The sequence below is a fragment of the Argiope bruennichi genome, chromosome X2 (assembly GCF_947563725.1).
Source record: "Argiope bruennichi chromosome X2, qqArgBrue1.1, whole genome shotgun sequence".
Lineage (NCBI taxonomy): Eukaryota > Metazoa > Arthropoda > Arachnida > Araneae > Araneidae > Argiope > Argiope bruennichi.
Genome location: NC_079163.1, coordinates 49,646,220 through 49,707,167, shown reverse-complemented (window position 1 = coordinate 49,707,167; position 60,948 = coordinate 49,646,220). Strand labels below are relative to the sequence as shown.

The following is a 60,948-nucleotide window of genomic DNA, read 5'->3' as shown; positions in this document are numbered from 1 at the left end:
TAATTTAATTAATGAATTAATATTTGAAAAAACTGTATTGACATCAAGTGTCATCCAATACAAGTTTAAAACAATGTATTTGGATTCGAGTGGATGAATAAAAAGTATTTTATTAACAATTGAAAAATTGAACAAGATATATAAATATATATAGGAAGAGTATGAGCTAATAGTAGGAATTGAAAAAAAAAGTTAATAAAGCATTCTGAAAAAATGTGTTTAAATGACATTTGGACGGATACTAGGGATTTTTTTATTTTCCTGAAAACTTCATTCCAAGTAGTAATATTAATTATTAAATTTGTCGCTTATTGTATAATACCATTTGTTATGATTTGAATTTTAATCCAGTTGTACATCGTATAAGATTCTTACTTAGTTATTATTTCATTGTAAAATCAAATTAGTCTTTTCTTTATTTTTATGACCACAAAAGAATATATACATTCGTTTAATGACGATGCTGCAGGAAATTTAACCTATAGAAAAATGGAGAAAATAGTTCAAATCCAAAGTCCTTCTTCGGTAAACTTGCAGAATAGTGTAGTAGAATGAGACAATTAATAAAAAAATTGAAAAATTTAAATACAGTAAAAATTTTATTTTTCCGTGAGGTTACGAGAAACAAACATAGCATTCGCAACATTTTAGTGAAAACTACGAAGAAATGTGATATAATAAAAATTTATAAAGGGCAGAGTGAATAATTAAGATTTTAATTCATTAATAGTTATAAAATATTCTAACAATACTATTTTTTCGATGCTATGAAATCAAATCAGTTCTACCTAAAAATGTGAACGCACACACACAAAAAAACAAACAGATACAAATGTTTTAATAGCAGAACAAGAAATAAATTCACCCCATATAAAAATTTATACAAATATATACATTTTTTTTTTTTTTTTTTTTTTTTTTTTTGTTTCAAGAATTAAACCTTTCTCCCTAATTTCGAGAAATAATTTTACAATTCAATGTAATAAAAATGTTTTAATAAGTTTAAACATTTTTTTAAAAATTAAACAGATCAGTCACATTTAATTTATAACAACTAGAACCTTATCAAAGCAAAAATTATAAATATTTTTTTAATGAAATTTTATGCAGTGTTATATGAAACAATTGAAAATCAATTACCAAATCCCACACAGATTTGATGGGTTTTGAAACTACAAGGCAATTTTAATTTTTCTAAGAAATCGAAAAAACAAAACGGAAATTTGACGCGATAAGCAACTAATGTCCTGACACTGGTTTTGAGTGGTTGAGAATTAATTGGCATTCCCACTGGGCGGAAAATCTGCAGAAGACGAAAACAATATTTTTGCCCTATTTGTGACACTTCAAAATAGTAAACAATGTAGTAGATGAAGTAATTCAATTTTTAAAAAATCGCATTTCAGAGCAATGCATAAATATATTACGTCATCCACCCTTAAAAATTAGATTTAAAACCAACATTTGAGAAAAAAAAGGTTTATATTTTTTCAAAATACTTTTTTAAGAATACAAAAAGCCTATAAAAGGAATATAAAATTAGTTATGCTTCTAATAATACATCCATCTAATGATTCTTTCTAATTGTATAGAAGAAATGAATGGTTTCCTTTACAACGATCTATGAAATCACATCCATAAAAGTATGTATTTTGTATGAGAAATATTTACACGATAACATTTTTTTTTTCAAAATATATTTAACAAAAAAGAATATGAGACCTCTTCGTTGTATAATATGTAGAAACTAATTAACTTAAAAAAATATTTTTTTTCACTTTATTAAAATAAAATTAATCATTCTCAGTATAATGCACCATGAAACCTTATAATAAACGCTAGACAATGTTTCGTTATCAAAAACAGCAGAAATGAGATCGAATTATCAATAACTACAATAACAAATTCAAGTAAAATGAATCTCAAGTTTTCTCTGTGTTGATTTTTTTACCTTGAAATATTGAAAAATATATTTAAAAATAAAAAAAAAAAATATTTTATTTATAATGCTTAAAAATTAATACACGATCGATCATTCTTAGTTGAATGTACCAAAAATACATCGAAGGAGTCAGTCGATTTCAATTTTATGCACGATATTAATGTAAACTCTTAAAGTCGGCAATAGGAGAATATGTTGTAAGTAGAAAAGGAATAAAAAGAGTTTTGGATTTCCTTCAACCTAAAATGGCAAAAGAACAACTCCCCGTATTGACATTATGCTATCAAAACTTAAGCGGCATGAGCCGACATCTCTGAAAGAGAAGGCGTATCGGCTGATCCCTGACCCTATAGCGGGAGGAAAGGAAATCCCAGAAACACAAAACATTCTTCTCTTGCGTCCTCAGGGTCCCATTCCCTTAACAGGAAAAAGGGAAAGGGAGAAATCTGTGAATGGGTTGAAAAGTGAACGGACTGGTTATTATTGGAACTATCATATCATTGAAATTTATCAGAGCCGTGACTTAAGAAGTCACCGCTCCGTTTAATGGTATCTACCTTGACTTTCCGATATTCGCATTTGATAATGCACTGTCCCATAAAGATCATTTTTAATTGCCTGTGACATGACTTTCTGATGTCATTCGTTCTGTGCACTCTGCTGGAACCATCTATTAGTAGAATAAAGAGCTAAAGCAAACATTTTAAAGAAATTACATTTATTTTTAATTCAACTTTTTCAGAAAATGCTTTACCTCAATAAATAAATTAAATAAAGAGTTTTGAAAACAATCAAATTTAAAAAGTATGCTGAAATAGATAAATTAATTCAATCACACGTTACTAAAATTAGTAAATTAAGTATTAATTACAATTAATAAATTTTATATTTAATACTAATTAATAATTTTTAATTAATAATATGATTGAAATAACAGATATTTGGAACAAATATTTAAAAATCAGCAAAATTATTTGTTATTCAAAAAATCGTGGATTATACATCTGTAGATCCATGTTCACTTTCTTGATAGTATTAAAACCACAAATGGCCACCCATCGCACGCAATTCTTGCTACACGTTGAGCAATCCCCAGCATTGTTTTTTAAAACAATGACCGACATTTCATCGTTTTCTCTTGGCCAAAAGACTCCAACGAACATGGCTGGCCAATGGGTCACGTATAAGATCGTATTTTTCACATTTGCCACGTGTTGCATTAATTTCCTCTCATGGTCTGGATGGTTTTCCGTCACGTACGACGTTGTAACATTGGTCAACCAATATCCATCGTTCCGAAAACACAATACGGCCATTCTCTCGACGTCAGCACTTGAAGGCTGGCACACTTCGCCCAGCGACAGGCGATGGTTCCAGAGCGGCAGCAGCAGATGATGGTTCTGAATAGGTGAGAGACGCGTGAGGATAGAAACTGGGACCTTTTGGTTAGCAGTCCAGTAACGATCCGATTTTACCATATGAGCTGTTCGGGTAGAAGCGCTGTTACTGGCTTATATGCTATTCACCACAGTTCCGACACGACAGATGCGGGCGATAGTTTTAGCACGGCAGCACCAGATAATGGTTCCAGCACAACAAGAGGCTAATCGTCGCATTCGTCATCGGAGATATCAACCGTCAAAAATATCTTTTCTCTTTTCTGAAATTTTTTTCAACAAAATATTTTCCTATTGAATTTAAACGTATCGTTTCTTACTTTAAAAATAGGTCAAGGTCATTTAAATTTTTAACGAGTTTCTACGTTTCAAAAGATTTGGATGCCATTTTCAATTTTTTTGAAATATAAAATCCCTATGACTCTACGCTATTCCAATTTTGAAATTTAACCATCAACATGCTAATATACTAATCCCAACAATCAATATTCTAATTCCCTCTCGAAATCTAGAGTTTCTCTTCATATAATCTGATACATATTTTGCACTGTGTACATTTATTGAGAAAAATTGTTGTCGAAAAAAATTTACTGAAAATGTGATAAAATATTTCGGAAGAACGATTTTCAATTTTACTGAGCAAAAAGAAATACTATCTATCGATTTTTTCATATAAAAGTAAGAGAAAGGAGCAAAATTATATTCACTGTTTTGATATTGTATTGATTATTGTAGATAAATTATTGTAGTGGAAAAATATGATTGTTTTTATTCTGTAAACATTATGCAATCCTCAATGACGGAAAAATTCTTCAAGTGTGGAATATCCACAAACGAACTGGTATTACATCTCGGAAAGAATGAATATGAAGAGAGAAATATTATAACGACAAACGCAGATCCTAAATCAAGAACTCCCCAAATGAACCCGTTTACGCTACAAACCTTCATAAAAGAAAAAAAAATCGCCTTGGAAATATATTAAACATGAAATTTACACTCAAGGGGAAAATCATGCTTACAACACAGGATCCTGTCTGTTGCGTACGCGAGCGAAATTGTATACAACTCAACCCCGGAGTTTCTTGTCAAAAAAAGAACAACTACAACTTCTACTTTCCTCTTGTAAATAATGTGAATAAAGAATGTTCGTTATACAAAATGTGAGTTTTTCATTTGAAAGAGTAAAAGTATCTTTGAAGTAATTAAGATATTATTTACCCTTAATTTAAACGTGTTCACTTGTGATAAAAGATCCTATCTTTAGGGATGACGAATATTTTACGAGCGGTTATTACGTAACCAATATCAAAAAGTACAAATACAAGTGATCAATACTTTTCAAAGAGGGGTGTGATTCAAATCCTTGATACGATCTTACTGGTGATATTTCTATTACAGGTTTTGGATCACGATAGAAATTAACAATCGATACGATATCACTGAAATTTACCGGAGCGGTGACTTCAGTGGAAAGTAACAATCGATACGATCTGTCCAATGGAAGCTCTCGAACATAACAGAAAAGGAGAAATCTGTGAACGGATTGAAAAGTGAACTGACCGGTTATTGGAATCATCGTATCACTGAAATTTATCGGAGCGGTGACTTCACTGGAAAGTGTGAAGTCGCCGCTCCACTTCATGAGAGTAACCGGTCTTACTGGTATTCGTATGTGTTGATGCACTGTTCCATACAAATCGTTCTTAATTTCTTGTTATTTAACTTTGCATATATTCCATTTACTGCTGGCGTCATTTATTCGTAGAATATAGAACTAAAGTAAACAGTTTAAAGAAATGACATTTATATTTAATTCAAATTTTTCAGAAAATGATTTACTCCAATACAGAAATTAAATAAATAGTTTTGAAAAAAATCAAATTTAAGAAGTATGCTGAAATAGATAAATTAATTCAATCACACGTTACTTAAATCAGTAAATTAAGTATTAATTACAATTAATAAATTTTATATTTAATATTAAATAATAATTTTAAATTAATAATATGATTGAAATAACAGATATTTGGAACAAATATTTAAAAATAACAATAGCAAAATTATTTGATATTCAAAAAATCGTGGATTATGCATCTCTATCGATTGTTACTTTCCTGTGATTCACCGCTCCGGTTAATTTCAGTGATATCGTATCGATTGTTACTTTCTATCGTGATTCAAAAGTGTAATCGAAATATCACCAGTAAGATCGTGTAGTGATCTTAGCGCCAATTTTCAGTCATGTCATTCTAAAGCGCTACATATCTTCTTTTCCTAATACAATTTATGTTAATACTTCACCCAGGAAAATCCCCGTTCTATGTATACGTGCGCTAAGCAGTGATGTTCCATGGTTGTTTAGAGATGCATAATCCACGATTTTTTGAATAACAAATAATATTGCTATTGTTATTTTTAAATATCCGTTCCAAATATCTGTTATTTCAATCATATTATTAATTAAAAATTGTTACTGAATATTAAATATAAAATTTATTACATGTAATTAATACTTAATTTACTAATTTAATTAACGTGTGATTGAATTAATTTATCTGTTTCAGCTTACTTCTTAAATTTTTTTTTTCTCAAAACTATTTATTTAATTTATTTATTAGAGTGAACCATTTTCTGGAAAAGATGAGTTAAAAATATATGTCATTTCTTTAAAATGTTTACTTTAGTCCTATATTCTACCAATAGATGGCGCCATCAGTAAACAGAGTGCATGTAATCAAAGTCAATCATGTCACGAGCAATTAAAAATGATCTGTATGGAATAGTGCATCATCAAATACGAATATCGGTCCCTCCCGTAAAGTGGAGCGGTGACTTCGCACTTTCCGGTGAAATCACCACTCCGATAAACTTCAGTGATATGCAATTCAATGATACGATACGATAATTCCAATAACCGGTCCGTTCACTTTTCAATCCAATCACAGATTTCTTTCGATAGCTTCCATTGGACAGATCGTATCGTCACCGCTCCGGCAAATTTCAGTGATATTGTATCGATTGTTAGTTTCTATCGGGATCCAAAACCTGTAATCGAAATATCATCAGTAAGATCGTAAGAAGGATTTGAATCACACCCCTCTTTGAAAAGTATTGATCACTTGTATTTGTGACTTTTTGATATTGGTTACGTAATAACCGCTCTGAAAATATTCGTCATCCCTATGGTTGTTAGCGAAATAAAGAGTTAATTTCCTAATAGAGATAAAATGCTTTATAGAACACTCTACATGAACATCACCACAATCGTATCAAGGATTTGAATCACACCCCTCTTTGAAAAGTATTGATCACTGGTATTTGTGACTTTTTGATATTGGTTACGTAATTACCGCTCTTAAAATATTCGTCATCCCTACCTAACAGCAGGTCAAGTTTGCAAATCAACCAATCACAAGTACGATGACATTACTCATATATGTATTGAAATAATTTCCGAAGATTGGTTTATTCAATAAGAATTGAATTTTTGATCATTTGCCTCATAATACATTAAGTCATCAGGCATTCTTTTCTTTTACATTTCAAGTAAAACGCTTAGATTATTTTTTTACTTTAAAATTTGCCACACATAAATTAAACATATGACGTTTGATACATTAACTGTAACCGTAACCATCCGGTATTAAATCGGCGGGAGCGTCTCTTCATCAGCTGATTGCTTTTTTCAAATTAATGTTCAGCAAATTTTTTTGTTTGTTAAACATGTTATATTAAATACTTAACTTAAATATTAAACACTTTTTCAGAAATAAGCTAGCTTACATATCAATTTAATCGGTATGAGCTTTTTTTTTATTAACTAAAGAATTGTTCCATTAGAATGACTTGAATTTTTTGTGTCGAAACTTTTTTGTTTGAAAGCATGCACTATTTTTATTTAAAGTGTTATTTCCTCATTTCAAGAATTAATTTATCATCAATTTCGTAGAAGTAGTTGCTTATTTTAATTTTTTTCATCTCTTATTTAGACACACATTAATTAATTTTATAGTAATTATGATGGCTGCCTACTGCATGGGATAAATTTTTTTTTTCAAGGAATCGCATATATATGATTTTCATCTAATGTTTTATGAATAAAGAGTTTATTTCTACTTTATCAGTGTTAGCTATGTTTTTCAGTGTAAAGAAAAGTATTCATGCTTTATTTATTTTCATTGGATTGTAGAGAAATTTACTCATAATTTTATCCACTTCAGGAAGTAAATGCTTGCTAAAATGTATCTGTTCTATATTTGTCTTTTAGAATTTTGAAAAGAAAATGTTCTCATTCCTTCTTTTAAATTGGAAGGAATTGGTAAATTAATTTAGTTGGGCTTAAATTTTCTTGACAGGCATGAATAAGTATGTGCACATTATTTTCCATTCTGTAGGAACTAAAATTCTGTATTTAAATTATTTATTTGTAGTCATGTTCAGTTAGTTCAATTTGGTTTCTTAATTCTTGATGAAATTAGATCTTTTAAACATATATGGTTAATTTTTTTTTATTTACGAGCAGAGATTTAAAAAGTAGCAATTTCATCATATTTTACTTACTTCAGAAACTTAGGTCATGAATTTCTATTAATATCCAGTGAAGAGATATGTACTACAGTTGAATTTATTTATATTCTTGGATGCTTATTATTCTAATATAATTAATTATAATAATTTCTAGAATATATGCTTTTTGTTGTTTTTTCCATTTTTTTTCAGAAAATACACTTAAGAGATCCCACTTTTTTTCGTTTTATAGCTATTTCACCATATAGATGTGGAGAGCATATAATCATAATAAGGGGGAAACATGGTAGCCATTGTATTTTGACCATCTCAAGGATGGCCATGGTACAAACCAGAATTTCCTTTGTATGTTATTTACTTCACATTCCCATTTTTAAATGATTAGGCATGCAACAATGCTTGCCTTCTTTTTATAATACTGGTCAGAAAACTTGTTAACCTTTTTAATCATTTGATTTTAGGGCACCTTACTTTGATAGTTATAATAAAACAAAGTTATAAATTATTGTTATTGATGTATTATAAGAAAGATTATATTTGGGGCTTACTCTTGTTTAAAGATATATTGGTTCTTTGTCATAGCTCTTACATTGGTGTTGATAATCTTTGCAGATCTGAGTGACTTTTTTTGTCAAACTTCGGTCTAAAAACTACAGAAAATTTTCTCATAAAGAATATATATAATAAATGCAATTTATTATAACATCCGGGTTATACGATACCTGCTAATTACATATTTTTTAGCTGTTTTGAAATTATAATTTCCTTTAACTTTTCCGGAGTACCTTTCTACATAATTGTTAAGAATTAGTGAAAATAAATAATTTTAATGCAAGCCATATAATTTTTCCCACTAAGGAAAATCCAACATTGCACTGAAAATAAAATTAATACTATAATAAAAACTTATATCAATTTTATTTTTAAAAGACTGGAAAATAAGTCATACATCTGTTTAAAAAAACTGGGCATTCTGTGGTGGCTGAAACCTCTTCAAATTGATGCCCAAACATATGAAATTTCAAAAATGTATAAATAAAAAAATTAATCTTCCTTTGTAACATTTTTCTGTTAAGTTTAATCATCAAACGATTTGTATCACAACAAAAAAGTTGTGTATTTTATTTCACCTGAATTCTTAATTTTGTGTGTCTTACAGTTAAAGAGCATGAAAGGTAATAAATCTCCTTTCCCTTAATATATAAATTTTGTTCTGCTAAATTCTAGATCATAAATAAAGAGAAATTTTTTTCTATGTAACTATAAACCCTTTTTTAAAAATGCTATTATTTCAAATAATGTTAAATTGTTACTTCTTTTCTTTGCTCTTTACACTCTTTAAAATCATGTTGCATTTTAACTAGTACGAGTATCCTCGTAAGTTAAATATACATACAGGGAAATTTTTTTCCAGATTTGAATGGCAACCCTGTTTATAAGAGGATGCATATCATTATTAAAAGTTCTTATTTTTTATTCAAGTACTTATATTTTTCTTCTGTTGGAGTGGGGGAATCCCTTATGCTAGATTTACCTGATTACCGACTGTTTTTCTTTGCTATGACAGATCTTTCCGTGAATCCGGACATTAGTGGGAAAGGTTTTATCTCAAGTTAGAGAAATACTGATTGAATAAGGAACATATATCCCTTTCATTCATTAGGCTCCCCACCATTTGCTTGTTTAGACAGGGAGAAAACTCCTTTCCTCCGAGAGATGATTTTATGTATTCACTTAAAAGCCCTAGTTTTGATTTTTAACAGTGAGTCAGTATTTCTCTTCACATGATTACTTCTTTGTAGAACATTTGTTACTAGTATGTAAGTATAAGAGAAAAAGAAATGTAATCGCCAGAAAATTTAAACTTTCTTTTTCACCCAATCTTCCTGATTCAAATCTCTGAATAAAACATTTTTGGAAATGTCTGTAAACGCTAAAACACAAAACAAAATTCGAGTTGAAATTTCTGAACACCAAATTTGCAGATTTCACTGAAATTTTGAAAGAAATCTATTTCCATTGTTTATTTATTTATATCTGTTTATCCAAGTACAGGTGAATAGAACTTTAAAGCTTTAACAAAACTGGTAATATTTAGCGCACAATTTTAGCATCTAGTTGAACATTTATCAGTCTTTCTGCTCGCTTGCATATAAATATCATAACAGAGAAACACAATAATTTAGATAAATGAAATTTGATAAGTAATCTTGTTTTTAAAAATTGTAGCGCCATCGTAAATTTTGAGTTCAATTGACTGACGAAAATGTTATGAAGCATATTTGTTGCTCCCCCCCCTTTTTTTGTTTTTTTTTAAATACTATACTAGACCTCTGAAAATAAAATATGTTTGTACTTTTGACTTTCATAGTTTTGCCCAAGGTTCCTACTTTTTATGCTGGAAGGAGAGGTAATGATATCTTTCTTAGAAAGTATGCAATGAAGTATTGGACATTTTCAGCTGGTTTATATGTCCTGCAGAGCATATTAAACCATTTTTTTTAAATGTGTCTGAGTGATTACCCACCCAGAATGAAATTGGCTTTTTATGCATGTGATATTTATAAATTAATAGAACTATTATTGTATACTTTAAAAGAAAGTTTAAGAAGAACATTTATTTTTGTCCGACCCAAATATTATGGAGCATATTTGTTGCACCTCCCCTTTTTTTTAATACTATACTAGACTTCTGAAAATAAAATATGTTTGTACTCTCGACTTTCATAGCCTTGCCGAAGGTTTGTACTTTTTATGCTGGAAGTAGAGGTGATAATATCTTTCTTAGAGAGTATGCAATGAAGAATTCGACGTTTTCAGCTGGTTTACATGTGTTGCAGAGCATATTAAATCTATTTTTCAAATGTGTCTGAGTGATTACAATCCTAGAATGATCCTGGCTTTATCTGGCTTAAATAGCAGAAGGTCCTTATATTTATAAATTTTTGTATTCTTTAAAAGAAAGTTTTATGTGTTAAAAATTTTTTTCTGTACATTGCTAATGTCAGTGTAATTTTTCAATTACTGCAGAATAGAGAAGATAATACAGGAATAAGAGGGAACAAATTATTGTAAATCTTACATTTCACAAAAGAAACATCCAATTGTTATATCCTTTTCTAGCGTGATTGTCATTAGCTTATTTAAAAATGCCTTGGAATACAAAATGAATTCATCTCCAGTAAATTTTGCATTGCTAAGAAATTATGTTCTACAGAGAACAAGTAAGGGTGAAAAAAAAAAAAAAAAAAAAAAAAAAAAAACGTTTCTGTATTGCATTTTTATCAAAAAGGTATTTAGAAAAATCCAGACTTCATATTGATTTCTTGGTCAAGTTTTCTTTACACAGTTTTGATTTTAATGTCTGGAAAATGAGAATGAACTAGCTATTTTTATCCTTTAATTGAATGATTATAAATAATAATAAGAAAAACTATAGAGTTTTAAAAATTAATTTCATTCTTTCTCATGAAAAATCATCTGTTGAATTCAGCATTAATAAAAATATTGATTTGGAAAATTTGAATGAAAAATATTTCACAACAATTATTCTTATGACTACATAAAACAGTCTGGCAGAATCCACTCAGTAGTCATTAATAAAAAAGTTAAGAATTTTAGAAATTCAGTCCATTTAAAATATTGCCTATTTTTGTGGATGGTAAAAGAAATAGTCAGTAGCATAAAGTTAGAATCTGATTTCTTGATCTCTTTATGATGAAAGAAATTTCTCTTATAAAAGGGAAATGTTGAAATTGAACACAAAACTATTTCACTTGTTTGGCAAGCTAGAAAATTTTTACTACTAATAAATTCTAATGAGTTGGAAAAGTTTTTTGGGGAAACTGACTTTAATAAAATGTGCTTGAATTTTATATTCTAGTTTTGTTTACTTATGTTCTTAACCTTTTTTCGAGGAATTGGAATATTAATGAGGTAGGAATATAACTTTTTTTTTTCGCTTATGGAATTATACAATTGTTAATTGTATAATTTAAGACGTGGTGAAAGTCATTTAATAAAATCTATTATTATTAGTCTATGCAACCCATTTAAGACTGCAAATAAAATTACTAAATATAGTGAGTTATTGCATGAGGAAATTTACACTTTCCATCCCAGCTATGCTGAATCGTATTTATTGCATATACAAATATACTTAATTTTTGCAGTAATTTCTCAGTAGGTGCACTGTTACAAATTATAGGATTAATTTAACATTCCACTGGTGGATGTAATTATTTTAGATTTCTCTTGCTTTTAAGAAATATCAAACAAGATAATTTTATTTTTATTTTAAGCTTTTTCACTGAATTTCTTCATTAACATTGTAGAAATATTTGCTTAAATTGTATATTTATTGTAATTTACTGACTTTTCCTAGTACTGATTCTATTATATACTGAGCATGAAATAATTTTCCCACTTTGGAGGGCTTTAGAATGGCCATTCGTCCAAATGAGATGAAATTTGAGCTACAGTTTATTCAAATGATGTGCTTCACATTTATTAAACAAAAAATTTTTACATGAAAATCCACCAATAAATGGCAATGTAAATACACTTTCAAACATTTAATATGCTTTATAAATGTTAAATAACACACATCAAAAATGTAGCATTAAAACTACTCAAGATGTTTTTCTTCATGTTCAACAATGTGCTCTAGTCACAGAACTATATTTGCCATATCTGACTGGAATAAGTCTGTTAGAATTTCAAGAACACAGTGCCAAATACTGTCCATCAGATCTAACACAGATGCTGGTCTTTCACAGACCAACATGTTTTGGTCCATCATGGTCTTTTAGGAAACTTCACAACCAAAAGTTGCACGGAATGAATTCCAGCGAACTAAGAAGCCATATAATTGGAAAATGATGGCTAATCACTCGCGAATCTGTGAAATGGTGTTGTAGTAATTGCTTTCCTGATGATGTGAGGATGTGTATTATACTACATAAATATAATGTGACAATAATAATAAATAATGTTATTACATCTTTTTATTTTCTTTGTCTTGGTTTTAGTATTTGAAAATTATAGTTATTTCATGGCCATTTCTGTACTTACAGCATTTGTTCATCTTTTGAATTGATAAATACTGAAGTAAAATGAATAGCTATGTTTAAACATGAATTGCTAGTAACTTTGGAAAAATCTAAAAGGTTTGGAACTAAATAAGAGTTTCATTATGTTATTTTTAAAAATAAAAAAAATGCCCCATTCTTATTAAGTAAATTAATAGGGATATTTCTTACAATTTTTAATATTGTATCTTTGTAGTTTGTATTGCTTAAATGTATTATCGGGTTTATGAGATTGTTCTTCGTGGTTTATTTTTAGTTTAGAATATTTTCAAACTTTTCTTGTTGAATTTAGTTTCTGTAATATTTTTCATTAATCTTTTGCATCTCAACTTATATGATTCATGATGTCATAAACTGAATTTTAATTTTTTAGAATCATATCTTTGATTAAGAAATTCTTCATTCAGACATTCTTCCATTTCTTTCTTTTTTCTCTTTTGAAAATATTTAATTTCTGTCCGAGTAATGGCTTGCTAATTTTTGCTTTAAAGGATCTGTATTGCTTTGATAATGACAGTAGTGAGAGTAGCTGAAGTATTCAGAGTGCCAATTGAAAGCAAGCTTTAAAAATTGCATAATTTTTCTTTTGCTGTTGTTTTAGAGTTCTTGCATTTCAGAGTTTACTGATACATATGTTAACTATTTATCTATGTACGTATTAAGCTATAATTGAATTTTATAAGTTTAAATTATTAAATTAAAAAGTTTTCAGTATTTATGTGGTGCTGCCTCCTGTTACTGCAAATATATCAAACTCAATTCGTCTATTTTTTATTATGTCATAATTTGTATAAATTCTGGCATTTTATAAAATTAAAATGCCTAGTAAATATTTTAATTTTACAGAATTTATTGTGTCCAATAAATCCTTAAAAACAATAAGCTTTTTAAAAGTATCATTTTTAATAGTTGCTTTGTTAATAGTTTTTCATAAACATTGAAAATTTCTATATACTCAACAAATTTCTCTTTCCAGGGAAGCCTATTGCCTTGAAAAGAAACTTAAGAATTAGAAGATATAGACTGATATTTACAAAAGGTAAATTGATTTTTCATTTGGCATACTTTCAGTGAATAGGACTGAGCCTAGTTTTTGTTTTCATATAATTTAAAACTTAAATGAAGCAATTTTTTTTTTTTTTTTTTTTTTTTTTTTAATTTAGACTGTCTGCCTAGTGAAAAAAGAGGGGAGGATGTTATTTTTCAACTGCATAATCAACATATACAGTTAAAATTATAATAGGTAGAGGTGGAATGCATCTCAATTTTTTTTATGTACAATTTTTGATTTTATTTAATTGAAGTTTTTATTTTATTCTATAAGGAATAAGTATAATTTATAGGATGGCTAATTTCAAATTCATGGCTTCTTGTTCGAATTTGCTCAAATGAATGCCAGATTCTCTTATTTTCCAAATGCTATCTATTTAAATTTTAACATAAATAAATTTACACATGCAGAAGTTCTGTTTACAAAGTATGTTTAGAAGATGAACGACTTGTCAGTTCCTTCAACTGGAAGTATGCCTTAAACTTATTCAATAATTGATGTAAAAAATTACTGACTTCTCTTGTTTCATTTGTTCAATCATAGATTTAAAGACAGCAGGCTTCTAACTGAAGATGGCAGTCAAAAAAGATTTTAGTATTTCAGATTTAGTTTGGGCAAAGATGAAGGGTTTTCCTTTTTGGCCAGCCAAGATAGTAGAACCCCCTACAGATAAAAAATCTACTCCTAAAAAGGCACGTCATTATGTATTCTTTTTTGGAAGTCTAAATTATGCATGGATAAAAGATGAAAATATTGTACGTCATTCTGAAGAAATGCTACAGTCTACTTCCAGTAAGAAAAAATCAACCCTTTTAAAATTAGCAATAAAACAAATCATTGAAGAAGCACCCAAACAAGCTAAATCACTAGTCAAAGAAAATGAATATCCTAAGAAGTCTCCTAAAGTATTAACAAGTGGTACTGAAAAGAAGATTGCTAAAGTACAAAGAAAGAAAGTGAAGAAGGAAATCCAGGAAGTTCGAAAGAGAATTTTACCTAAACGACGTTGTACGGATAAATCAGAATATGAAAGAACATCTCCTCCTCTAAAGTTAACTAAAAGGCCTACTGAAGATTTCTCTGAATTAAATACACCTCCTAATTTAAACTATAAGTGTATAGCTGTTAGCAGACTATTAGATGAGAATCCTTCTTCAGGAATTACCAGCAGTGAATTTCAGCCATTTCCTACTTTTGAAACTGAAAGCCAAAAAGAAATTGAAGAAGCACCCAAACAAGCTAAATCACTAGTCAAAGAAAATGAATCTCCTGAAGTATTGACGAGTAGTACTGAAGAGAAAATTGCTAAAGTGAAAACTGAAAGCCAGGAAGTTCGAAAGAGGGTTTTACCTAAACAACGTTGTACGGATAAATCAGAATATGAAAGAACATCTCCTCCTCTAAAGTTAACTAAAAGGCCTACTGAAGATTTCTCTGAATTAAATACACCTCCTAATTTAAACTATAAGTGTATAGCTGTTAGCAGACCATTAGATGAATATCCTTCTTCAGGAATTACCAGCAGTGAATTTCAGCCATTTCCTACTTTTGATTTACATGAATCCAATGAAGCCATAAAAGTAGAAAATGTCACACCATCGCATAAGAAGATTGGATTTATTGGTCTCGGAATGATGGGTCAAAGGCTTCTTAAAAATCTGCTTACTTCCAATCACAAAGTCACAGTTTGGAATCGAACCCCTGAGAAATGTGAAGAGTTTGCTAAAGTTGGGGCTGAGCTTGCACATACTCCAAGTGACGTGGTTGAGAACTCTGACATAATTTTTTGCTGTGTTTCTGGTCCTGAGGCCTCAAAAAGCCTGGTTTTTGGAAACTGTGGCATTCTTTCAGGTCTTGAAAAGTCGCCACCTGGATCAAAAAGTTATGTTGAAATGACTACATTGGATCCAACTACATCAATAAACATTCACGAAGCTATCACAAGTAAAGGTGGGAATTATCTTGAAGCTGCAATCTGTGGATCTAGAAAACCCGTAGAAGATGGAATTTTGTTAATTTTGTGTGCAGGCGATAAGAATGTTTTTGTCTCTTGTGACAGTTGCTTTTTTACCTTGTCAAAAAATGTATATTATCTTGGAGCCTATGTTTGCTTTGCTTCTCAGATGAATCTGATTCTTAGTACAAGAGTGGTAGAATCACCTGCTGCCTTGTTAGAAGCCTTGGACCTTGTTGAGCGTTGCAATCTTTCTGAGGCCAGTTTCTTTGAAATTATGGAACCAATATGTTCACCTCTTCTTATAGAAAAAGGAGAAGCCATATTATCACGTATCTTTAAAACTAATACTGCTCTTAAGTACCAACAAAGAGATATAATTTCGGCTCTTACATTTTATATAGACCGTGGACACCCAATGTCAGTCACGACAGCAGCAAATGAAGTGTTCGAACGTGCTAAACTTCGAAATTATTCTGACCGTGATGTATCTGCTGTTTACATGGGAACTGAGTATTAGTGTCAGTTCATTGTTTTGCTATACTATGTTGTATGCCTGAGGGACATATATGTTTTTTTATCCCAATTCATTGTAAAATGTTATAAAAGATTTCATAATCCATTAAAGATATCATTCATACAGTTTTATTTTCAATTTAGTTGTGTCTTTTTATTATTTAGTCTTAAACTTTTATATTTTCATTTTATCATCATTGGTCATTTTATATTCTGAAACCAGAGCAGCTTAATTATTAAATATATTGAATAATGATAATAAAGCGCCTTATTCCTTAAAATTTGATTTTTAATATTTATTCAATTTTGATTAAGAATATACGTACATGGTGTGCAAAATTAGTCCATGCATTGTTCTCAGCTGAAGAAAAGACATTTAATTCTCAGTAATAAATTATCCTATTGTATATATATCCCCTCCCCCCTGATGCAGGTACAGAAAGAATAAAATTGCAGTATAAAATGTACTAATATAATTCATAGACTATTGCTATTAATGAATTATGGAAGTTTTTATTTGTGTATTGTACAATTTTAACGAATTTAAATTAATAATAATATTTATACATTTCTTCTACTTGGAATATAAAATTTTTTAAGGAAAAAAAAGTTTGTTATTAGATACACAATGAAAAAAAAATTTGTATTGAGTTAAAGTCCAAGTCACTCGAAATATTTTCGAAATTTACTATGGTATGAATAGCATTTTTATTTCTCGTACTATATACTGTACCAATAGATTTTATATTATACACTTATTAGAAAAGACCTTTTTATAATTTAAAAGTAGTTTATTTATGATTTCAATAAATATTACCTTCTTAGAAATTACTTAAAACTGTAATAACTACCATTATGGTCTAGAATCATGTTGTAAAAATATAATAAATATCTTCTTTAAATGCCAAAATACATGAAATCTTATTATAAAATTACTGCTAGTAAATGAGTGTTTTAAAAGCTATATTTTTTACCATATTTGAGCAATTAAAATCAATGCAAATATTATTTACTTCTTATTTAATTTGATGTTAGTGTCCTAAAATCCACTTCACTGATAAAAATATTTTAAATTTATTATAACTATTTAAATCCAAACTAATATTATAAATATATAGATAGATAGATAGAAAGACAAATGTATTATTTTTCATCATTCAACTTAAATATGATTAACTCTGAGCTCAGTGAGTGCAAGAATTCCAGTGCCTAAAAGTCCTTCTCTTTCTTCAGATAAATTACAGGAGGGGGACACCAATTAAGCTATAATTCAAATGTGTGGTCTGTTTTTTGCCTCCTGTAGTTGCAGTTTGAAGGAAGGGTTTGCTTATTTTGTTGCTGAATTTACACTCATGTGTGTTTCAAAGATTTTAGATGCCTTTTTTTTTTTTTTTTTTTTTGTATTTTATAATTACTTCAGAATTAGACTAAATTCAAAAAAATAAAACAAGAGTAAACTATATTAACATCAAACATTACTACCATCGAATCTTCTTTGGATATTTTTTTTTCCAAAAGTTTATTTGCTTACTTATCAAGGATGAAAACATTTGATAAAATTAAAATTGGTATTTTCAGTTTGTTTTTTAGAATTAGTGTTTTATTTTTTATTTTTTAAACCTTTATATAAAGGATATAAAAATTATGAAAACTTCAATGAATAGGAAACTATTTTAGTACCAAAAATCTTGAAAATGCAAACTTGTTTTTAATTATTAAAGTAAAATTAAGCTTGCTTTTATTTGCTTTTTGAAACTAATCAATAATATTTTTACAAACTTTGTAGATATAGTGCAACATTAAGTAAGGTGTTTATAGCTCGAAAAACTGAAAGGAATGCAATGAAATGGTTGAAAAGATGCACCATTAAAATCTGTTATTTTGCTAAAATAATAAAATTATTTTCTCAACATTAAATTTAAAACATATCTCTAATTTCCAATAATACAAATTCCTTTAATAATACAAAATTCCTTTAATAATACAATTCCTCCAATAATACAAAAAAAAACTAATTCTGTGAAGATGGCCGCGAAGAGTATCTTAAAACAATTCTTTTGCATCTTCAACACATATAATCTTAATATTATCAGTTAAAAGTGCATAATTATGGAGAAAAAAAACTGCTCTGGTGATATTTTATGATGAAAAAATTATTGCTACCCAAATGCTCATTTGATTACTCAAATGTTACCATTATGATTGCCCAAATAATCATTTTATTCCTTCTCATAAAATAATTCTATTTCATAATCATATAGTATTCTTACAGCAATTCAAATTAGTTTCTGAATCAAAATTAATATTTTCGATTTCATAATTAAGACATAATAAATTTTATCCCAAACAGCAAGATTTTTGCGTTTCTATAAAATTAGGAAGTTTTTAATAAAAAAATAAGATTATCTGTACTTTTCGTGCACATATAGACACTTCTCAATCAGTGTTCATAATTTTTCAATTATTTTCAAAGAAGTTTCATGTAAATTTAAGCTAAATGCATCAAATTTTACTTTGTTTTTAAATTTTAGACAATAATTGATTTTTATTAACAGTCACCACATTTTTTTAAAAAAATGCACTAAATGTGAAAAGAACAGTAATTGTCAAAATTTTTTTATTTAATATCTAAGTGGCGATGTTGGTAAAGCAATAAATTTAGAAAATTTCATTTATAATTAAATAAGGCATCAAAAAAAAAAATGAACAAAAAGATTTTTTAAAAAATTATCTAAATAATCAGTGTCAATAAAAATAAAAAAAGAAAGAAATAGATTTTTTAATTGATTTACAAATATTTTAATTAAATAATTTATTTAATTTTTAACTGATCATTATAAATATTTTAATAAAATTGAAGCATTATTTGTGTAAAAATTGAAATCAATTAAAAGATATTTCTGCAACAAGGAAATTAATAATAACCTTTTAAAAAATGAGTACAATTATAATAAAGCAAATCTTTGGGTCTTGTCACATATTACAGTAATAAAAATTCACAACATATTTTTAATTCGGTTTTTCATATTTTGCCACTTCCTACCTCTTTTTTTATTACTTGCATTTTCTATTTATTACTTTAAAATTTTAGTTATGTGTATTAATATTTTATGGTTTATATAATCACTACAGTGATTACTGTAGTGCTTAAACAATAGAAAAGCACGATGATAATGTTCCGTTATTGTAGTTTAGAATAATTTATTATGAAATCGGCAAATTATTAATTGCAAACAGGAACATATAAAAGGACCAGAAAAACTGTTTAGAAAAAAAATTAAAATTCTGTAAAAAGAAAAGATCAAAATAAAACATTTTAATTTCGGTTACAGTTAATAATTCTCGCACAAATAACAGACTTATTATTTCCAATGAGCACAGCTTCGACAAGTCAAACCTGCCGTCCTTGTTTCTTGCATTCATTTCTCAGAATCAAAAGTCCTAACTATTCGGATCTAATTTTCTTTTTCGGTTAATGGTATGCGAGTTTTAATGGCGCAAGAGTCAACTTTGCTAAAATATGCCATTTCTTTTTTTCTTTCGGATATCAATGATTAATTGCTATCGATGTTTTCTTCTACAAAGAGCAACTTTATTTTTCAATGATATCCAGAACACCAATTAGATGAAAATCTAAAAAACTTTAAAAAATAAGTAAAGTGACGAAGGTATAAGTTCAAATACTTTTTTAATACATAAGAAAACAGTGTGGAATTTTTAACTGACTCTGCATCACATAAAACTATTATCATTTTTTAAGATAAAAAGAGCATTTCTCAGAACTATTTTTAAAATCTGCTTCGTTTCACCAAATAACTTTTTGTTAAAATGTGCATCAAGAATATTTTACTAAATATGACCAGGAGACTGTATAAAAATGCACAGCTAATGATGCAATAATATAAAATGCAGAATAATAATTATGCACAGCTTAGATCAATTTTTGGGTAAAGCGTATTTTGGGTAAAAAGCGTATATCCATCTCTACCGATTTACAATTTTTCATGGGGTCACCATTAGGATGTAAGTATTTGTAGTCAATCCTAAAGATCATGTAGCTTTCTCGACTTAAAATTGGCATAAATACAAATTATGAAAGAAAGTGTCAGATTTTAAACTCCCTTTTTTTCTGTCGAGAAAAATAAAACGGAAGTGATAAAATTTTAGCAGATATATATAGAACGGTTTCAAAAATGTAGAAGAGTCATTGCAGATACATGCAAGATAAAATAGTATCTCCTCACCTTTAAATTTTAAAAATGCTGCGAATCCCATTATTTATTGCATATGAAATCTGCTCCGCTTTTCATAATTAGGGCTTTGGAACACCCTGCTCTAGTAAAATTTCTCTAGAAATGGTTACTTTAGTTTCGTGCTGCCCTCTTATCTTTTCGCCCATTGGTACAACACTAATCGTACTTCAGATTTCATCAAAAGATGGCGCCATGATATCTAACAAAGGCCGATCTTGATGAAATATATAAAAAAATTGCCCACGGAAATTCTGATTGACATATTTTACTCCTTTTCTCACAATAAAATTTTCTTTAAAGATTTTTAATTTTTTCTTTCACAATTTTTCCTCAAACCTACTCTTATAATTTAATAACATTTTTATGAGCTTTTCCCGCCATACAATTATTTCATTCGTTTGCTTCACTTCATTTCAGCACTGGCATACTTTTATGAAGGACTAACCTTCAAGTCCATCTGATATTTCAACTGAAATGTAAGTATATAATATATTAGTCACAATAATTAGTGAATTAATACAAAGTTTAGACGTATTATAAGTGTTTACAGATTGAAGCGCTTCGAAATTCGTAATATATATTGCAAACTTTCATATTGCTTTTTCAGCTCTATGAAAACATTAATAGACTAGTTTCTTCTATAATACACTAGTAATTCACAATTGATTAAACTATTTATTAATACCTCTTAATTATATATATGATTTCTCGAAAAAATAAGTCAAAACTTTTTATTTATTTCTCTAATTACAGCTCATTCTTTTTACCGGAAATCTACCGGACTTCTACAGTACAGTACTAAAGGTAAGAATAACAGTTTCATATCTTCCCCAATATTATTTCAGTATTTTAGTAGTATATTTTCAGTATTTTAGTAGAATAAATTTTCATCATTAAAAAATAGGACTTAAAAAATTAAAAAAAAAAAAAATCCTTTTTGAATTAGTCAGTGCAAATAACTTAAATCCTAATATTAAACTTGCATAAATTGCCAAAGCGTCAATCTTTTAAAATATTTATTTTACTTTTTCTTTTCAAAGTTATGAAAGATTATATGGTCAAAAATACAAAAAAGATGATTAATATGAGGGTTTGTAATAGACGCTATTAAATGTTAAGGTCATACCCAGATAAAAGTTTTGATTATTTAGCAATGTGTATGGTTGAATCATTTAATATATATGTGGGATGGGAAGAGAACTGCCTTTTTGAACTGCTTGGTGAATAAAACGTTTCTTAATGTTATATTCTGATCTATTATTATTGTTGCTTCAAGGCAGAAGGTGTACTCTAATTCAGAAGCCAAGCCCAGCAACATAGTTAAATAGGATTAGAAATTCAGTTAAAATAATAAATTTTCTCAGTAAAAAATTTATTTATTGATTTATAAAATTAGAAAACTAAGATCAAGTAAACTATGTAAACCATTTTAAAAATTCATGTTATGTGCTCTTTGAATAAAAGGACAAATTGGAAATTTTTTTAATACTAAGTCTTTAAAAAGGATAAACTTATGGTTATTTTCATTATATTTCAAGTTTGATTCAAAACAATAAGGTATGAACATTTTTTTTCTTCTTTTTAAATTTTCTAATCGGTTAACGAAATCCTTGTTTTATAAATTAAATTCCTCTTCTGAAACAAAACAATATGATGCTCAGAAAAAGCTTTGTGCTTTTTAAATTTAATTACTTTAGATTTCTCTTACTGTAAATTTTAATGATTGTGTAGTAATACATATATAATTTTGATTATTCTATAATAAGCATTAATATATTATAAGATCTTTCCTTAAAGCATCACAAAAAAGTAAGTTCCTGGAATGCATTTTTATTGATTAATGATAGTTTCATTTTAAGAATTTTTCTGCTAGTTGAATAGCCTTTTATTTCAAAATTTCTTAAACTCCAAATATTTTTTCATTTAGTTCTGGTGGAAGCATTCCAAAATGTCAAAAATTAAGTGAATAAATTTCAGTTATTTCAACATATATGGTGTCTATAAAGATGAGTATGCAAAGGTTATAAATAACTAGATATTTAATTTTAATAATATAATAAAAAAAATCAAATAATTTTTAATAGTATTCATAAGTATGAATTCTGTTTGCATGAAATTGATTTTTTCTCCTAAAACCGCTATTGCTATCATGATAATTCTTTAGTACGGATGATTCATTGTGTTTTGTCAAATAAATGATGGAAATTTATGTCACACAATAATTCAAGGACATATAATTTTTCTATCTATAGGATTTATCAGTACAGATTGAATCTATAGGATTCTTACTAATACTGATTCATATTTGTGCAGTTTCTTTCTATCTTACAGTTTCTCTCAATAATATGATATTGATATACAAATATAATGAAATGGCTAGAAAAATCAAATTAAATGTTTCTGAAATTAATACTTATAGTATAAAACGGCAAAATTATATATCTATATTTTTGAAAACCAGAGTGCACTGATGTAGAAAAATATAAAATAAACATATATCAAATTTATTTTACGAACTAGAAATTTGTGTACAAACTTTTATTATTTCTGAAGGCTTTATAACTTAGGAAAGCAGAAGTTCTTTTCAATGCGAAGATAAATTTTGAATGAACATATTTTATCGGTAAAAGTTAGGGTTATTTTCAATATATAAATTAAATTTTGTACACAGTATTTAAATACTTCAACAATCTAATGTAATTCCCTTTCAGTCCTCTAAAGGACAATATATTAGTTTTTTTTTTTTTTAATTTTTAAAAAACTGCAACGTTGAAATTCTATCGCTGGACGCTAAAATATTTTACTTATATAGAATTTTTTCTGCCTAATTTTCTGTAAAGGAAGTGGAGTATAGTATGTCTTATTACCAGTTAAGGGAAATCTTTATGCAGTTGGTGCCATCAGAAGCAGAGAATTGATTACTTAACTGATTTTTATTTTTTTTTTAAATGCTTCAAAAATGTACGTATCTTTGACTATGATGATAAGATTTTACCACAACCAATACTCAAGTCTGGTACTGGTCTGTAATATTTTCATACATATCATCCTCTATGAATGTTTCTGAACAAATGTGGTCATCTACTATCTATCTATAAAGTTTTTATCTTTCTTCTTTGTTTTTAATGAAAAGAAAAAGGAATTCATTGTCTGTAACATGTGTTTATAATTATTTCAGTTCAAATATATTAACAAAATACTAGATGCAAGCCCTAATAAGCAGACTTTTAGCCAACCAGTCATATCTCAGAACTATTTGTCAGATTTATTCACAGATGATGCAGTACAAAAACACATGTACATTGACAAAGTTTTTAAAAATGAAATGAATTGTTTAGCTCTAGTGGTGGTGGGGGGGGGGTCTCCCCTATCCATATTGTTTATAAATATGCAAATCAGAACTGAACAATAATTCTATTAATTAAAAAATAATTTAAAAACAAAATGAAAATATTGTATCAAAATGAAAAAAAAATTATTCAATGATAGCAAAGTTCCATTAACTTTTAGTCCACCAACTGTAATAAAAGTCCCTTGCACAATTAATGAATAGAATATTTAGTAACACTTAAAAAAAGTGGAAAATTGATCCTAATCAATTTTTTTCTTTATTGCTTGAAAAGAAAAATGTTTTAGAGCTGTAAATTAAAAAAAGATATATAACACGAATGAATTTTATAAGTTTTTGTGACAATGTATTCATATAGATCAAAACATGAAAAACGTTTTCTTTTCCTTTAAAAATTTTTTTGAGAAAAAAACAGGAAAAATGTGTACCTATAATGTATCAAACAAATTAACTTTTTGTGTTTAATATTATTTTTAATTTCTAGAGCATTTAAAAAAAATACAAAGTGGGAAAAAATGTATTTTAGTATAACATTTATTTAGTTACAGTTAATTGTTTAGGGAATTATAATAATGGGTCAACATTTTATATTCTGTTTAAAATAACTTAAAACTCAAAATTCATACCTTTGCTACCGTTACACGTGGAATGACTAATGCAATGTCTAAAGGAAGAAAATTGGGAGGGGGGGGGGGTAGAGCATATTATATATTTAAATAAAAGCGAGCCATTAAAGCTTACATTCGTAACACTAACAGAAGATGGGCTTTAGTTAGGCTGCCTTTTCCTATAGAAAGCAAAAACGATACCATTTTTGCTAATTATGTCAATAACTTGATGACCTCAAAAGCACCAAAAACTTTCAAAAGTGGAATGGAGGTGGAATATTATAGATTTATATATATGCAATAAATTTGATATGATGGTTAATCTTTTTTTTTAAAATTCCAACTAAACATAGCCTCATTTCCCTGCAACTGACTCGATCTAAGAATAATGAATTATGAAACTATCAGATTATCATTGCAATACCATAAATAATGCATGAGAATAAGATAATTTTTTAGGGTGAATAAATTAAGGTAAGTAAAATTTTTTAGATAAGCATACAGAATATAAAAGTAAAGGCAAAGTTAATTGACATAAAACAGCCGATACAATTTAAGTGAGAATCCATTATAAACTAGATGTACAAAATTTGTTCTCCAGAAATGAAGGAACTTCTTAAATACAGCACCAACAATGCCACATTGATGAAATTTAGGTTTCTTGGAATTTTAAATGCAAATGTTCTGCTATCTAGAGCAGTAAAAAAAACAAGGATGTCTATTGTTTTTGACTATCAGTAAATGATTTTCAATGGTTTCACAATGTTTCATTCTACTAATGAAAAATACCAGCAAATTGACAAGTTTGAAGAGAATTACTGATATAAAAAAAATTACAAGTTTGAGAATAAATTACCCTGACTTTGCCTGATTTTTCAGAATTCCCGATCAGCTGGCCATCCTGATTATCTCTCAGATTTTTCACATAATTCAATAAGAAATTAATTCCCCACAAGTATATTTCTTTTAAACTTACACCTTGCAATTATTTTATTGTTTAACCAACTTTGTGAGAATCTTTTTAAGTATATTAAATAATACAGGGAAAAGAAATGAAAAATAAACTTCAAAATATATTTTTATTTGAAAATACATAAGTAAGTAAATTAACCTATTAACTTTTTCAAAAAAAAATCAGAAATAGTAAGCAGTGTAAATATACATCACAGCAGTATATTGTATTTCAAGAGTTGTGGCTGATCAAAGTAGTTTTAGTTTAAACCGGCACTATGACTTAATAAATTTTGAATCCTAAAGAGCTGAGGAAATAAACAACTGTTTTGTTATTCAGTTAACCAATATCAGATCCTAAAGACAATCAATTTGCTTAAAACTATGAATAAACCTTTTTCAATAAAAATACTGATACTTTTATATGAAAATTGGAATTGAATAAGAAATTAGCAGGATTTGTAATATGCTTATACAATTTTATTTTCTGAAATTATGATAGTAAGATTTATGCCAATTTCTTTGCTTTAATTAGAAATAAAAAAAATCTAATAAAATTGTTATTGTATTTTGCTTAAAAATTCAGTTACGAATTTTTAATTGTAATTTTAAATTACAAAAATGATTTGATTAATAAGCAGAATTTTATTTTATATCATTTGCTGTTATTTTAAGACAAAATATTCCATTTAAAAGAATCATAACATTAATAAAAAATTCTGCACTAACAAGGAAAAATAATGTATTAAAAATTTAAAGGTCAAAACTAATCTTTGGAAAGCACGAGGTTTAAAGAATAAAACTTTAAATTGAAATGACGAAAAACGTTCTGATACTTATAAGGATATTCATAGTGGCTTTATAACTTTCTCCTGCTGTTTTTACACCTCAAAAGGCATTGATTTATACTCTGACCTTCAATTTTTTTGTGATAAAAATTTTCTTTAGATAATTGATTAAGATTAAAAAAAATTTTTGTTTGTAATTTTAAAAAGCTTTTATATTTATTATTTTCCACTTTTAAGTCTTTATCTCTTATGGTCTTCATAGGGGCGTAAAAAAAACCTAAGCTTTATTCAAAAATCAAATGCGATTGCACTGCATGCAAAGAACTATGCCAAAATATCTAGCCTTCTTTAACTTTACATCAATATTATAAACAATCACATAAAATTTCAATGTGATAAACTTAAATATTCTAAATTTCTAAGAATAAATATTTGAATTTTAAAATTATCTTAAATATTGTAGTTCATGTATTCCTACTTGATTTTTTTAAAATTTCATCTCTCTAAAACATTTTTAGAATTTTACTTTAATTACTTCGTCAAGAACATGGCACTCTATGCAAATTGGGATTTTAATTAATAGATTTTTGGAATTTCTTTTAGTTTTTATTGTGTCTTAATTTCTCCATAGTCTTATTAGATTTGTAATAATTTTTATTTCCTACTTTATATTACTATAAAAGCATGTTTAATTATTTTTATATTTTAATTTAAATTTTATCCTTTTATTCTATATTTTAACAATGCTGCCTCCCAATAAAAATTAGATTAATATGCAACACTTAATTTAGCAGGATATTTAAATGAAACTATGGTAAATTAAAATTTGTGCCAAAGAAAAATGTTAACTGAAAACATATTTATAGAAAATTATTAAATTATTATTTATTAAAATTTAGAATGTAATATTTACTCTTTTTTTAAGTCTAAAAGATTTACAAAATCTAATAACTTAATATTTACAGAAATGTAGAACAAATATTTAAAAAAAAAAATGTCTTAGGCATCAAAACAAATGCCTATATCATAAAATAAGAAGAAGCACTTTTTAAAAGATAATAGTTTAAGCATCTTTGTTTTATTATGTTGAATAATAGCTTTGTTCAGTCTGGATGTTGGTTTTTGATTTATTAGCAAAAAAAAAAAAAAAAAAAAAAAATGAGTCAAGTAAATGGGAGTCAAGGATTATAATAGATACAGATATTCTGGAATTTATAATTTATATATCTGGAGAAAGTAAATAATGGCATGAAATTGCAATGAAAAACCAGAAATATCAAATCTCTGGTCAAATTTCAAATAAACCTGGACATGAGAGATGATTTATTTTTAAAATATAAAGAGAAAAAAAATGAATGGAAGCATAGCACAATTTTTTTTAGACATGTATTAAAATAATTACTATACCTACAGTAGAAGGAAAATATGCTTCTATAATAAAAATTAAAAATGTACTTTTATAAAGTGTATTGCCTAGGAATTCTTGTCAAATGTAATGGTCATTTGACAAGGATTCATTAAAATAGTAAATGAAGAGAAAAAGGTTGCAATTGTTAAAAAAATATACTGGCTCAAGATTTCTTGTATCCAGTAATATAGAACAATAAAAGGAAATTAAAGTTTCTACTACCTGTATGTAGCATTACATTTGACACATTCAGTCTGAGCTGCTGCCTGATCAATCCATCCCTGCTATCAATCATGGAGTTAAAAATCTCATAGCAAAATTGAACTATGGCTGCATTGTATGTATCAAAATATAATTTTCATAGATGAAATCACAGATAAGATTGTTTAAAAGAACTTGAAGCAATGAACAAAACATTTAGGCTTAGGCTCAAATTTCTTATTTCAGAAAGATAAAGATCTAAAACCTACAACTAAAATTATTACATTATTTTATTTGTTAATTATAATAATATACCTTTATTAAGCTTGAAATAGATTTGAATGTTTTTCATGCAGGTTTTTAATAAAGGAAAAATGTACTTTACTCAGTGTTGGAAAACATCATATATATATATTTGAGCATTGCAAAACAATTTTTAAATGCTATGGCAGTTTAATAGGATAATTAAAAAAAAAATATTATAATAAAGCTTGCATTTGTGAATGAATGCATTATTCTTTATATATGATATAATATTACTATTTCAATAGAAGAGAGAGGTTTAACCTCTTCATTTGCTTCTTTGATTTTATTAAAATAAATACGAAAAAAAAAGGCATTTAATAAAATTTTCGAATCGTATTATCGTACCCGTAACGTGCATTTTTAAAGGATAACATCTTGCTAACGATAAATCGTTAATAAATCCAGTCATGAAACTTTCAATTTCGATGAAAGGGGTATAACCATAATATTGAGAGGTTGAAGCTGTTTCATAGTAATAAAGCAGGTCGTAATTTTCTAGAATGAAATAGTGGACGTTACCTTGACTACTTGTATTCATCACACTTAAGTCCACTTGAAGTATACAGAATTTATATTTAATAAAATAATCTAAACCAGGCTCTTACAAAACAAGAATTAATCGAAAACATGCTTTCAAATTTTGGGTTGGTATTCTGATCCCGCAGTGAAGTGGAGGTGTGTTAACTGAAGAAAAATGAATCGTGAAATAGCGTTAGGCGGGCGTCCTAGTGAATTGTATTGCAAAAGTATGATAAAATCATTTTAAAATTATTTAATGTTTGTATAAATATTTTTCTTAATGTGAGAATTTTATTTCATGTATATACATTTATTTTGTAGTTTTAAAACATTTTTAGTTTTCTGATAGCTATGAGAAAGCTATCAGAAAATTAAAAAGTTATATTTCTCCAAATTTCGATAATTTAAAACTATTTTTAATTGATTATCATTTAGGGGTAATATATCAGTGATATATCGTGGAATTTGAACGTTTACTATGCTTTTAAGGGGTTATATATATTTTATTTTTATGTACGGGTATCCGTATCTGGAGATGTGTCGTTCAGGCAGAAATAAGTTCGAAGATCTGGGTTCAAGCAGTCGGATCTAATAATTGAATGTGTTCCGTTCATTCCTCGGATCTGTAAGTGATTGCTAAAAAAAGCGTTTGGAGGAGAAGAGTTCTTGCTTTTGATATTGATTGATTGACGGGAGTTTGGAAATATTCAGTCGCAAAGGCATCTCTGCATTCACTACAGTTATATATATATATATATATATATATATATATATATATATATATATATATATATATATATATATATATATATATATATATATATATATATATATATATATATATATATATATATATATATATATGTAACATTATTTTTTGTGAAGCAGAATGCAGTTTGAAGACAGTGAAGATACTTTTAATTTCGTGAGGTCGTTTTATTTCATTTTGAAGAAGCAGGCATATGTACAAGCGATGAGCACACAGAACGACACAGAATAAGAATGAGGAAAAAGCTCTTGGACATTTTATCCCTGGTCTTATATTACCTATGATTTTGATAGGGAAAACATTTCTTCAGAATCCTAATATATTACGAGATTTCGATAGGGATTTTCGTTACACGCGCGGAGAAGGCAGGGGAAACACGGGGAGATTTCAAAAAAGAATTTGCCTCATCAGCGGTATTTTGCCTTTTCACGCGCAGTGTGGGAAAGTTAGATTTTAGCTGATTCAGCAATTTAACAAAGCTTCTCTTGAATTAATTAAGTAGAGACAGTGGAATTGGATCACGAAATAAGAGAATATTTTAGAATGAATTTACTATGGGCTAAATTAAGAAAAAATCTTGAAAATTAATTAAATTGAAATTAGAGTTAAAATATCATTACAATTCCTCCCCCCCCCCACTGCAAGACGCGGAAGTATTTCGGGGCCCTCGACATACAGCCTTACCTTACAGTGGTGGTCAAATAAGAAACTAAAATTTAAAAGCATATTAAAAGTGATACCCGAGTTTCCCTTACCTTTAAAATAATATAAAAATCATTTTGAACAAGATTATGTAAAGCACAAAATAGATAATGTGATATCTGTGAAAATATTAGATAAATATTCAACAACACCAAAAATAATAATATTAAAATATGCAATATACAAATGATTTTCTGCTGAAACTCATTCTATTGTCTCCCAATCTGTAAGATTGTCTCTATTTGATGAGGAATGTTTCTAAAGAATGTTTGCATAAGTGTCCTTTAAATAGTAGATAGCTCACCAAAATGATCAAATTGAATGTAAAATATTGGAATAACTAATTGAATTTATATAATAGTAATATATCAACACAGTTCTAATTTTTGTATATAATACTTGAATCTGAAAATAATAATATGAGATTCAAAATACTCTTATAATATAAATATTCAAAAAAAAATGACATAAAATGTATAATTGTAAAAGAAAAACTTTAACCCACTAGTTAGCCAATTCGTGGTGAATAGTAAAACCTTGTAAACCAATTTCTAGTAGTGGGTGAAACTTAATGACGCAAAATTAGGGCATCAAGAAGGGGGACATAATTCTTATTCTCTCACTACTCTCATCCAGGAATATTTATTTCAAAATGGAGAACAACATATCAAGGATAAAAATAGAAAGAGATAGAAATTAATTGTGAGGTTTACCCTATACTCACTTGTCAATAAGACTTACGTATTTGAATGTATGTTATGATGGTTCCTATCACATCATCATCATGAAGAAAAGAAAAACTAACTCTTACGAGTGGAGACAACGAGTCAACCAAAGTGGGGGTTTTATATGGAAGAAACATGGGAAATAAAAGGGGTATTTTTTTAAAAAAAATTTAAATTATTATTCATGACTTAATTTTAATTTTTCTGGTGGATAATATGTTCTTAATTTTGATACATGGACAATATCAGTAGCTTTGTTTGTTAATGCATTTGGTTTAGTTATTTCATAATTTACATCTGAAATTTTAGTTACTATTTCATATGGACCTCAAAATACTGGAGATAATTTTCTACGATTTGGGTAATTAAATTCCTCATACATTACAATGTCACCAGCTTTGAATGGAGAATCTATAAATCTAGCATCATATCTTATTTTATTTTTATCATGATATTTTATTGTATTATCTTTAGCTAATTTTCTGGCTTCTTCTACTGGAGGATAGAATTTATTTTGAGATAAGGGAGGAGGATAAGGTAAAGTGCCAAATAACAAATATGCAGGAGGAAATTTTGTAACTGAATGGGGTGTTAAATTATATTCATTAATTACTTGTTCTAAAAGTTTAGTCCAAGGAATTTTAGTAGGAGAAGAATTGACTTTGCACTTTAATTTAGTTACTATTGACTGGTTAGCTCTTTCACATTTCCCATTAGTTTGTGGATGATGTGAAGATGCTAACAGATGCTTGACACTGTAATTTCTGAGGAAATGTTTGAATTTAGATGAGGTAAAAGCACCATTTCTATCAGTTAATAATTTGGAAGGAACCTGAATTTGGAAAACTTGCTTTAATATATTAATATAAGTTTTATAATTTTCATTTTTGGAAGGAAAGGCCCAAACATATCTAGTCGCATGATCAATTACTATATGAAGAAATTTTTTTGTTGAATTGTAATAGTTAAATCCACCAATAGTATCGACAGAAAGACATTCAAAAGGACGATCTGTGGGGGGTACAGCCTGTAAAAGGCCAAATCTTTTTTTCTTTTTACTTTTTATGTAATTGACAAATATCACAATGTTTAACAAAAAGTGCAATATCTTTAGTAATATGGGGCCAATAATACTGAGGAGTAATTAAATTTATCATTTTTTGAGTGCCTGGATGCCCAAATTGTTCATGAGCTGTTTGCAAAACTTTTCTCCTAAGAGAAAAAGGTACAACTATTTTAAATAATTTTTTCTTTTTAACTACAAGTACATCATTAATATTTTTATATTTAGTATCATCTAAATTGTCTAGATTTTGATAGTGTTTTATCTCATCTAATTCCAATAAATGCACAGAATGTTGGAGATATTGAGCAGTAGGATGCCTTGATAACATATCAGCTTTAACATTAGCTGTTCCCTTTAAATATTTAACTTCATAATCAAACATGCTTAGTTTTAAAGACCAACGAAATTATCTTCCCCTTAAATTTTTTACATTTTTGAGCCGAACAAGAGCAGCATGATCAGTTTGAATTATGAATTTTTTCCCATGTAAATAATAAAAAATTTATCAAGGGCATCTACTATTGCTAACTCAGTTATACAATAATTTTTTTCATAAGATCGTAAAGTTCTTGAATGATAAGATACAGGATGTAATATACCAGAACAGTCAGGTTGTTTTAGAACAGCTCCAATGGCTACCTGAGATGCATCACAAAAAACATGAAGAGGTAAATTAGGGTTATATAGTTGTAACACTGGTTTAGTTATCAATTTATTTTTTAAAATTTCAAAAGCTTTTTGACAGTCTTCTGTTCATTGCCATGGTGTATCTTTTTTAAGAAGATTATTTAAGGGTTCTCTTATTTTAGCATAAGAATCAATAAACTTATTATAAACATTTACATAGCCAAGAAAACCTTGAAGTTGCTTAACATTTTTTGGAGGTTGTAAGTTTTTAATACTTTCAATATTATGATTATCAGAAGAAATGCATCCTTCTTTGACTTCATACCCCAAGAAATTAATTTTATCTTCATCAAACACACATTTAGAAAATTTTAATTTAATGTTTTCTTTTTCACACATTTGAAAAATCTGTTTTAAATGATCATAGTGTTCCTCTAATGAGTTAGAGAAAACTACAATGTCATCAAAATAGTGACATGCAAAATTTGAAAATGTATGTTTATTTAAAATTCTATTGAATATTGCAGGTGCATTTTTAAAGCCAAAAGGTAGAACTTGAAATTCATATAAACCTTCAGTAGTTACAAATGCCAATTTATGTTTATCTTGAGCATGCAAGGGTATGTGCCAATATACAGATGCAAGATCCAAAGTTGAAAAAACTTTAGCAGTACTTAATTTATCTAATAAGGTATCTATTCTAGGGAGAGTTTCTGCCTCAGATTTGCAAAGAGAATTAATTTTACGATAATCAATACAAAGACGGCTTTTTCTATTTTCATCTCTTTTATATGCTAATGTCACAGGGGAGGAATAATTACTAGTAGTTTCTTTTATTAAACCTGCATCTAACAAATTTTTAATTTGCTTATTTATTTCAATTTCATCAGTAGCAGAGGTTCTATAAGCCCTTTGTGAAACTGGTAAATCATATGTTAAATTTATTCTAGGGGGTTCCATTCTTATTTTACCAACATCATATTTATTTTTTGCAAACTCATGAGAATATTCTGACACCAGAGATAACACAGGTTCAGATAGTTTATTTACAGTCAGAGGTGGGAAAATTTCCTCTGAGGTATTTACTACCTTGACCTTATTATCACTAGTGTTATTATTTTCAACAATATGTAAAAACATATAATTATTATTGATATGCAAATTGGTAATAATTTGTCCATTTTGAAATATTTTATTTTTGTCACAATCTATAAGTAACTTATATAAACTACAATCTGGCAGTCCTAAAATGATATATATGGTAAAGGATTGTCCATAATATATAATTTGATTTTCCTATTTATTTGGCCAATTTTTAAATATATGTCACAGATTTGGGTTAATTGGAACGTTCCATGAGCTTGTTTGACTCTAATAGGGTTTATATTTTTTCTTGTCAAGTTAAGTTTTTTTACAATATCTGCAGATATAATTGAAACAGTGGATCCTGTGTCAATAACAATATTAACATTACTATGAGGGTTATAAACATTGTCCAAGTTAGCTAGACTTGGTAAAGTTGAGATGTGTCCGGACACTAATAATTGTAACTGTGCTGGGCGAGGGGTCTCATTAGAAGAATTAGGTCTAAACTTAGAATTTTGAAAACAACCAAAAGGGACTTCTGTGCACGGGGAATTCACATTGGCTGTTATTGGAGTATTGGTCATAAAGTGAAGTTGATAAAAGGGACATGCTTGTGTCCAATGATAAACATTTGGAATACCTATTTCAGTGCAAATTCTACATGGAGAAGATGGTAATTTTTGTTGGTAATGTAAACTATGACCTTAATTATCGAAATTATTGGGACGGGGCCTTATTGAATTATGATAATTTTGTCTAAAATTATTGGGAGCTCGATGAGTAAAAAAATTTTGAAATTTATAATTAAAATTATGCCTAGGTGTAAAAGGTGATGGTTGCCTTATTCTGATTCTAGTTTCATTACACCTGCCTGGGTTTAGTTCTGAAGATTCTTCCATTTTTAATAGTTTAGTTGTTATTGTAAGCCATTCTGTAGGGGTATTAGAAACTTTTATGCTATCTAATTGTTTTAGTTGAGTTGGCAGTCCATCAGTAAGACCTTCTAAAATCAGTTGTGGATTAAGGCCTAACTGTCTGCCATAATTTAATTTTTGATGAAAATAATCAACTAATTTAGAATTTTTTGAATCAAATTTCAATTGTGAAAAGTCAGAAAAATTAACAATATTCGGTTGAATAAACTGTTCAGTTAATATACAACATAAATCATCAAAATTATCAATATTTAAACAACTATTTATATAATGTGTTAAAGCTGACCCTTTTAGAAATTTAACAATATTTTTAATTTTCCACAAATCATTTTTGTTATTCTCTTGACAAATTTTGTTAAAATATCCCATCCATAAATCCATCTTCATCCCATTTTCGGGATCAAAAGGGATTATGGAGGGTTCTTGGGCTATTTGTTCAATTTCTTTTTTTATCAATTTTAGTTTCTGAACCTTGAGAATTAGACACATTTGTTTTATCTTGGTCAGTCATTTTTCCAGATCTTAACAACATTAAAGTATATTTCAAATAAAAAACATTATAAATTTATGCATAAAATTTTAAAAAATAGACTTGATAAAAGACTAAAAATTCAATATTTTAAATAATACTATAAAAGTATAACTTGCAATAATTCTAAAATTCAAAAATGAAAATCAAAATAAAAGAAAAACACACAATATACGTAAAGTCGGGAAACACTAAACACTTTCTTGATGAATTATCACTTTTTTAATTAATCAAAAAATGCAATTTTGAGCACGGGAAATGGAGACTACGGCAGGTGACAGGAAAGCTATTTTTATATTGAGTTTATAATATAACACACAAATGATATTTTCGAAATTTGGTTGATTCAATTTGGTACTGGAGACCACTGGCGAGTATTATATTGTGGTGATGATTTAACAAGAAAATGACGTCGAGTTCGGGATTATTCAGCACAGGTAAGGAGCCAGAAATTTTTATGAAGACAAGGAGCCCCAATTCCTTGATGATATAAGGTGCACACACATGACGATATGGAGCACAAGCACAAGGGTATTAAGCAGCAGTGTCGGATGAAGTCACAGGTTAGGCACTGTACCATCGACGATGCGGTAACATGACGGAATGCAGGGGATTCAACGGGAACTGGGCCGGACCCTGGACTACGGTTTGCATGAAACGATGTGGCCGGAGGCAGCCGAAGGAGATGGCGATGAAAGAGCTTCACCACGGAAACATCGCAGCTGGCGAACCTGGACCGAAGCAGTCATCTTTGGAGCTTGGCGATGGCCTGGCCAGCGGGTTTAATTTTAATTCTTTTAGTTCATTTTATCATTTTTCACGGGAAACTATCCTGCCGACTTTTTAACCCTCTCGATTCCAGCGGGGCGGTTTGAGAATTTACCCTATAACATCCACGTGGGTCGGTTTGGGGCGGCTGCTAGCCGTTTTAGGGGAGATGGGTATTAAAAGCGGCTACTCTACTGATCACTCCAGGAGGTCCTCGTTATCTTCGACAATCGCGGCTTTTTCACAGTAGTTTCCCCTGTGCCTTAGGGCGGTAGGGGTTGAGGAGAAATTCACTAAATAGGTTCTTGGCGTATATTTTGTATTTTGAAAGGGTTTTAGTTTCTATTTTCACGTGTTGTTAGCTCAAAGTTGGAAAGATTTTATGGCCATTTATAAAAGAAATTTTCCACTGAAGTTCTCTGGTAAGGATGAATGATATATAAGGATACCGACACGTTGTTTATTTTTCGGACAAGCATCAGAAGCCCTTTTCAGTAGTAAGACTATTGTAATGATATAAAGACAAACCATTGCATTGTCAATGCGGCCTATTCACATCTCAGTTTTCTCACAAAATGGGTAACGACACTTGTTACTATGGAAGGAAGTCGTTTTACACTCCAAGCATCTTATTCTTTCATCAAAGGACCGTCGGAAATTCTGAGGCCGTGTACAAACTACCACTTTTAAAATAGAGTTAAAAAAAAAAAAAGAAGATTGGGAGTATTCTTTATCGCCCTCTTCAAAGAGTGAGATGTTTTATAAGTACTGAGTTCCTTTTTAGAATGCCATTCTGAAAATTTCTCTTCAGTTGTGAATTTCTACTCTTTATTTTATGTACTGTGAATCGGGTGTTTGGATTATCAGTGTAATTTTCTATTGAAACGCTTATTATTTCTTCATTATGAGTAAAAGAAATCGTGAACACACTGAAGAAGAAATTAAAGCAATTTTACTTGATTCTGATGAAAGTGACAGTGATCTATCAGCGAAGATGATGGTTGGCCAAAAAATGATACTTTAGGTGATCTCTCGTTTATTCTAAGCAAAGAAGCAGATGAAACTAACGAGGGTCAGATGAACGAGAGAGATAGAGATGAGGAGTCAAAAAATGTTATATAATGTACTTATTATCAAAAATTTGCAAATTATTCCCTCGTGTGTAAATTTGTGAATATTTAATATGAAGCTTTCGTTCAAAAATTTATCTTGTCTTAACAATACTATAGAAAACTTCACATAACATTTTAAAATCAGAAATTCAGCTTGAAAAATTCAACATGACAGTTCATACTAAAAAAGTAATATTTATGATTAATGTAATTTTAAATGTGTTAAATCTTCATATTTAGTTTATGAAGAATGTAATGTTTTAGTAAAATGTTCAGGCTGAAAACTGAAGGAATGTATTTTCGAAATATATTTCGCTGAGTAATTTTTCCGCCGAATTTTATTTCATAAATTTTTGTATTACAGTATTAAATGAAGTTTTAAAAATATGTTATCTCATCTATCGAAACAATTCGATAGATGAGATATATAACGTTTGATGTAATATATTCCCTTGGTTAGAAAAAAAATTTAATATTAAATGAAGATTTAAAACATTATCTTGTTTATTACTGAAAAGCATTGACATCTATACTATGTAAAAAAAATGTACTAATTGCATTGATATATGTATAATGTATGCTTTACATTACTATGTAAAAATTTTTTAATTTAAAACTATGTAAAAATTTTTTATTTAATTTTGGCAACAAAAAAATGTAAAAGCCTATTGAGAATTAAATGAAACAAAGATGTTTTTGAAATTGCTAGTAAAGCCAGTTTTTATTTAAATGGTTTGGAAACCTAACATGAAACTTACAAAAAAAAAAAAAAAAAAACTATTTTCTAAATTATAGAATAAATTTCAAATTTTTTGTAAAAAAAAAAAAAAAATACCCCACAAAGATGATGAGCGGAACACTTCACACTAAAAAATATAAATACATTAGAGTAAAACTCTTAAGCTGATGGAAAATGAATCTCGTTGTCGAAAACCGCAAGGCAATTATTGAAGGTAGAGCGAAGACAGTTTTATTACTTCAGAGTAGCGGGGGGGTAACTGCCCGTCAGCTAGGAAGAGTCCATATCTTCCTGAGACACGCTGAGAAAGTCTGGATGTTAAAGGGAGTGCCACTTGAAAAGTGCTTGGATGTTAAAGAGTTAATATGTAACATTATTTTATGTGAAGCAGAATGCAGTTTGAAGACAGTGAAGATACTTTTAATTTCGTGACGTCGTTTTATTTCATTTTGAAGAAGCAGGCATATGTAGAAGCGATGAGCACACAGAAAAAGAAGCTCTTGGACATTTTATCCCTGGTCTTATATAACCTATGATTTTGATAGGGAAAACATTTCTTCATAGTGCTAATATATTACGAGATTTCGATAGGGATTTTCGTTACACGCGCGGAGAAGGCAGAGGAAACACAGGGAGATTTTAAAAAAGAATTTGCCTCATCAACGGTGTTTTGCCTCTTCACGCGCAGTGTGGGAAAGTTAGATTTTAGCTGATTCAGCAATTTAACAAAGCTTCTCTTGAATTAATTAAGTAGAGACAGTGGAATTGGATCACGAAATAAGGGAATATTTTAGAATGAAGTTACTATGGGCTAAACTAAGATAAAATTTTGAAAATTAATTAAATTGAAATTTGAGTTAAAATATCATTACATATATATATATATATTTATATTAAAAGAATAGTTTCGAATAAAAATCACTTATGATTTTGAAAGAAAAAAAATTGTAAAGACAATAACAAAACTTCAGAGCAATTTATTATTATTAAGTGTTTTTTCATGTGTACATCTTTTATAGGCATGAATTTTAATTTTTTAAAAGAGTTTAAGAGACTCCCCAATTAAAAAGAGATTAAAATGGCTTAATCACAATTTTGAAAACACTTTTCTCCATCATAAACTCCATCACTAGAGTTATTCTTTCAAATCTTAATTTTTGGGAGGAATTATTTTTTAAACCTGTACTTGGACTTATAAATTTTCTATGGTTATTTAAAGCCTGCTTTGTTTTTATACTTGAATAATGATAAACAGGTTGTTTTTATAGGAAACTCTGAGTTTTCTAGTTTAAATTAAATAGCAATAAGTTTCAAATGAGCTTTTTGATCTTCTCTGGATTTTCAATTTATTCTTCACTGGACTAACAATATTTTTCGTTTACTATCTTCCTGAAAATTTACCCACAAAACCCTCTCCCTTCTCAGCTGTTTGATATTATATTAATAATCATTTTCATGATTCTTTTCCAATAAATTAAAGCTAAATAACTTCTGCAATTATGCAGTTATAAAAATAGAAGTTTTTCTTGTCATCATAAAGCTACTTTTTTTTATTCTTATAAAAGTTCGCTTTTAAGAAAAAAAGATATGCTGTTATTTATCATAAAAGTAGAAATGAAGTACTATGTGAGTTTCATGACCGATTGCTCTCATTTTGATTTTTTTTTTTAAATCCCTTTCCTTTCAATTTGCATGGTCCCCTCCGCTCATTTCGCAACTTTTTAATGAGATAATGGAGTGCGAAATTTTCCTAAAGTATTGCTTTTCTCGGCTGACTGATTATCTTTCTATTCGAATTTTACTGAATTCCTTCATCTAAAAATGTATTAAAATAGATGACAATGTTTTCTAGAATTTTGAAAATACCAAGAATTTGAAGTTATGCTTCTCATCCAATCGCTTTTATTCTGGCTTCACGCTAAAAAGTTGAAAAGCGCTGCTTTAGATATTTACTATCTCGACCCTACTCGGACTTAGAAAAATTTTTAGTCCCTCTTAACTGTCATGATTTTAGCAAACTGGCAGTACTGATTTCAATCTGATAATCCAAGGTGCCAAACAGGTCAACACTTGATTTTATGAGGGTTTTGCTAAAGATACAAATATTACTTATTAGAGATTTAGAATGAAGGGAATTGGCATTTCTTAGAAAAATCATCAAAGAAGTATTCTTTTCATTTCAATGTTGTTTTTACATATAGTTAAGAACAGCATAATCGTTTACAACTCAATTGTGTATATCTTCCAGAGTCCATTAAAACTGGATAATGGTTTTCGCGTGTTTAATTCTTTTTCTCACTGCCCCCTAATTTATATTTTGTTTAAACTTTCGGTTAAGTATTTTTTTCCCCTTACTACCCCTATCATTTTTTATCATTGTGTAAGTGTAATAATAAAGTTTCTATTTTAAGCAGAATTTCTTTTTATTGGAAATATGGAAATTGGAGAACAAATTCTTATGGAATAAGGAAACATTCCGTAGTATGTTTATCATTACATCATCTTTTTTGGGAAGTATCTCTACATCTAATTTTTTTAAAAGTAAATTTGAATAGAAAGTTTAGGAATGGGTATAAGGTATTTCTTACGGAAAATTGTCACTTTATTACTCTTTTTTATTTGCCACTACTTTTACTCAAATCAAGAATAAAAACACATTTGAAAAATAAAATAAACATGAATATTTCTCTCCTCCCTTTCTTTTAATTAAATACTTTTTAGAAAAACAAATCAAATTTATTTTGAAAATGTAAATGTCTACAAAATAAAACATGTAAAATTTGATAAACTTAAAAATAAAATTACAGTTTTTTATATGATTAATATTCCGTATTTACTTAGAATAAGCGGCTTATTTTTTACACTATGGTACATACAAGATATTTTGCTGGTAAATTTACAATCAATAATAATCATTGAAAATTATACATCTTGATTGATAGTGAAGGTTTATTGGAATCCTCAGGCTTAAAGACTTCAATCTTAGCCGATTTATAGCAAAAATAATTATATTCCGCCAATTTAATGAATCGCTATATTATCTAATAGATATATTGATATTCTTTTCATACACGTGCACTCTTGTCATTCTCTCCCATAGAACTGATATATAAATTGAGGAAGCTAATCGCTTGTTTCTTGTCTAAACAAGTGTATGCAACATGAGTCACGTGACTTCGAGGAAATCTGACCTTTTTTGGCGCCATATCGCAACTTGGCATACTCAAAAAGATATTTGATATATTCTGCATGTTTAAATTATAAAAAGTTAACTTTTTTCAATTAGATGCTAATTTTCAGAGGAAAAGATAAAAATGAAATAATGGCTGTATTTTAAAATTTATGAAGTATGGAAATAACTAGCTTGAAAAATAAGATTTTTTTTGTAATTTATCTTATGGTAGGAATTTTCCATTGTGGAAAGAAAGTAGTTCTTCCTTGCTGCATATCTTTGCCCACTTTATCTGGCAAAATTGTTGAATGGTAGGTAAATATTTCATAGAAAAAAATGAGGGCCCAGGTCCCAGATTTCTTCCTTGTCTGACTCTCAGTAGACAAAATAAAGATGTTTGTTGTAGCTACATTCAAAAGCAGACTATGAAATGTCTATAGTCATACCAATGAAAGACCTGTTAACAATGTGTCTGAAATAGCAACAAAATCCCATTAACATTGTAGAAATGTTTGCTTAAATCGTATATTTATTGTAATTTGCTGACTTTTCCTAATACTTATTCTCTTATATACTGAGCATGAAATAATTTTCCCCCTTCATAGGGCTTTAGAATGAAGGCCATTAGTCCAAATGAAATGAAATTTGAGCTACAGATTATTCAAATGATGTGCTTAACATTTATTAAACAAAACATTTTTACATGAAATTCCACCAATAAATGGCAATGTAAATACACTTTCAAACATTTAATATGCTTTATAAATGTTAAATAACACACAAAAAAAATGTAGCATTAAAACTACTCAAGATGTTTTTCTTCATGTTCAACAATGGGCTCTAATCACAGAACTATATTTGTCATATCTGACTGGAATAAGTCTGTTAGAATTTCAAGAACACAGTGCCAAATATTGTCCATCAGACCTAGCACAGATGCTGGTCTTTCACAGACCAACATGTTTTGGTCCATCATGGTCTTTTAGGAAACTTCACAACCAAAAGTTGCACGGAGTGAATTCCAGCGAACTAAGAAGCCATATAATTGGAAAATGATGGCTAATCACTCGCGAATCTGTGAAATGCTGTTGTAGTAATTGCTTTCTTGATGATGTGAGGATGTGTATTATACTACATAAATATAATGTGACAATAATAATATATAATGTTATTACATCTTTTTATTTTCTTTGTCTTGGTTTTAGTATTTGAAAATTATAGTTATTTCATGGCCAATTCTGTACTTACAGCATTTGTTCATCTTTTGAATTGATAAATACTGAAGTAAAATGAATAGCTATGTTTAAACATGAATTGCTAGTAACTTTTTTTTTTGTTCATTCTTGATTTGTTTATATTATATGCAGTAATATTTATATTAGTCCAATCACAGTGTTTTGCTTGAATTTTTTCCCCCTCTTTGCTATCTTTATGTTTTACCAAACCATTTAGTGATACAATAATGGAAAAATCTAAAAGGTTTGGAACTAAATAAGAGTTTCATTATGTTATTTTTTAAAATAAAAATGAAAAAAATGCCCCATTCTTATTAAGTAAATTAATAGGGATGTTTCTTACAATTTTTAATATTGTATATTTGTAGTTTGTATTGCTTAAATGTATTATCAGGTTTATGAGATTGTTCTTCGTGTTTTAGTTTTACTTTAGAATATTATCAAACTTTTCTTGTTGAATTTAGTTTCTGCAATATTTTTCATTAATCTTTTGCATCTGAATTTAAATGATTCATGACGTCATAAACTGAATTTTAATTTTTCAGAATCATATCTTTGATTAAGAAATTCTTCATTCGGCCTTTTTACCATTTCTTTCTTTCTTCTCATATAAAAATATTTAATTTTTGTCAGAATAATGGCTAGCTAATTTTTGCTTTATAGGATCTGCATTGCTTTGAAAATGACAGTAGTGAGAGTAGCTGAAGTATTCAGAGTGCCAATTGAAAGCAATTTTTAAAAATTGCATAATTTTTCTTTTGCTGTTGTTTTAGAGTTCTTGCATTTCAGAGTTTACTGATACATATGTTAACTATTTATCTACTTACGTATTAAGCTATAATTGAATTTTATAAGTTTAAATTATTAAATTAAACAGTTTTCAGTTTTTATGTGGTGTTGCCTCCTGTTACTGCAAATATATCAAACTCAATTCGTCTATTTTTTATTATGTCATAATTTGTATAAATTCTGGCATTTTATAAAATTAAAATGCCTAGTAAATATTTTAATATAACTGAATTTATAGTGTCTAATAAATCCTTAAACACAATAAGCTTTTTAAAAGTATAACATTTTTAATAGTTGCTTTGTTAATAGTTTTTCATAAACATTGATAATTTCTATATACTCAACAAATTTCTCTTTCCAGGGAAGCCTATTGCCTTGAAAAGAAACTTAAGAAATAGAAGATATAGACTGATATTTACAAAAGGTAAACTGATTTTTCATTTGGCATACTTTCAGTGAATAGGACTGAGCCTAGTTTTTGTTTTCATGTAATTTAAAACTTATATGAAGCAATTGTTTTTTTTAAAATTCAGACTGTATACCTAGTGAAAAAAGTGGGGAGGGTGTTATTTTGCAACTGCATAATCTACATATACAGTTAAAATTATAATAAGTAGATGTGGAATGCATCATTTTTTTTTATGTACATTGTTTGATTTTATTTAATTGAAGTTTATATTTTATTCTAAAAGGAATAAGTATAATTTATAGGATGGCTAATTTCAAATTCACGGCTTCTTGTTCGAATTTGCTCTCATGAATGCCAGATTCTCTTATTTTCCAAATGCTATCTATTTAAATTTTAACATAAATAAATTTAAACATGCAGAAGTTCTGTTTATAAAGTATGTTTAGAAGAAGAACGACTTCTCAGTTCCTGCTACTGGAAGTATGCCTTAAACTTATTCACTTAATGATGTAAAAAAATTACTGACTTCTCTTGTTTCGTTCGTTCAATCATAGATTTAAAGACAGCAGGCTTCTAACTGAAGATGGCAGTCAATAAAGATTTTAGTATTGGAGATTTCGTTTGGGCAAAGATGAAGGGTTTTCCTTTTTGGCCAGCCAAGATAGTAGAACCCCCTACAGATAAAAAATCTACTCCTAAAAAGACACGTCATTATGTATTCTTTTTTGGAAGTCTAAATTATGCATGGATACAAGATGAAAATATTGTACGTCATTCTGAAGAAATGCTACAGTCTACTTCCAGTAAGAAAAAATCAGCCCTTTTAAAAATAGCAATAAAACAAATCATTGAAGAAGCACCCAAACAAGCTAAATCACTAGTCAAAGAAATTGAATATCCTGAGAAGTCTCCTGAAGTATTGACAAGTGGTCCTGAAAAGAACATTGCTAAAGTACAAAGAAAGAAAGTGAAAACTGAAGCAGAGGAAGAAAACACTACAGATGCACCCAAACAAGCTAAATCACTATTCAAAGAAAATGAATCTCCTGAAGTATTGACAAGTGGTACTGAAAAGAAAATTTCTAAAGTACAAAGAAAGAAAGTGAAGAAGGAAAACCAGGAAGTTCGGAAGAGAGTTTTACCTAAACGATGTTGTACGGATAAATCAGATTATGAAAGAACATCTCCTCCTCAGAAGTTAATTAAAAGGCCTACTGAAGATTTCTCTGAATTAAATACACCTCCTAATTTAAACTATAAGCGTATAGCTGTTAGCAGACCATTAGATGAGTATCCTTCTTCAGGAATTACCAGCAGTGAATTTCAGTCGTTTCCTACTTTTGATTTACATGAACCCAATGAAGCCATAAAAGCAAAAAATGTCACGCCATCGCATAAGAAGATAGGATTTCTTGGTCTCGGAATGTTGGGTCAAAGGCTTGTTAAAAATCTGCTTACTTCCAATCACAAGGTCACAGTTTGGAATCGAACCCCTGAGAAAGGTGCAGATTTTGCTAAAGTTGGGGCTGAGCTTGCACATACTCCAAGTGATGTGGTTGAGAACTCTGACATAATTTTTTGCTGTGTTTCTGGTCCTGAGGCCTCAAAAAGCCTGGTTTTTGGAAACTATGGCGTTCTGTCAGGTCTTGAAAAGTCGCCACCTGGGTCAAAAAGTTATGTTGAAATGACTGCATTAGATCCAACTACATCAATAAACATTGCAGAAGCTATCACACGTAAAGGTGGAAGATATCTTGAAGCTCCCTTCAGTGGATCATTAAAAAGCGTAGAAGATGGAAGTCTGTTAATTTTGTGTGCAGGCGATAAGAAAGTTTTTGTCTCGTGTTACAGTTGCTTTTTTACCCTTTCAAGAAATGCCTATTATCTTGGCTCTGATGTTGGCTCCGGATCTAAGATGAATCTGATTCTTAGTACATTAGTGGGAGTATCATCTGTTGCCTTTGCAGAAGCCATGGCACTTGTTGAGCGTTGCAATCTTTCTCAGGTCGACTTCTTTGAAATTATGGAACTTGGACCAATATGTTCACCTCTTCTTAAAGAACTAGGAAAAGCCATAATATCACGTAACTTTAAAACTAATACTTCTCTTAAGCATCAACAAAGAGATATAACTTTGGCTCTTGCATTGGATAATGACCGTGAACTCCCAATGTCAGTCACGACAGCAGCAAATGAAGTGTGCGAACGTGCTAAACTTCGAAATAATTCTGACCATGATGTATCTGCTGTTTACATGGGAACTGAGTATTAGTGTCAGTTCATTGTTTTGCTATACTATGTTATATACCTGAAGGACAAATATGGTTTTTTTTATCCCAATTCATTGTAAAATGTTATAAAAGATTTAATAATCCATTAAAGATATCAATCATAAAATTTTATTTTCAATTTAGTTGTGTCTTTTTATTATTTAGTCTTAAACTTTTATATTTTCATTTTATCATCATTGCTCATTTTATATTCTGAAACCAGAGCAGCTTAATTATTAAATATATTGAATAATAATAATAATAAAGCACCTTATTCCTTAAAATTTGATTTTTAATGTTTATTCAATTTTGATTAAGAATTTACGTACATGGTTTGCAAAATTAGTCCACACTTTGTTCTGAGCTGCAGAAAAGACCTTTAATTCTCAGTAATAAATTATGCTATTGTATATATATGCCCCCCCCCCTTTTGATGCAGGTACAGAAAGAATAAAATTGCAGTATAAAATGTGCTTATATAATTCATAGACTATTGCTATTAATGAATTATGGAAGTTTTTATTTGTGAATTTTCCTTATGAAATGCAAGAATTTTGTTGCTGTATGCAGTTTGTGAGCTACGTAGTTACAAAACCAGTATGTAAAGACTTAAAATTTTTGTCAGAATTGTAATTGAAATTGATAATGTATTCATTTGGATTGCCTGTGAATCTAATGGCTATTTAATTTATACAGTTGCCATGATTGATCTTTAGATTTCATAATTAGAAAAGACTAAATATCTCTGCAATTTTCTTGCAGTATAGTTTCTGTTCAAAATATATTATCTCAAATTGTATATTGAAAGCTTGGTAAATTGGCTCATATAAGATATTTGAATGGCCTTTTTGTCCCATTTTAATGTGATATAGCTTGTTTGAGATTCTGTCATCCACACTTGAGTCATGATGACTCGATTGGTAATCTGTTTGCAGGCAATTCAAGTTGCATCTAATGAAGTGAGTTTTTGATTGAAGAGAAACTAAAAACTCAGGATCAGTGACATGTAATGAAATTTCTTTACTGAAAATCTCGAAAAGTTATAAATGGCCATTCATCAATGTGAACATTTTTTTTTTTTGTGGGAAATGTTAATAGTATTAATATGTGAATTTTTTTAGAAGCAGCTGGGCCAAACTTATTTGTTTAAAGTAATGCTCTTTTGTGCAATTCAGAATTTGTTGACATTTAAGATATCTTATTGAATGGATTAAACCCACGTGGAAAAGTTCCCAGAATACTTTAGTTGAAAAATTGCTACCAGGCTCTCAACCGTGCACAGGGTAGGAAAAATACTTATTGAAAAACATGGTGAAATGTTGCCTGTTTATGGTTCCTGCAGATTATTGACATTTATTTTTGTTTGCTATTCTTTTTATGTTAATGCTGCATTTTAAGATATCTTGTCGTCATCTTGCATGTTTGTCTATTAAATTATTCATTTTCCATATGAATTTTTTAAAACCCGAAGTAAAGTTTCGATCATGTGTATTTTAATACATTATTGATCTCATGTAGGTCGTTAGTTTTGTCAATCAGTGCATATTAATGTATTTACAGAAATAAAAATGTACAAATGAAGTAAAATTATGGAAAAGAAGAAATTAAACGCATGTTTGTTTTATTTGCAGGTTTTCCTGCATATATGCAAATGAGTTAAAATTTAAATTTCAAAAAAAAACAAAAAAACAATCTCACCATGATTTTAAATTATGGCTACATTTATTTCTAAATTTATATTTCTTTTTCTGTAAAAACAATAATGGATTAATGTTTTTAAAATCAATTTGATTCCTGCAAAATCAAGTGGATGAAAGCATGCTATAATATAGAGTCGAAACGGCGTATACACGTAAATTTATATCGTGATTTTTAGGTGGCATGTATATTTGTTTAAAAACTAATATCTGGTAATCAGCTGACTTTTCAAATCTAATGAAACATTTTAAGTTGTGAAGTTCTGTGTACTCTGCTTTTCTCTGCAAGAAAAACATTTCTTATGAATACCATAGAAAGTACCACATTTTTTTTTTTCAAAGTATACAATATCCATCTGTACATTTTTACCATTTGAATAGTAAAATAATTTATTCTCATTTTGCCAAAAATGCTTCAATTCCCCCCCCCCCCCGGTGAAGAAAAGGGAAATTTTGTCTTCCAAACAACGTTTAAGCGACAGCATGTACTTTTGTTTTCTCTCAGTTTGTTGTGCTTGCGTAGAAGATTTAGAAAATGCCCATGTCTTTATAAATGTTAAAATAAAACGTAAGAAAAATCAACTGTTTCTTCATTGGGGTCAATTCATGGTCACGTGTCAGGTACCAAACAAACCGCTTCTGTTCAATTTTCAACCGTTCTGCTCATGTCGTGATGTCTGCCGATAACGTTGACGAAACCATTGTTTAGTAAATATTACGCTAGCCGATCAATTATTAAAAACTTCTCATTTTTTTAAAGATATTATTATGAATTTTTTTCTCCAAATTTTCGTAGTCATATAATTTTATTTCTTATATTAAAATTTTAATTTGTATTTTCAATGAAAAAATATGATCAAATGTTTGTTTCAATGCACTCACTAATTCAATAAACTAAAAAAAAATATTTACTATTTATCAACATTTATTTTTCTTGACACTTAGAAATAATATAAACACAGTATGACAAGAATGTCAATGTAAATGATGAAATCAATTTTATTCAACAGAAACATAAAAGAAAGAAAGAAGAAAGAAAGAAATTTCTAATGAATACACGAAAGAAACCAAACTTAATGAGCTTGTGAGTTTAAAAGCTCAACTCACGGAAAAATTAAAGGATTTATTTAGCGTGGATGACATTATAATATTAAATATAGACCTAAATGAAATGATAGGCCGAAGTGAGTTATGCGAAGACTAGAAAGACAAAAAATCGATCTAACATCTAAGCTAGAAAGACAAATAAAAATTTAAGTGATATTCCACAAAGAAGGACAAACAGTCCAATTACAAATAACGCGGGAAATGTTATCCCCTTAAGAAATCAAAGTGTTAATTTACCTAAATAAAATATACAAACCTTTCATAGCGATTGCAATCAATTAATAAACTTTTGAAATTCTTTCGAAGTTGCAATTCATAAAATGATTCATTAACAAAAATTGAGAAATTTACTTATCTAAAAATGTATCTTCGTGGAATTGCCTTAAATGCCGGGAATTATGATGCTTCGATATAGTTATTTAAAGAAAGATTTGGCCGAACAAACATAATCATATCTTCTCGCATGCATATACGTTTATTGATTGAAAAAAAAATAATAACTTGCTCAAATGGAACAGGTTTAAGAAAAATATATGATGCAATAGAAACTCAGATTTTTGCAATCATTAAATGTAGCTTCATGTACTTATAGTAATACCAGCTATTACCCATGACTTCGTTCGCGTGGAAATTTTGATGTATATGTATGAGAAATGACCTAGGCATCTTGCGTGTAAATCAATACCTAAGCTCCGTTAGTAATTAGGTCATTGTGAGTGCCATCCAGCCTATGTTGTTTCACTGCCATGGTTAGAAGATCACTCTGTTCTACCTGCGAACAAAGGTCTTGCTGAGAAAAGATTGAAAAACACAGTTGATGGAATAAAAAATATTGGTATTCTACGAAAATTTTTTTGAAGAAAGAAGGTATTGTTGAAGAGTTAAATAGTGAAGATCTCAAGGACTCTAAGTGTCACTATCTTCCTCATCGACCTGTCATAAAAGACTATTCAACAACAAGGATCAGACCTGTCTTCGATGGTTCTGCAAAATCCAAAGGAAGTCCATCCTTAAATGACTGCCTAGTAACAGATCCAAACCTTGCGGAACTTATTCCATCCCTAATAAATAGGTTTCGTATTGGAAGGTATGATGACAAGGATTATGTGCGATTTCTTTGGTGGCAAGATGGAGATTCAAATATTGTCAAAATCTACAGACATTGCCGTGTAGTGTTTGGGATCAAATCAGGTCCATTTCTTTTGCGGGCGACATTGAATCCCCTATTAGATGGAGCTCCTGATTGCTACAAGATGGCAGCTCAACACCTACAAAAATCTATGTATGTTGACAATTGTGTGGCTAGTGTTAAAAGCGAAGCTGACTTGACAAAGTTTATAAATTAATCCACAGAAATCATGGCTCTCGGAAAATTTGATTTACGTGGCTGGCAACATAATTCTTTTGAGTCCTTAAGAGACAATTGTAATGACTCTCAAGATGCTTTTCCTATCTTTCCAGTTCTTGGTCTTCTTTGGAACATTGAAAGAGACACGTTAAAAATTGATGTCAGAAATGACACTCAGAGTGAATCTGTGAAAGTAACAAAGAGATATATTCTCTCAAAATGTCACAAAAGATTTGACCCTATTGGAATTACTGCCCTCATAACTTTAATTCCAAAAATATTGCTCCAAGAAACGTGGAGAATTAAGGCTAATTGGGATGATACTCTTCCAGAAGAAATTGCTCATAAATTTGAAAAATGGGACAGACAGTTACATCAGTTAAATAAACTAGAAATACCAGGATGGATTGAGGGGATAAGAACTCAAAACATAGTTTGCATGTATTTTGTGACGCTAGTCAACAAGCCTATGCTACTTGCATTTTCTTAAGTACATTGAAGTAATGTTTGCTCCTCTGCCTGAAGATCGATTCAAGGATGCTTCTTGTTTTGAAGTCACTGGAATAGATCTGGCTGGACCAGTCTTCTTGAGAGATGGAAGCAAATCATGGATAGTTTTATTTACCTGTTCAGTATTCCGGGCTATGCATCTGGAACTTGTCTCTTCTATGTCTACTGATAATTTTTTATTTGCATTAAGAAGATTTATAGCTCGTCGAGGGTGACCGGCTATCATTTATACAGATAACGGTAAAAACTTGGGAACGGAACACCTTCTAAAAAGGTTAACTGGGATCAAGTTGTTACTGATGGAGCTGTGAGTAGAATCATCTGGAAATTTATACCTCCATCTTCACCCTGGTGGGGAGGATGGTGGGAACGTCTTATCGCTCTTGTTAAAGATCTTTTTAAAAGAGTATTGGGTAAAGCAAGCTTGAAGTATGAAGAGTTAAATCCCCTATTGTGTGAATGTGAAAGCATTATTAACTCTAGGCCTATCACGTACGTGTCAGATGACAATGAACTTGAACACTTAACACCGTCTATGTTTATGAGAGACTTAATGGAATGTGGTGTACCTGATCTTGATAATTTGGAATCTACCAGTCTTCAAAAGATACACATATATCGGTTGAAACTTCGTGAAGACCTACGTAAACGTTTTAGACTGGAGTATCTAGGGCATTTGAGACAGAATACGAATAAAATTAGAAAGGCTGATGGTATTAAGGTGGGAGAAATAGTTCTCATTGAAAATAAAAATCTAAAAAGACTCTACTGGCATTTATGAAAAATCACTGTGATTTTTCCTGGTAAAGATGTTGTTACACGTCTAGTGAAAGTGAAAACAGCTTGTGGGAAAAAGTTACGTCCTGTGCAATGTCTGTATTCACTTGAGATAAATTCAGTTTCTTCGGAACCTCTTGGACATCGAGCGTTAAAAAGTAGAAGAAAACTTTTTCAATTTACGAAAAAAAATCCAAGAAATAAGACTGCTGATCCTGTCGATGACCAACCTTACTGAACCAGAAAACCTGATTGGGACGAGAGATTAAGACTGTCAAGAGACTTGATCTTTGATCTCTTAATTTAGTTTTGAGTTTTAAAATTTTAAGCTCAAAAGGTGGAAGTGTTGCGTACGCGAGCGAAATTGTATACAACTCAACCCCGGAATTTCTTGTACAAAAAGAACAACTACAACTTCTACTTTCTTCTTGTAAATAATGTGAATAAAGAGTGTTCGTTATACAGAATGTGAGTTTTTCATTTGAAAGAGTAAAAGTATCTTTGAAATAATTATGATATTATTTACCCTTAATTTAAACGTGTTCACTTGTGATAAAAGATCTTATCTTATTTTACGTGTCAAAAGAATCTGATGATCCAGCGTTTTTTAGTAATTTCAAATTAGTTTCGGTTTGTGTATTATTGAATGTTGGTACAACACAGTCTGTGCAGCCCAGCTACTTAGCCAAGACACATTAGTAAACATTCCAATTGCGACGGACATCATATGAGAAAATATAACCACTCGTTTTCTCTTCTAAGATATCCCCACAAAAATCTCGCTGATGGAAACTGCCGAAGAAATAACAAAAAAATAATGAAATAGAAATTGTGGAAATGAGGCGATTCCTGAAACAAAACGATACTCGGAAGAAATCACCCGTCCTTATCACGAAACTAGGAACGCGCTTGACAGTGGATATTAAGATTTGGTTTAGAAATCAAAGAGTGCAACTTTTCATTGATAATCCACGACAATGTACAAATTGCTGCAGTTTCATGCACCCTTCAAGGATATGTGAAGAGCAAAAGATTTGTCATCTGTGTGGCGACATTCACGCAGGCATCTGTCAATCACAACAAAAATGCTTAAACTGTAAGGACGAACATTCAGCCACATCGAGAGCATGTCCTTTGTTTATTAAAGAAAGGATATTTTAAAGCTAAAATGTAAAAATCATATTACAACAGCTGAGGCAAGACGAATCTTTAGTCAATCAAAAAAATCTAGTTACGCTGCAGCTGTAAAAATAAATACACCTATAAAAATATCTCCAGAAATAATAAGCGAAAAAATGGAAACTATGCTCAATAAAAGGAATGAAAGGATTGACTCAATTATCCACACAATTAAAATCAAAATGAACGAGCAAATAAACACAATTCTAGGGATGTTTGAAAAATTGGTGGAATCGTTGTCACATACTAACTTAAACGTAATGAGTAATCTTGGAAGCGAAAATCTTTCTCCATCAAGAAAGAAAAAAGCTTTAGAGAAAATTCGCAAAGCATCTGCTATCCCAATGCAATTGGATGCAGGTGCTTTTGGTTAGTTCTTGGGCTCTCTCTTTCCTTTTTTTGTCCTTTTTCTTTTCTTTCTTTTTTTTTCTCTTGTGTGTCTTTAAACTTTTTCGTTATCCCATAATTCCACTGGGATTGCGTTTTTTTTTTCGTAAATTTTTGTTCATTTTCTCTTTTACAATGACTTTCGTACTGTAGAGGTCTTAAAAAAATGGCTAAAATTTCCTCCCTTTTCTACATTCAAATTCTGGATTTTCTTAGAAACATTCTTCCAGCAGATCACTTCCTGTGTTCAATTAAAAAAATTTTTTCTTTAGACAGGCAAGATCGGCCTGCAAATAAATGGATTGCTACTTTAACATAAATTTCTTATGGTTTTTTTTCTTTCTTTCTTTTTTTCTTTTTCTGCTAAAAACTGTTTGAGAGCTACATAAAAGAGAAATGAAATCATTGATTTTATAGACTCAAAAATTTAATGACTGTTCAATTTGCTGTAAAGTTATTTCAAGAAAATGACAATAATACTTGAAATCGATAATGAAATTTCTGAAAATAAAGAAAGATGAATCGATGAAAAAGGGTTGTAACTCACATTTTGTCTGACAGTCATTTAAATACGAGTGTGTAATGTTTACATATTATTTTTATTGCAACTCAATCTCAATTTTATTTTTTCAGAGAAAGTTTTAATAAGAGAAACGCATATAGGGTATATTAAAAAATCATAAAATTAGTATTTTTTAATGTTAAAATAAATGTTATATTTAAAAAAAATTTCTGAGGCATGTTGAATATAAAATTTTTATTAAATTGGTATCATGTATATGTAGGGCACAACTGAATGCGACTCTAAAAACTTAAAAATAGTTTTTAAACGTTATTATATTTTTAGTGTTTGGTTTTTTTTTATTTCGCGAATATAAATAATAATTATATATAATAGCATCAATAATTTCCTATTTAGAAATAAATGTATAATTTCAAAGTACCGTTCAACAAAAACATGAAAGGTTTTAAAGATTATAATTTGTAAAAGTCTCTTCCAACCTTTTTGTATTTTATCTTTTAACCAAGTAATCCAATAGAAATTCCAATGAATCGTAGTGAATTCTCAATGCAGTGCGTAAATATATTACGTCATCCATCTTTAAAAATTAAAATTAAAATAGACATTATAAATATAAAAATTATATATTTCAAAATATAATTTTAAGAGTACAAGAAGCCTACGAAATGGATAACAGAAAGATGAACTAAATGGGTATAAAATCGGTTATGTTTATCTTATTCCATTCATCTACAGCTTCTTTCTAGTTGTATAGAAGAAATATGAGAAACGAATTGATTTTTTTTACGATGATCCATGTATAAAAGTATGTATTTTGTATGAAATATTTTTTACAGGATAACATTTTTTAACTTATTTTCAAAATATGAAGAATAAAAAAAGAGCATATAAATTTTGTGATACATTAGTTGGAAAATAAATAACATCGAAAAGAAAATACGCATAAAAAAATTATTAGTATCGCTTTGATTCTCATGATAAACACCAGATAATACTTTGTTATCAAAAACTGTGGAAGTGAAGTAGAATTATAAAAATCTCTAGCTATATATTCAAGTGAAATAATTAAAATTTCAAAAAAAAAATAAATTTCAAGCTTCATTACCATTTTTTTTTACCTCGTATATTGATAAAAAAAATGCATTGCATTCATGTGATGAAAATTAATATAAAATTGATATTTCTCAGATTAATGTAACAGCAATTCATCGGGGGACCAATCGAATTCCATTTAAATACGATGTAAAAAAATGTCTGCAATAGGCAGATATATTGTAAATGGAAAAGACATAAAATGAGTCTTGGATTTCCATCAACCCCAAACCACAAAAAAACAATTCCCCGACAAATGACATCATGTGACCGAAAGTTAAGAAGTCTGGCCCGACACATGCGAAAGAAGGGGTGACACCTGCAGGAGGACAGGAAGCATCAGAAACAGACTTTCAGCCTCAGGGATAGCATTCCCCCACCCCCTTAATTGAGACCATAAAGGAAAAGGGAGAAATCTATGAGTGAGTTGAAAAGTGAACGGACAGATTATTCTTCGATTTACAGTATCATTGTAAACATTCGAAACCGCATATCACTGAAATCGAGGTTATTCACAGGAAAGTGTTTGTAAGTGTAAAGTGGTTCTTAATAGTATTGGTGAGTTGACTTTCAGTGATTTGGCATAAGGATAATTTTTAATTGGCTGTGAAATGACCTGGCATTTGCGTTCTTTATAAGCGCCATCTTTTGACAGAATATAGAACTAAAGTGAAATATTTAGAGAAGAGACATTTTTTTAGAAAATACTTAAATAAATAAATTAATTAAATAAGTTATTTCGAATAAAATTAAAAATCAGGCTTAAATAGATAAATTAAATCAATCACACTTCACTTAAATAAATTAATTAAGTATTAATTACAATTAATAAATTTTATTATTAATAATAACTAATAATATTTAATTAAAAGTGTGATTGATAAGCACTTATTTGGAATAAATATTTAAAAATAACAATAGTAAAAATATTTGTGATTAAAAAATTCGTGTGTTTCTTTGGTTCACGGGTGTTCTTTGTTTTATTTCACGGATGTTTCTTTGTTTTACTTACCAGTTTTATTAGAGAATGTAGATATCACAAAAATAATTTGTAACTTATAAATTATAACAGAATATAAAGAATCACAAAATTAAAGGAACATCTTTATTTCAATCACAAAAAAATGTTGTTGTTGTTTCTGATCCAAGGTGGTATAGCTGCGCTATATCACCTCCATGAAATCAAAGCTCTCTAAAAAGTCCAAAAACAATAGCGGATCCCTTAAAATCTCAAAAATCGTAAAATTTAAACATTTAAGAATATGTGGGGGAGGCTTGATCTGCCTTGAGCCAAAAACATTCGGCAAAGATCCTCCGTCCGTGTTGGAAGGTGAGGGATTTGGTGTGTCCACTTAAAAAACGAGAGAGCCGTTTGCTGTTTTCTAGAGATATTCAGACGGTGACACCAACCGGGACTCTTAACAAAGTAGCGTCAGCAGGTGGGACTCTCCAAAGTGCACTCGACTCCATTTTTTTGATAGAGGAGATTTCAGAATAAGTCTTAGAACAGTCTTAGCTAAATCATCCGCTATCTCATTACCATTTAAACCAACATGTGAGGGGACTCACCGACAGTGTATAAAGTGTTCAGCGGAGAGCCTGGCAATAATAATGTTTAGATAAACAAAAAAGTGTTAACATCACTATTCAGTCTGTGGTACTATTACAAATTTTTGAAATGTGATCTTAAAAACATAATGCATCAATTGTACTGTCATTAAGCCTGGAATGTAATTTTGTGCAAACATTATCAGCTGTCGAAAACACTCTTTCGGCATGTAAGATAGCTGGTGATACTGTTAGCAATTTGCAATATACTTTTTCCAAATATTTACTTCTAAATACCTCATCTTCAAATAAATCGATTTCTCGTCGGATGGTTTTGGATATAGCTAATTTCTGTATTGTATTTTGGTTTCTAGAATTTTTTGTATCGCTAATTTTAATTTTTGTTCAAGAAACAATTTCTTTCACATTAGTGCCATCTTAATCTCCGATAACTGTACCGAATTCTTCTGAATGTGGATTGCTTTGTGGGTAAAAAAATTTTTTAAAAATTTACTATAACCAATTCAAATCTGATCAAGTTTAATCTCTTTTCTTTTTCATTTTAAAAATCATTATAATTATGTAAATACCGTAAGACATTTTCTATTTCGGTATGCCTTTCTTCTGTGCGATTTTTCAATGTAATATATAATTCTTGAGATAGTGATGTGTGCTGCTTTTCAGTGACTGCAACATGAAATTTATTGTTGCATTAGCTGTTAATAAATTAGAATCTCTCCGACATAATGCCTCAACAGCCAGTTTGTATATTAAGTTATAACAACCTGTTCTGGATATTAAGTCGAATTCACTATCTGAAAAATTAATTTGTCGGTGTAATTCGATTATTGCTTTTTGGATTGGATTTCTCAGTTTGAAAAAACGTTCCATCATTAGGAGTAAACTGTTCCAACGTGTTTTAGAATCTCCTCCTAAACATCTCCTTTCATCTTTCCTCTCACTCCTATTTTGTCAAAGTAAACCCATACTAACGCATGCGCAAAAGGTGGAGGGTTTTACAATCCATTGTCATAGAGTATTTTATCACTTCTTTTGATTGTACGATGCAACTTTTTATTCACAGTCTAATTAATTTCGTCCGTTAGGGAGACATAAAAACAAAAACGTATACTATTTTGCCATGTTGGCGATCCCTGAACAATTTAAACAATTACAAGACAATTTAAACAATTTCTAATAAATACCGAATAATCGGCATTTAAACTTGCGAATAACGATATTACAAAATTGTACAAATGGCTCAAAATACCGATATTCGGTATCCCGGTATACCGGTATTGCAATCTCTAAATTTCATAAATATTGTTTCCCAAAATTTTAAAATATTACACAACATTCTGAGTTACTTATGTCACTTTATCGAAGCATTATATTTTGCCCGAACTGAATATATACTTTAAGCCTTTGTGCGATTGCTATTTGTTATTTCTTGAAAATAAAATGGCCATTGTGATTGATATTTGTTATTGTTTGAAAATACATTAGCGATGTTGCATACTATGAATTCTCAATTTATATTATTTCTTGCAATACACGTTTCTTTGCTTTACATTAAAATGAGTATATCCATTATTTGAGATTATATAATCAGTGGCGTAGGAAGGTCTATTGGCGTCTGGTGCGGAGTTTAACTTCTATTGTCTAGTAAAATACTTCCATGTCTACTAAAATATAAAATAAAATTTATTAAGGAAGCAATTTTTTTATTTTGTTTTTTCTGGAAAAATGGCCTAATGTTAATTATTTAAATATATAAAATGGTGGGCTGTAGGTAAGGCCACGGATGCCTTGTGTGGCAATGGCGAATAATGGTTATGAAATATAGATTTTGGGCGTAAATATAGCAGTTACTGAATAGATAGTGCATATACGTAATTTTTAGTATACATAGTATACATAATACATACATATATTGAAAACAAAATGTGACGTGGAACTACAATTGTAGTCACAAGATTACACAACGAATTTTATTATTTAAGGCATCGCGTTTATGAGTTATTGCGTTTATATGCATGCGAAAAGTACAGATGAGAGTACAGTATTTTCAGTTTTTGGATGGCTTTAGTTTGTATGCAATTTTATTTATCTAGCTCTTTATGATTTGTAGATAGCGAGTTCACTTGTATTCGAACAGCAAGACAGACAAACGTCCTCTCCATGGATCTAATTTAAGCTTAGATTGAACTCTAAAAATTTTATCGAAATTCTACGTATACTTTTTTGCTACGTCTACTACGTAAAGCATTTTTGAGTGGTCCTGTTCGTAGACAGACCGATATAACGCCAAAAATGTGTTTCTGGAACTCAGGGAGGCTTGAAACGTAGAGATTAAGCGGAATTTCGTGTTCGAATTTTTTTGGCGGTTACATTACCTTCTGTATACTTTTTATACGAGAAGATGAAAAGAAGTATTTATACAAACCAGCAATTTTTTTGTCACCGCTTTAGAGTTTGTGCTCTATGCGGATCGCACCCATTGCACCTACCTTCCTACGCCATTGTTTATAATCTGTCTATCTGAACCCTGCACAAATAATAATTTTCCGTCTCAAATAAATAGCTAAAATGATTTAAATTAAAACTATTTCGGCAGTTATGAACATCTTATTGTTTTTCTACCAAATAATATCATTTATTAGAAATAAACAATTACGGATCAGATGCTATACAATTAATTTATATTATTATAAATTTATATTTAATTTGAAAACAACTGTATATCTGATTTATTTAGGATTTATTAATCTACTTATATATTGAAGCATAAATACATCGTTTAAGAAAGTGCTTTGGCATATTATAAGCCTAATTAGCAAATTTTTGAATCTATAACAGTAAATGTAACCAAAGAAAATATTGTTACGGAACTTCAATTCCACTTCTGTAAAGTCAATTGGTTCGCTTGTAGAAGGTGTATGGTGTGAAAACAACCAGCAGGCCTCACTAACAAACGATGACTTTTATTAACACGAAGACAAGAATACGCAGACAACAAGTGCACAGTGGAGACGTACACAAGTAACACACAGCATCATACTACAACAAAAAGTAATACATTAGTAATAATCGGTAGTAATGACAACCAAAACACACAAAGCGGTCAGACAAAATTCAGTAGGAGGAGGTAATCTACTTAACTACTCTCTACGGTTTCTCCAAACGCTTGCAATTCTCCACTGTCTCCTCGCTTTAGCTGTATCCTACTGTCGATTCTCTACTACACGACTAGCTACTGCTCACACGACTCGATGCTTCTTTTATAATAAATTCCATTATTCGGCACACAGCTTAATTCAGCAATCGCTTGAGCTCCATTCAACACCTCTGCTTCAACTGATTCGCCGTTGACTCGCTATGCGACTCTAAACGTCTCGCCACGACTGTCTTCAGCTTAGACTGCCCGCCATTTATAGTTCCCTGAGCCGGGCAGAGAAAGTTCAGGAACAATTAGACATATCTCGGTTCCTATTGGCTCTATCGCCAAAATTCTGGAAGATTCCAATATTATCTATTTTGTCGCTAAAGTTTCCAAGTTTGTCGCTAAGCCTTGAGATTATTGATTCGGTATCCGATCAACATCCAATAGATCTGATCATAAAACGGCCTTACCAGTGATTGAACTAACCATGCTGGGAAGCATGGTTAGTTCAATGAAGATGCTTCATTAACTTACTTTAAATCAATAATTTTTAGCATATATACAGATATATGTTGCTGAGAAAATCCTTTGAAAGGTAATGGCGTAATAAAAATTGTATCAGACAAAATGGTAGTATATGTTAAAAAAAATTCGAAAACATCAATTATCGGGTTTGGCTGCATTCCGTCAAGTGGTTATCACGATGTATAAATAAGTTACATTGTTTCTGATAAATTTTCTAATGTATGTCGTGAATCTTTCCTTTTAGTAAGATTATTTTTATATATGAGGTAGTATTTTATACCCCAGTACCACCACAGTGTGCAATATTTGGGAAATAGCAATATTACGTATATCGAGGAAAAACGAATATCATATAAACAATATGGATGTAATTACAATTGAAAAGCACTGAAATTTTTTTGAAACATTGATATGGTAAAATTCTAGCACAAAAATATAGTCGAAGTATAACATGATATCGTATAATATCTTAAAATTTGGAAAGTCATATTGTATATTTCCCCCAACATTAAAACAATGTAAAATGTAAGAATTTTATATGTTATTGAGCAATGTTATGTAATACTGTATAATATTATATAAAATTATAGTAAATTTTTTAATATTATACATTGTTATATAATATTGAACAATATCATAATGTACTGAATAATATTATTCAATGCTGAAAATCTGAAATTTAAAATGTTCTGAATAATGTTATTCAGTGCTGAATATCTAATTCAATACCTGTTTAAGTATTGAAAAAATTTAAGCTTTAATTATTTGCCTAGCATCTCTCAAGAATTCTGCGAACTGCATTTAATAAATCTCACGTCGAAGTTAATCGTGATTTGCCTTGAATATCGAACCCAGGATTTTCTTATTGATTATTAGCGGAGTCTCATTTTTTGGAGTTCTTAGACTATATGTGTAACAATCAGATTATGGAGACGGAATATTATTTAAGATCTTTATTCCAAATGAACTAGCATGCGTTTACAAAATCTAATTCTGAAAAGTTTTTTTAAAAAAATTCTTTACAATTTCTGGTTCAGAATATAATTTTTTAAAAAATGCGGGATGTTTCGATCGAAAAATTAAGGCACAAAAGTAATTGCCTTTGAAATCAAGACTTATTTTTCCGAAAACATTTACTGTTTTTTGAATTTGATTTTTTATGACATTATTATTATTTTAAATAATAATATTTTTTTTAAATTTTTATTATTTATTTTAAAACATTTTAAACATTAATTGAAGGTAAAACAGTTCTCTTTGTAACGCGCATCTCTAGATAGTTGGTCTAGATAGGAA

The 60,948-nt window shown here is 29.2% G+C and overlaps 3 protein-coding genes and 1 long non-coding RNA gene across 4 annotated transcripts; 3 read left to right on the top strand and 1 right to left on the bottom strand.

The window, feature by feature from the left end:
• Nucleotides 1-6,993: 6,993 nt before the first annotated feature.
• On the top strand, nt 6,994-16,608 carry LOC129960405 (cytokine-like nuclear factor N-PAC). The gene is made up of 3 exons (XM_056073824.1): nt 6,994-7,140; nt 13,936-13,998; nt 14,554-16,608. The coding sequence occupies exon 3, from the start codon at nt 14,583-14,585 to the stop codon at nt 16,482-16,484; it is 1,902 nt and encodes a 633-aa protein (XP_055929799.1). The 5' UTR covers nt 6,994-7,140; nt 13,936-13,998; nt 14,554-14,582; the 3' UTR covers nt 16,485-16,608.
• A 4,469-nt stretch (nt 16,609-21,077) lies between these two features.
• On the top strand, nt 21,078-45,883 carry LOC129960406 (cytokine-like nuclear factor N-PAC). The gene is made up of 4 exons (XM_056073825.1): nt 21,078-21,209; nt 21,487-21,537; nt 43,479-43,541; nt 44,081-45,883. The coding sequence occupies exon 4, from the start codon at nt 44,110-44,112 to the stop codon at nt 45,796-45,798; it is 1,689 nt and encodes a 562-aa protein (XP_055929800.1). The 5' UTR covers nt 21,078-21,209; nt 21,487-21,537; nt 43,479-43,541; nt 44,081-44,109; the 3' UTR covers nt 45,799-45,883.
• On the bottom strand, nt 21,091-29,008 carry LOC129960407 (uncharacterized). The gene is made up of 3 exons (XR_008783588.1): nt 28,864-29,008; nt 28,060-28,118; nt 21,091-21,202 (listed from the first exon to the last, which is right to left on the bottom strand). It is a non-coding gene; the product is annotated as an uncharacterized LOC129960407 (long non-coding RNA).
• Nucleotides 45,884-50,451: 4,568 nt separating the features above from the next.
• Nucleotides 50,452-51,239, top strand: LOC129959749 (uncharacterized). Its single transcript, XM_056072640.1, has 2 exons — nt 50,452-50,580; nt 50,733-51,239. The coding sequence occupies exons 1-2, from the start codon at nt 50,452-50,454 to the stop codon at nt 51,237-51,239; spliced, it is 636 nt and encodes a 211-aa protein (XP_055928615.1).
• Nucleotides 51,240-60,948: the final 9,709 nt, after the last annotated feature.

What these genes read in the sequence shown, in the direction of transcription:
- LOC129960406 (XM_056073825.1), top strand. Translation starts at nt 44,110, where the DNA reads ATGGCAGTCAATAAAGATTTTAGTATTGGAGATTTCGTTTGGGCAAAG.
- LOC129959749 (XM_056072640.1), top strand. Translation starts at nt 50,452, where the DNA reads ATGTTTGCTCCTCTGCCTGAAGATCGATTCAAGGATGCTTCTTGTTTT. An exon ending in TAGTTTTATTTACCTGTTCA is followed by an intron (nt 50,581 to 50,732) that starts GTATTCCGGGCT and finishes CCTTCTAAAAAG; the next exon opens with GTTAACTGGGATCAAGTTGT.
- LOC129960405 (XM_056073824.1), top strand. Translation starts at nt 14,583, where the DNA reads ATGGCAGTCAAAAAAGATTTTAGTATTTCAGATTTAGTTTGGGCAAAG.